The sequence below is a fragment of the Dysidea avara genome, chromosome 2 (genome assembly GCF_963678975.1).
Source record: "Dysidea avara chromosome 2, odDysAvar1.4, whole genome shotgun sequence".
Classification (NCBI taxonomy): domain Eukaryota; kingdom Metazoa; phylum Porifera; class Demospongiae; order Dictyoceratida; family Dysideidae; genus Dysidea; species Dysidea avara.
In genome coordinates, this window is record NC_089273.1 from 30,568,613 (window position 1) to 30,640,701 (window position 72,089).

General features: G+C 38.5%; 1 protein-coding gene, 1 long non-coding RNA gene and 1 pseudogene across 2 annotated transcripts; 2 read left to right on the forward strand and 1 right to left on the reverse strand.

The window, feature by feature from the left end:
* Positions 1-573: 573 nt before the first annotated feature.
* LOC136247053 (uncharacterized) lies at positions 574-46,435 on the reverse strand. The gene is made up of 8 exons (XM_066038652.1): positions 46,397-46,435; positions 40,623-40,714; positions 38,665-39,402; positions 30,483-30,575; positions 16,803-16,958; positions 8,274-8,325; positions 5,095-6,105; positions 574-4,939 (listed from the first exon to the last, which is right to left on the reverse strand). The coding sequence occupies exons 2-8, from the start codon at positions 40,647-40,649 to the stop codon at positions 762-764; spliced, it is 6,255 nt and encodes a 2,084-aa protein (XP_065894724.1). The 5' UTR covers positions 40,650-40,714; positions 46,397-46,435; the 3' UTR covers positions 574-761.
* Positions 46,436-51,988: 5,553 nt separating this feature from the next.
* Positions 51,989-54,652, forward strand: LOC136247052 (uncharacterized). The gene is made up of 3 exons (XR_010697057.1): positions 51,989-52,487; positions 53,764-53,835; positions 54,349-54,652. It is a non-coding gene; the product is annotated as an uncharacterized lncRNA (long non-coding RNA).
* Positions 54,653-70,968: 16,316 nt separating this feature from the next.
* LOC136244297 (uncharacterized) overlaps positions 70,969-72,089 on the forward strand; it is a 2,065-nt pseudogene continuing 944 nt past the window's right edge.

The following is a 72,089-nucleotide window of genomic DNA, read 5'->3' on the forward strand; positions in this document are numbered from 1 at the left end:
AACAGTCCTATAACACATGTACACCAAAGCTATATTATATAGATAGGCTAGCTGCTCAAGTTCAATTATTTTACAGTGTAGGTCTACTACGACTTGTGTTACAGTGTTTAAGTTACCTAACCTAATACATATACATAGGACTTGAGCATTAGAATAAAAAGGCATGTAATATGGCTAATAGCATGAAACAGAGCAGTGGGCCAAAAGAAAAAAATCTTTCTAACCCCAGGATTTAACTGAATACCGCTCTATATAATGAAACCTCAACATTGTTAACTACCACTCTTACTTGTTGCTAACACCAGGAGCTCGTAAGTGCCACAAGGCGCAAAGGAGTGTGACACTCAGGATATACAGTAGCTTTTGTGAAATGCCTTCGCAGCCACATGTCCTTATAGAGAGAGCAGTAATTTCCTGGGCTGTGTTAACAGGTGCTGGCAGTTAATTAATGTGCAGCCAGTGTCAGTAATACTGGCAGGGTAGATAAAAAAATGAAACTCTGTTTAGCGTTTATAAACTCCTGCTAACTAAAACAATACAAATACACTGCAGTTTTACTCTTTAGGTGTCACTATTCTTGATACAGCATTGCAGTTAATAGAAAAACATGTGTATAGCTACAGTTATGTAAATGTTTACATCTATTGGCTAACTTCTACAGTAACAGTATAACAATAATGTGAAATATAAAGAATATAGCCAAAATTAATTGTTATGTTTCATAATTATTTGTCAATAATGGTTCAATGAAAGAAGTAGTATTATCGTTTACTTTCCATTGAGATTTTTAAGTTTGTAACAGTGTCATTACTTTGCAATGCATTTTCAATCTTTCTAATGCCTATTTCTGTAAAATTATTTTTATTTAGGTACAGCTCTGTCAGTTTGCTGTTGCTATGTAAAGCAAATGCAATATCGTCTGCTGCCAGATCAGTAATATTGTTGTTTTCCATATTAAGTCTTTTCAAGGTTGTTATTTTTTGCAAACCTTTGGAAACTTTTATTGCACCTACTGTTTGTATATTATTTTCACCAAGATATAACCCTTGCAGTTTAGTATTATTAGATACAACAATTGCAATATCATCAGCGGCTTCTTCGGTAACATAGTTCTTAGAAAGGCTCAAGTGTAATAGAGATGTTAAGGACTGTAAAACCTCGGCAATAATTTTAATACTTTCTAAATGAAATTTGTTGCCACGAAGACCAAGTATTTGCAGTCTGTTGTTATGGGATAGGACTGTTGCTATATAACTGGCACCTTTATCACCAATGTTGTTGTTTGAGAGATCTAACTCTATTAGAGTTGTTATCTTCTGTAATTCAGTCAATATTGTTATGGCACCTACTGTTTGCAGATTACTTCCTTTTAAAAATAACCCTTCCAGTTTAGTATTATGTGATAAAATAGCTGCAATATCAGCTGCTGCTTTATAACTGTCTTTGATGTTTGAAATTCCCAACATTCTGAGTGTTGTTACTCTTTGCAATGACTTAGCAACTGTGATCAATCCTGTTGCTCGTATATAATTTCCACTGAGATATACCTCTTGCAGCCCAGTATTACGAGATAGAACCGATGCAATATCTTCAACTGCTTCATTAGTAATATTGTTATTTCTAATTCCAAACACAGTCAAAAACTTTGTGTTGTGCAGACCGTTAGCAATCTTTACAGCACCTATTGCCTGCAATTGATTTCCACTCAGCCGTAGCACTTGCAATTTAGTATTACGAGTTAAAATACCTGCAATATAATCAGCTGCATTGGCATTGATATTATTATCCTCTAGGCCTAACTTTATCAGAGTGGCAGTATTCTGTAAAGCATTTGCTATCTCAATAGCACCTACTGAACACAAATTGTTTCGACCAAGATACAATTCTTGCAAATTAGTGTTACAAGATAAAACAATTGCAACAGCCTTAGCTGCATTTTTACTGATATTGTTATTTGACATGCTCAGTTTAATTAGTTTTGTAGCTTTTCGTAAACCTTTTGCTATTTTGATGGCACCTTCTGCTTGTAGGTTATTCCCATCTAAGCAAACTACTTTTACTTCAGTGTTGCAAAATAAAACTGAAGAAACATACCGAGCTGCATTTCCAATATTAGTATATTCCATATCAAACTCTGTCAAACTTGTAGTACCTTGCAGAGCTCTAGCAATCTTCATGACACCAACTGCTTGGAAATTATTTCTGCCTAAGTATACTTCTCTTACTTGAATGTTACGGAATAAAACAGAAGCTATGCTTTCTGCTGCATCACAACTAATGCTGTTATTTCTAATACCAAACTTTGTGAGAGTTGTAGTATTTTGTAATGCCTTGGCTATAATAATAGCACCTTGTGTTTGCAAATTGTTATCACTCAACCCTAGCACTTGCAATTTAGTGTTATGAAACAAAACAGCTGCAATATCATTTGCTGCTTCAAATCCAATACTATTTCTTTCCATTCCAAATTTCCTAATGTTGTTAGCATGCTGTAGGGCTCTGGCAATCTTTATGGCCCCTGTTGTTAGTATATTATTTCCACCTATACAAAACTCCTGTAGTTCAGAATTCTGAGATAAAAGTGCAGCTATATCATGTGCTGTTTCAGTGGTAATATTGTTATTTGTAAGATCAAACTTTTTTAGGTCTGAAAACTGGTTCAAAAACTTTCTAGTTGCTGGTATGTATGTCATAGGAAGCATCTGCAGATATGGTTTGTGAGACCCATTTCTGTGAAGAACAGCAGCTATGTAATCTGCTACTTGCTCATGGCACAAAGCAGTGTGGCATTCAATTGCTGAAGGAAATTTCAGTAAGTAAGCACCTTTTGCATGCATGTTGTAACCGCTTAATTTTATCCTCTTAATGTTAGCAGAAAGCATGGATAATTTACCAATGGTAGCAACATTGTGAATATTAATAATGAAATCAATATTAGTAACTTTTGCATCATTGATCCTCCTTATAAAATCAGTCAGAGAGTTAATCAGGTTATTATTTAGCTTGCAATCTGCAAACTGGCTGCATTTAATTACATGTTGGTTTACATAGGCAGCAATCACTTTATCCTGTCCTACTAAGTAAATGACCAGCAACTTTCCATCTGTGATATTTGATGCTGGGTAGAAATTAGCTTGAAAGGATTGTTTTAACTTATTTGTAAAAGTATTGATAACATTAATTATTGGACTATCATATAAAGCATCAATGGAAATGACCAATTCTTCAACGTGCCATGATCTTACAACATCACACATATTATGGAGTGACTCCCAGTAAAATTGATTGCCAGAGAAGTCAACTGTTTTAATTCTCAGTGCGTCACTTTGAGAAAGAAATATCTTACAAAACAAATCGCAGCTCCTGCTATCAATGTTACAGTTTGATAAGTTAAGCATATTCCACTCTTGTGTAGGGGATTTCGACAACATAATGGCCAGGGTTTGTACATAGTTAGGCAGAATGTATTGATTACTAAGGTCGATTAAGTTCTCCTGAAGAATTCTCTTGACAGCCAGCAATGTTTTTCCATCAGCCTCAGACAGACAACGTAACACATAAAGACGTCTGTCTTTTTGAGATAGAATTTTACTTGATACTGTTGGTCTTCCATACAACATTCTGGTTGCCTTTGCATGAATTCCAGATAAAAAACGCTTAAATGCAAAACTACTACCATTGGTCATGCAAATATACAAAAGCCAAGTGTTAAAATAACAATTCTCCCAAAAAGTTCCTTTAAGCAGCTGTAGCTGCATAACAGGTGACAATGAGGCAATATAGCGGGCTGCCATATATTCCTGAAGAACAAAGTGAACAAAACTAATTGGATGATCATTGCTGTCACTCTCCAGATTTAAATGATGCACTGGCATCAACAAGCCAAGTTTATACCATTCAACTAAAACAATTTTAGGGCATGCCGCTTTAATCTCTCCAAGTGTAAAGACTCTCTGTTTCTTCTTTAAAGAGTTATATGCCAACACTGACAATTCCTTTACAATTTGACTGTAAGGATAAGGTAGTTCATCCAATTTGGAGGTTTGATTGTCTGTTTTTAAAAAAGAAGTGATGATGATAACCAAAGATCTTTCATACAACTCAGTTTGCGTAATTGGCAATAGCTCACTATATTTAAATATGCAAAGCAGCATGGTAATGTTAAGTGGAATATAACATAATGCAGTGATAGTTGGATTAGATTTTACAAATGTTCCAATTTGAGTAACTTTAGCTTTGTGACCCAGTAAAACATGCTGCATGAAGTCTTTCTGATCCTCTTCTGAAAAGCCTAATATTTCTGCTCTGCAGTCCACAATGCCATGGAGATGTGATAAAGCAACTGGAACAGATGTTAATAACAGACAAGACATTGTGAGCATTCTCCGGTGAATTACTTTATCTACAAAATCAGTTTGTAACTCTTTACTGACTTCATCGCACCCATCTAGAATAATTGTAAGATACATACCATCAGTTGCAACAAGCCATTCACTTAACCTATTAGCAAGTGGTTTGTCTTCAAAGAAATAATTCACAAGCGTAGGAATATCCATAATATCACACACTTGAGGGTCACACATAGGCAATAATAATAGTAGTTTAGTGTTGTTGAGTACATTGCGCTCAGCCCATTGTGCAGCTATTTCTTTGGTGAATGTAGTTTTTCCTATTCCCGAACTTCCTTCAATAAGAATGGAATATGGAAAAATTGCAAAATTTTCAAACGGAGTAAAGAGATCATTTATGGCTTTAATAGTTCTGGTACGAATGTCTGCACTCTTTCTGCTTGAAGCATTCACTGCAAACTGTCTCTCATGGCATACAATAGTTAGTGGACTGAAGTGTGTAGGTTGGAAAGGTAAATCGGTTGCAATGTATCTGTTATTCACATATTTTTTGCATAAAATATTAGTGGCTACCTGCAAATCTTTGTTGCCTAAACAGAGATAGATATATTAGACAGAACAGTTAGCAATTTCAACAACAAAACTTAGCTATTACATATATGAGCAGTGAAATAGAGTATAACACTGTTAAATTACATTACAATATTAAATGTTGACAATTTACAAAACACTGAAAGGTGCTTACCAATTTCAATTTTTATTTGACGGATATCCATCAAAGTGATAGTGTGATTAACCATCATTCCAATATGAGTGATGTCAGCTTTATCACACATCTGCTTCAAAGAAGGCGTTATGGAGCCAGGTAGGGCTACTGTGAAGCCATTGTACACCTTCCAATAAATAATTACTGATCCAACACCGGCTGAGTCTAATACAGTATCGGTTTCATCGAGACCTACTAACTTTACTGCTGCAGATTTAGCTTGGCTCAAATCATTGCCCTTAAGCATTGATGGATCCTTACTAGTTTTAGCTATTAAGAATGTTCCCTGTATACCTTCAGTTTTAGACATACTTTGCCAGTGTATTTTGTGAGCTATGTTTATTTCTTCATACCGCTTGATTACATTTAATGCCTCACTGCTTTTAGCTACATCATGAACCAAATACTTTAGCCAAGAAAGTTCTGTGTGAGTGATATGACCATAATTTTGTAATGAGTCTATTAAAGTAGAAAAACTAGAAGCATTTTCATATACTTCTTTGTCAATTTTTCTTCTATTAGTATGTACATTCTTGCTGTGATGAAGTACCAGTTTAAATTTGTCTAAAGGTGTGTCAGATTTGCTAATTATTCCTGTGACTTCAGCGATCATCACTGCATATATTTTCTCAGTTTCATCAAGTCCACTTAAGGAAGAACTGTAAACTGATTTATCAGTAGTTTCATCAACTAGCAAACTTTTAATCAATGGAATCTTTTTGTCTAGCCCAAGTGGAGCAAGTTGTACTGCTTCTAAAAAGTTTTTAACAGTTAAATTCTTTCCAGTTTTAAACCAATGAAGTAACATTTTACAACAACAAAATGTTTCCTTGGGACATACATCAGCTCTGGTGGCATCCTTCCAAATTTCTTTTAAAATACCTTCCGACAATTTTAGTCTGGTACCAATTACATACCAATGATTTTGTATCAAAGAGACAGTGTTCATTAATTTTTCAATATCTGGTTTATCATCGGAGTGACCTTCTCCTATAATAACAATAGAATCAATAAAGTGACTTTCTTTCGGACAATCTAAACAATTGCTAACAAAAGAGATACAGATTTAACCTACTTGTCTGAACATGCACCCACTATCAATTACCAGCTGAAAACTAGAGTGGCCATTTCACTTTGTTTTCAGCAAAGTAAAATGAATTGCAATATGCCAATGCAACAAAAGTGGATTCAAACTATATTAAACTAAGATATAATGTCACCATTAATGCAATGTGACCTATAGAAATAGAAATCTATTATACTGACCACGCTTCCTATCGGTAGAATGGTGAGAAAGAAGCATGATAAGACCACACCCCTTAAATATTGTGCAGGACAAATGTCTCAGGCTCACTTGTGATATTCTAATAGAGCAGTCACTTTTATACAACAGCCATGTTTGTAATAGAACAGCTGCATGTATACAACATATCAAACAGTACGGTACAGCTCAGCTCCAAGGTAACATTCTTGCACATGTAAAGTGTGATCAAAACACATCAGAAATGCGAGCAAAATGCAGGGTGAAACAAGGACAAACTGCAGGCGAGACATGGGCGAAATGCGTCATCTCGCATGTGTGCTGTGGCTAAACTTGAATTGCAACACTCACGTGGACTCTATGTGGCTATAACATCATTTTATATGGATGCGTGAGATACATGGAAACGCGAGGAAATGCGTAAGACACGTGGAAAACATGGGTGAGATGTGAGGAAATGTATCTTAGATGTAGGAAAATGTTACCTTGGAGCTGAGCTGTACCATAGGTAAATATGCTCTATAACAAAAAGAGCTTATTACACAAAGCATGTTTGAAAATTACAGTATTGATTTAAAATGAAGTGGGAGTGAAACAAGAGTCCTATTACAACTTAACGCTGTGGGAAATCTCTACTTTAACATTGACCAACTAATTGATATAACATTCCAATGTAGACATTCTCCTACAGAACTAGCATCTCTTGTTTCACCAGCTTTTATTGCTTGGATCTCTACTTCATTTTTAAATCTAAAATAATTATCATTACATCCTCAACTCTTGATGTTACTGTAGAATCAAACTTCATTAAAAGATTACAGTAGTGATTGAATAAATGTGACTGAATTTGACAAAACAAGGCTTCGACGCACAAAGCTTTGTTAGGAGATATGGCGATTTTAAGGAATCATTGTGTAATAACTTCCCAGTGCCTACAGCTGTGCAAACAAAATTTGCACCAATTGTTCATCTATTCACTAGCTATCACTGAGTGGGTGTATACATTTCTGATACCCAAAATATGCCCTGTTTTGAGCAGCTTTATTCGAGCGGGTAATAATGTCACAGGCAGTAGTAATAGGGTGGGGGTGGACGGTGGTCTTAATATACGGGTATAAAATGAAGTAAGAAGACGATTGGAATCCAGAGGCCAAGTTTGGGGTCTCCATGGCCCTCCATGGCCCTCAAATTACTCCAAATTGACTGAGAACACTATTGGCGAGCTCTCTGTGAAGTCCCAGCTCATTACACACCATTATCACAAAGCCATGGCCATTTAATGGTGCCAATCTCACACTCGTGGCTTCGACAGGGTCGGAAGAAAGCTGCTACAGAAACCAGACTTGTCAGTGCTGAAGGAAGTACAGTGTGAAATATGATAGTGTATTAGACCAGCAATCCATTTCTGGTAAAATCGTAAGTTTGATTTTGTGTGTGTGGAAGCCTTGTTATGTAAAATCCGGTCACAAATGACCAAAAACTTGGTTCCACTTGGGGAACTTTGAGATAATAAAGTCACTCTGTAAGGTTCCTACAGATACATATACTTGAAAGTAACAGGAGAAGACATCCTGACTGCCCAGCAGACTCCTGCAAGAGTTTGAGTGTTAATTGGATGGCTGCAAGTTTGAGGCTGCCCAAGTCCAGTGATGGATTTTTTCTCTCCTTTCTCCACCTTTTCAGACATACTTTCTGTAACAACTTTAAATAGGCTGTAGGACCTGGTGTCCTACAGACCTTCAGTACTTTTGTTGTAAAGTCTTAACAAATAAATACAAATATATCATTTGCTTTCCTGATCCAGTTTTGTTATAAGTACATATAACAATTTGCATACTTGTCTGCATTTTCAAGGTTACTGTCCATACAAATTTTCATATAATACATTAGTAATTACCTTCAGAGGAAGCCAATGTCGAACTCTCACCATCATCTGATGTCACTTTTAACTGTATATAAAAGTAATAGTAATACATATGCAAAATTACAATAATTATGTGCATTGCATTAAGAGCTCATAATATTTGTAGTTTTTAACTGGAGTACACTTACAGTAGTTATAGCACTATGTGTGGGCAGAAAACGATTAGTTACATGGCACCCAACCCTAAATGAAGGTGACAAGGACAATTAATTGCAGAAGAAGAGCCAGAGCAAAAAAGCACTCTAGAGGGTATTCAAAGTATTCCATATCCAGAGTGAAGTTATTGTTTTAATGAAGGCTACTTGGGGAGCCTTTAATAGTTTTGCCTTGAGCTCCAGCTCAAACTTGGAATCATTTAAACCAGTTAGACCACCATCTTGCTTGTGCTATAAGAACAACATAGCACTAAAAGAGTGGTCTTGAGACTAAACGTAGCACTTGGCATGCTCCATGCTATATTTGTCCATGCTATATTTTTTCATTATAGTTCTCACGACAGTGCTTCAACTATTACCTATACACATATACATAAAATAAATGCATTTTTTTCTTACGTGATCTACATACAGTACCACTCAAACACAACATTGCACTTGTTTGCACCGTATTCCTGAGTCACAAGTATTTAGTGAGTAAAGTCGTACGTACAATACATCTCGCAGAATTGCAAGTAGATTTCACTTGCAAGAGCTCCAGTGGTGTAGCCAGACTTTTTACCATGCCTGGGCAATGGGTGGGTAAGCCATTTCCCATGTAACACACATACACATGCCAATCTTCATAAGACCATTGATATAGCATTTTAAAAATGTGTTATGCATCATAATACTACACTACAGTATACATGACTAATATAATGCTAATTGAAGTGAACGCCTAGCTAGCTATTGGCCTTCTATTATAATACATACATTTGCATGCATCTTAATGTCAGACTAGGAAGACTACTGAATTAAAGCACGAGGCGCTTTGAGTGCTCTATCATGTGATAACTATGCTCTGCCACCACAGTTGTTAGCCTAGAAAGTTGAAACAAAGAGAAGAGAATTGCTGACTGAACAAGTACTCCATACCATTTGAACTATGCAGCGAATAGTTCAGAAACTTTATCGGTAGCTAAATCCAGCCTATGTCTTTAATTACCCTAGGTAACTGATGGTGGGGCAAAGAAGTGTGATGCCTGGGCCGATACCCTCGCTTGCCCAGGTTTGGCTATGCCACTGAAGAGCTCTACTCACAAGTCATCTGTAATAAAGCAATCTAATCCAAAACAGCCAAGTTGTAAAAGAAGAGTGCGGCCCTCAAAAAGGCTATAGTGAAAAAAAGATGTGAAATCCAAGGTGGCGGCCTAGAAATGGCTGTGATGGTAGGTTTATGCAAAAATTTTAAATTACAACAATTTAGGTGAATTTGTGCTGCCTCCTCTGGCAACAAATTCACCTGTAATTAAAATTTTTGCATTAACCTACCATCACAGCCATTTCTAGGCCGCCACCTTGGATTTCATATCTTTTTTCACTATAGCCTTTTTGAGGGCCGCGCTCTTTTTTTCCAGCTCGGCTGTTTTGGATTATATTTCACTTCTTTTTTATTTGTATGCCCCAAAGCTAGCCTATGGCCGGCTTTAGGGCTTCCTTCTAACTTGTTTTTTTTTTTTTTCTGCAGGAATTGTGGAACAAAGGAAGAAATTTTGTGTACAGTTTTTTGTCTCGTTAAAAATATTTGTATATTTAACAATAAAAGATAGTCATACTGTAGGTAATAAGGTAACTTCTTATACATAACTGAACTGTAGCTGAAACTCCCATTGTTTGTAGCTGAGCTCTTTTCAGAGTGACTTGTTTCTAGCTGAACCCTCTACATGGTGATTTGTTTCCAACACATATTTCTACAGGGTGATTTGTTTGTAGCTGATCCCTATAAGGTAACTTGTATCTACCTGATATCTCTACAGGGTGATTTGTTTGTAGCTGAACTTTCTACAGGATAATTTCGATCTCTCTTCAATGTAACTTCTTGTAGCTGATCTCTCTACTGGGTGACTCGTGTCTAGCTGTATACTCTACAAGGTGATTTGTTTGTAGCTCAATACTCTACAGGGTGATTTTTTGTAGCCAAACTCTCTGCAGGATGATTTGTTTGTAGCTGAACTCTCTACAGGATGGTTTCTTTGTAGGTGATGTCGCTCTAGGTGACTTCTTTCTAGCTGATCTCTCCACAGGATGGTTTCTTTGTAGCTGAACTCTCTACAGGGTGATTTTTATCTAGCTGAACTCTCTCTAGGGTGATCACTTCATAGCTGAACCCTCTAAAAGGTGGCTTCTTCTATCTGATCTCTCTACAGTGTGATTTGTTTGTAGCTGAACTCTCTACAAGGTGACATTTTCTAGCTGAGCTCTCTCTTATTTCTGGCTGATCTCTCTACAGAGTAACTTGTTAGTCTAGCTGAAGTCTTTACATGGTTGTTAAACTCTCTGAATGAAGACTTGTTCGTAGCAGAACTTCTACAGAGTAAATTGTTTGTAGCTGAACTCTCTATAGGGTGCATGACTTGTTTATAGCTGAACTCTCTTCAGTACGACTTGTAATGTTCTGAATCACTACAACAATATATTTGTAGCTGAACTCTCTATAGGGTGACTTGCTTCTTGTTAAACTGTCTATAAGATTAACTTTTTGCAGCTGAACTTCCTACAGAATAACTTGTAATGCAATAGAATTCTATAATGGAGTAGATAAATTAGCCGAATGCTCTATTAGGGTGACTGTTCTATTAGAGTATCTCGGTCTCGCATTTGCCACAAGGAGTTGGCTTTCGAATCATAACTCAGTGGTTTGTAATCTGATTCTTCTGTACTACTGCAAGGACTTTCTATGAAGATCATTCCAGCTATACACCGATTTTCAGCTCATTACTCTAAGCAGTTTGCCTAGTAGGCGTAAAAACTAATACTTTTTTATTCATAAAAATCGATCGCGTAATTGTGACACAGGTTGGGTTTTGTGTCATATCTTCATGGTCTTTATCTCGATTCCTTTCAAACCACCAAAAGGCACTTCTACGACGGTTATCCCATCTACTTAGCAATTTTCAACTCATTCCATGAAGCGGTTTACCCTGTAGGCGTGACAACAAATTGATCTTGTTTTATATGAATAATCAGTCATAACTCCCGAACCATTCATCGGATGTGCACCAAATTTGATGCTAGAATTTGCCTTTGGACTCCCTTTCCGTGTGCCAAATTTCAAGGCAATCGGAGTACGTTTTCGTATTTTATAGCAATTTTTGCAAGTGTGCGAAAACACGAAGAAGAACAAGAAAAAAACAAACGAAGAAAAAAAAATCGAAACTTTAGCAGCTCATATCTCGAAAATGGCTTGAGTGATTTCCTAGTCTCGCATAGCCAGGCCCTTTTCTTTCTTTTGTGTGGGGGCGGGGAAAGAAAAGGGTCTGGTGAACATAGTATAGCATTCATATGAAGAAGTTTTGCTCAAAAACGGAACTATCAGGCCAGCTGACATGACTAATTAGGTGATTTGTCCAATCAAGATCAAAGCAATTAAGCAGCTGTAATTGATTCAACTTGCTATATTTCATTTATTAAAGGCTTTACTGTTGCTGATTTTTCATTTTATAGGTTTTGGGACATCTCTACTGCACTGAGCGTCAAAGATTGGCTATTCTTCCATAGTGCCAGTTCATGACAGATGTATTGGTGTACTAGAACTTTTGCACACATACAGTGTTTCATTAATAAAATAGTTTTAAAGCACTGGATTAAGTGTGGGAAGTTATTTATAGTTAAAGATTGGCCGTGCGTTGCTTGTCAAACCTAACTAGACGAACTCCGTGCCAAAACACAGCTTTAATCTCGCTCCGAATTGCCCGCATATTTTACCTCCGACTTTAGCATCGTTTTGACGAGATATACTTTACGCTGGAAGTGCTCACTACGGCTTGTTAGAAACGCTCAAGAATAGGCTACCAGAATCTAGCAGCGAATCCTGAAAAATCCAAACATGTCACGAGATATGATCGAATCTATAAGAATAGTGAAAATGCCCCATAGGAAATGTATTGAAACCAATTGTGTTCCTGTATTGTCAAAATGACGAGCAGGTTTTTTGTGTACCGAGCTTCATTTAGTATCATTCTGTTCACCATGAGTTGCTCTTTCTCATGCTACTTGCGAATCTGAAATACGTATTTGGAGTGAAAAGATACGTGAGTATAAAGTGTCTGTACAATAGAATTTATCCACTTTATAGTGAACAAATCGGTGAGGCTGGAGCAAAAACGTAGCAAATTTCCGCAAACTTCTTGATATGGTCGTTGGGCTATCTCGAGATTGTGGGATTCTACTGCACAGCTTCCGGATTGTTGTTTGGTACAAATGACGTGATCTGCTGCATTTGCATCCTATTACCATAGATATTTCAGTAGTAGCTATGGTAACAGGATGCAAATGACGCAAATATTAACAAATCACGTGTCATTCGTACCAATCAACAATCCAGAAGCTGCGCAGTAGAATCCCCACAATCTCGGGATAGCCCAACGACGAAGCTATACTATGTTCACCAGACCCTTTTCTTTCCCGCCCCCACACAAAAGAAAGAAAAGGGTCTGGCTATGCGAGACTAGTGATTTCCTTCAAATTTGGTATGTAGACTCCCCTGGCTTGTGGGCAACTCTGTAGCAATTTGGTTCCAATCGGATAAGGGATCACCAAGATACAAGTATGAAAATGATGTTTTCTTTCTTCCTGTTAATATACCCACGTTGTGGCGCGGCGGCTTCTTGGGCCGCACGACATACCATCGTGTGTCTTGATTCCATGATAGACTGCTCTTCGTTGTATGCCTATTCAATCCAAATAGCTTTGCCTGATTATTTTTATCTAGCTAGATAACAAAGTCCTTAGTACCGTTCATTGCAGTGGCAGCTATGGTGATAACAGAACAGGACAGGCTTCTCGAGCTCTACTGCATTGCCAACCATGTGATGACCAGTTATCAACTACGAAATATTTTCTGTGCATTAAACATACTGGTGATCATTTGAACCATTCATGCATTAATTTAATTTGTAGTATGGTACAGATCAAAGGCTGCTGCCAGTGTTATAATTCAGTTGTAAACCATTTGACAAATAAAAAGTACATAACATACTTGTTACATGGTGAATTATCCTGCTTAGGGAAGGTTTTGCAATAGAATGCTTGATGCTTTTGCCCTCATTATCCTCCGAAATCCTCTGTAAATTATTGCAAAATCTGAAGCTGTAGCAACTTTTTGCTGGTCCACACCTTAGTGTGCACTAAGGTGTGGACACTTAGTGTGCACATATTATTAATTTGTACGTATGTAACTACCATAATTATATGTCTGCACTATATTTGGCACCATAAAAGAACTACATGAAATTGCTTAAATGATTGTTGATTAGCAAGAACGTGTAGTAATCAGTACATAGTTATGTAGAAAGTGACAAATTCAATAGTAAAACCTGTACCATCTACAGAACAGTATCGCTCAAACACAACATTGTACTTGCATGCCACACAATTAAACATTGTACAACATTGTACTTGCATGCCACTCATCACTTGCGTGCCATATGCTTGTACTCAACACTCAAAAGACGATTGTGAGTGATGAGTGCTATTATGCTCTCCAGCTAAATCTTGCGAGTATTTTATATTTGTCTCACACTCGCAGGGCACTCACATATTATTGAGTGAGTGGTGAGTGGGAAGTAAACTAGAAATTGGCAGGCTGGTGTAGTACAACAATTGATCCTACAATACAGTGGTGATTGAAGACGGGGTTTGAGTGCAGCCAGGACTTCTGAAACAACTTCTTTAAAATAATGCGTGAGCATGTAAACAGCAGTAGTTGCAATAGATTATCACTCTGGCTCTGACCACAATAAGTCCTATGTATGAACATAAATAAAATGGGTGACATACCCCTGAATTAGCAATTTTTTTAATCGCTCGCACTCTCGCGGCGTGACGTTGCATTTGAGTGGTGCCGTATTACCCTTGTGTTGTGACTTCCTTTGTTGGCCTGGTGTTTCGTTTTGTTTGATGTCTTTGAACTAATTAGTGGCCAAAAGGAGGTACTTACATTACACTTAAAAATAAAGTTAATGTAGCCGTAGCTGTACTAAGTCGTAGTAGGAAACTTTTTACAATATTACTTCAGTACAGAAGTAGCCATACTACACAGTTACACTTTGTACTATATTTTAGTTCAATGCCTAGCTACAGTAAGTATTACAGTGCATAAATTTTGTCCCTACGTAGCCACTAGCTGTTCTAAGTTATATTGTAGTATAATTTTGTACTGATATTATCTTCTCCATTCTGTAGGAAGACTGAGAAGTTCATCTGGGGGCAGCTATAGCTACATGCGTAGCCGGTGACAGTATACTGGGACAAGTGTCATGGTGTTAGGACTCTACATCAGTTGAGGCAACTTCTCATGGCTTAAGTTATATTGTAGTATAATTTTGTACTGATATTACCTTCTCCATCCTGTAGGAAGACTGAGAAGTTCATCTGGAGGGGCAGCTATAGCTACATGCGTAGCCGGTGACAGTATACTGGGACAAGTGTCATGGTGTTAGGACTCTACATCAGTTGAGGCAACTTCTCATGGCTTCAGATCAATACACCTAGCTCTGGTTAGCATTTTCCTTGTTTTAATATAGTCACGTATTGTTGTCTTTTACATTTCAGATCATGCAGTGAAGGCATTGTAGAATTAACTACTTTCTACAAAGTGTGATGAAAGTGAACTACAATACTGGGGAGATTATCTATAAGCTAAATAACTAGCAATAGATAAATGTTTTTTTTGTTTTTCTTTTCAATATCTCACTGTAACGATCATAAAGTTCTTATTTATAAAACAGCCATAGCTTACCCGTAATATAGTTGCCTGCTGACATCACTGTGTTGTGTTGGATACAAGCTGTCCTCATTATTGTTTACTTTGTTTATACTAATACTGGGACTTGCCGTGGGAGTTCCCCATGACTGATTGAATGCTTGTCAGCTAATTGCATGCATAGTGCAATAATTAAACGTACTGCAATTTATAGCAACTTATGCTCATAAAAACAACCGACGTAGTTACAATTCAGGCATGCAGTGTGGACTTTGTACTGTACAAGATACTGTATGATGATGGAGATTCAGGAGAACCTGAACTTTGGACTGTATGATGATGCATATAATGGCGAGGTCTTCCAGTGGTTCATCTCAATGACAAGGACTCCACAGTGGCCTACTAAAACTTACGTACTACCTTGTTAGCACCATGCATGTTTTGAACTTAATTCTTCCAAGTACCCATTTAAAAAACTTTATAGTGTGTACTCTATTTATTCCAAAAATGTTAATATCTATATTTGGCTGTATACTGAATAGTGTCCTAGAATTAATTGTCAAGTTAATTGTAGCTCACACTCACTCACTCACTTACTCCCTCCCTCCCTCACTCACTCACTCACTCACTCGCTCACTCACTCACTCACTCACTCACTCACTAACTGACCACATTCACAAGCCTAGAGGCCAATTGAAGCAGAGAACGGCCACAATTTCATGCCACAACAACAAACTCACTAGTGGGATATGCCTTATGGGGTTCCGAAGAGTGTGTGCCCTTCACGCCTTGTCTTTTCTTTTGCTTTCAATCAAGCTGCTTGTCTTCTTCTTCATCCAACGAAACCATATTGAAGCGTTAATTTTCCATATCAACACTTTCTTTAAGCAGCATAATAGATGCCATAAAATTATTTAAGGCGCTTAGACTATGCTACTGTATGGAGGTACCAGTACTAGATAGCTAACTGTATCTTCATGATATACGTAGGTCACAAGATCACGCCCATTCTTCTATATATTATCGATCTATTGATCAAGACCTCTATGACCACACCCCTTTTATGATGCTAGCCTTATCTGTGACCATATGCCTTCAAGTTGGTAGGCTGACTCAAGGTAATCTAATAATTGATCGAAATCACAATGAACACAAGCACACATCTTTGCAGGCTGTCTCGAGATACACTAATACAGCAGTCACCCTAATAGAACAGTCACATGTTTATAGCTAGCTGTATGCTTTAACACAACTTAACAAACTAGTATATTAAACATTATGAATTTAAAAATGAAGTGGGGATCCAAGCAATAAAACGTAGTGAAACAAGAGATGAACAATGGTAGCTATTACAGCATAGCTCAGTGGAAAACCCCTACTTTGGCACTGAACACAAAATAATTGTTATACCATACCAAAGTAGGGATTTCGCACTGAGCTATGCTGTAATAGCTACCATTGTTCATCTCTTGTTTCACTGCTTCTATCACTTGGATCCCTACTTCATTTTTAAATTTATAATTTTTAATATAAGAATTTAACTCAATTCTGTTACAGCTTTCCTGCCACTGATACACGATGCATTTATAGAGGTAAGCTAACCTTCTGATAATCGTCTTTTAACTTTTGATGAACTGTTGTTAATGATTCCAAATCACTTTTATATTTTGCTGATTCCCTTTTCAATACAACAAAATCAGAAACTTCTTCATCCAGCTGATTGTTCTTAATTCTCAGATTAGTAATTTCTTGAGATAACTACATTAGATAAGTACGCACGTATGTATGAATATATCTAGGTAACTAGGTACAAATTAACCAAAAAAGGCTTATGATTACCTTTGAACATTGATGAAATAAATTAAGTGCGGCCCAAGAAGCCGGCGCGCAACCCCGTGAGTATATTGACAGGAAGAAAGAAAACGCAATTTTCGCACCTCCGTAGCTCTGTGCTGCCTTGATGAAACAACACGAATTTTGCTGTGGACACTCCCTCCACCTTCAGCACTCCACATTCCAAATTTGAGCGACACCGCTTCAAGCGTTCCCGAGATATGCGACTTCAAAAATTGGCTTAGTTTCTTCGTTTTTTTTTCTTCTTCTTATTTTTCTTCCTCTTTTCGCACACTTACAAAAACTGCTATAAAACGCGAACGCCTTATCCGATCGCCTTGAAATTTGGCACACAGAAGGGGGTATAAAGGCGCATCTCTGTACCAACTTTGGCTGGAATACGATAAACAGGCAAAGAGTTATGAGCGATTATTCACGAAAAATAACACCAATATGTTGTCACGCCTACAGGGTAAACCGCGTATGGGAAGAAGCTGAAAATCGGTGGGTGAATAGATTAACTATTGAACCTCAAACCTTTTGTGGTTTGAAAGAAATCGAGCTAAAAACCAGGAAGATACAACGAAAAAACCAACAGTGTGTAACAATTACGCAATCGAGATTAGCTAATAAAAAACAACAGCTTGCCACGCCTACCAGGTAAACCGCTTGGGGTAATGCTTTGAAAATCGCTGTACAGATGGAGTTATCATCTTAGAAAGGCACTTCAATGGTGTAGAAGAATCAGACGTAAAGCCACGGAGTTATAACACGAAATCCAACTTGGTGTAGCAAGTGCGAGATCGAGATATTCTAATAGAGCAGTCACCCTGAACAGAATTCAAGAGATCAGTTAGAAATAAGTAACCTGTATAGAGATCAGCTACAAACAAATCACCCTGTAGAGAGTTCAGCTACAAACAATTCACCCTGTTCAGACATCAGTTAGAAGAAGTTTTCTTGTAGAGAGTTTAGTTACAAACAAATCACCCTGTTGAAAGATCAGCTAGAAGATGTCACCTTGCAGATAGTTCAGTTACAAAGAAACCACCATGTAGAGAATTCAGCTACAAACTAGTGACCCTGTAGATACATCAGCTAGAAGAAGTTACCTTGTAGAGAGTTCAGCTACAAAGAAACCATTCTGTAAAGAGCTCAGCTGCAAACAAATCACCTATACAGAATTCAGGTACAAACAAATCACCCTGTAGAGAGATCAGCTAGAAGAAGTTACCTTGTAGATAGTTCAGCTACAAACAAATCATCCTGTAGAGAGATCAGTTAGAAGAAGTTACCTTGTAGATCGTTCAGCTACAAACAATTCACCCTGAAAAGAGATCAGCTAGAAGAAGTTACCTTGTAGAGAGTTCAGCTACAAAGAAACCATCATGTAGAGAATTCAGCCGCAAACAAATCACGTGTAGAGAGTTCAACTACAAACAAATCTCCCTGTAGAGAGATCAGCTAGAAGAAGTTTCCTTGTAGAGAGTTCTGCTACAAACAAATCACCCTGTAGAGAGTTCAGCTATAAACAAAATCACCCTGCAGAGAGTTCAGCTAGAAACAAGTCATCCTGTAAAGAGATCAACTAGAAGGATCACCTTGTAGAGAGTTCAGCTACAAACAAATTCACTCTGCAGATAGTTCAGCTACAAACAAGTCATCTTATAGAGAGATCAGCTAGAAGAATCACCCTGTACAGAGTTCAGCTACAAAAACAAATCACCCTTTAGAAAGATAAGTCAGACAAAGTAACCCTGTAGAGAGATCAGTAAGAAACAAATGATCTTGTAGAGAGTTCAGCTACATACAGAATCACCCTGTAGAGAGTTCAGTTACAAACAAATCACCCTGTAGAAAATTCAACTACAAACAGATAACCCTGCAGAGAGTTCAGCTAGAAACACGTCACACTGTAAGAGAATCATGTAAAGAGTTCAGGGAATAATTGACATTAATAAATGTATGTATTATATATATATATATATACAATTTGTACATTTACTGATAAAATCTGAAATAGATAAAGTATTTAAAATCTGCTTCATCATTTTCTTCTTCCTGTAGTAAAGTAAAAAAAGATAGGTTAAAAAGACCTATGGCCGGCTTTGGGTTATACAAATACAAAAAGAACTGAAATCTAATCCAAGCTGCAAAAAAAAGAGTATGGCCCTCAGAAAGGCCACGGTGAAAAAGATGTGAAATCCAAGGTGGTGGCCAAGAAATGGCTGTGATGGTAGGTTAATGATAAAATTTTTAATAATGGCAATTCAGGTGAATTTTGTGCCAAGACCAAGCGGCACCAAATTCACCTAAATTGACGATATTAAAATTTGTACCATTAGCCTACCATCACAGCCATTTCTTGGCCGCCACCTTGGATTTCACATCTACTTTCACCATAACCTTTCTGAGGGCCGCACTCTTTTTTACAGCTTGGTTGTTTTGGATTAGATATCATTTACAGTTTATTTTATAAACAGAATTTAGGGCACAGATTTAATGCAATGAGTTTGGGTGATCCTGCTTGAATATTCAAGCGTTTTCACTAGAATTTTTCTTGATCACCTAAGCTATGGTTTTACTAGTGTTTGATTTAACTTGTGCAAGTGCTCAATTTGCTACGATAACACTTAAACAAGTATTTCACTGAAAGCTAGAGAAAATCAACTATGTAAGCCTGGAATGAATTTTTTGAATTGTTGTTATGAAGGTAGTTCTGCTATGAATGGTATCTAGACACCATGCATGCTATTAGTATAATAGTATACCAGGATATTATTGCCGATTGGTTAACAACAAATTCACTGCTAAGCTGCATGGATGTAACTACATAGATCATATTGTGACGTGTATGATTGCTTCAAGCATGGTCCTGGTGGTGTTAGAAGTGTTTACAAATCCACTGAAGGTGAAATAAAAGTGGACATGAATGCCAAAACATATTATATAACAAACATTAAACTCTCATCTTGTTTTTTTTTATATACATATCTTTACAATTGGTAGAGTATTACTATTATATAGCAGGCAATTTTTACAATAAACAATTCAATCTGCACAAATACGTCAGAGTACACAACGTAACTAACACAGTTGAAATAAAAATATTTTAAGTAAGGGTTGAAGCAATAAAAGCAGTAGAACAAGAGATGAATTGATTTTACAGCATACATGTAGCTCTGTTTGAAAATCCTAAGTTATAACAATTATTTTTATGCCAAAGTAGGTGCTGTAATACCATCATTCATCTCTTGTTTCATTGCTTTTTATTGCTTGTACCCCTACTTCATTAACAATAATGTAATAGTTTGTTTAGTTTGTTGTTATATGTAGCTTAGGCCTGTGCCGATTATGCCAGCATAATTTGGGGCATAATAGGAAGCCAAAAGCATCAGCATAATGCCAGCATATTAGGCAAACTTTTTGTGTATTGGTTATGTGAGAAGCTGAAACTCTACCTATTTTGCATGATGCAGAATGGGATAGTGTGCAAACATGATAAAAATCAGATTTACAGCTACGTTGTGAAGAAAAGATTAGTTGAAGATCGATATACTCTAATAGAACAGTCACCGCATAATGAAATATCCTAATAGAACGTTCACAGATGCATTAGGTACTCTAATAGAGCAGTCAAGACACAATTTTGTATGAGCATATTTGGAGCATAATGGTACACAACTGGGCATAATTGGGGCATAATAAGGGAAATTTTGGAGCAATGCTCAAAAGCATAATAGGCAATTTCAAAAGCATAATAGGCTCAGGCCTAATGTAGCTATCATACAGCCATATACATGTAAATGTTCTATTAGTACATCATAGGACTCTGTGACTGTTGAATAACAGTTTTTCAGTCAGCCATTCGCCAACCAAAGAGTGTGGTCACTATTCCTTATTTTAACCATGCTATCATCAAAAACGCAGCTAGATCAGTAAGTCAGTGAAGTCTAAACAGATTGTAAGAGGTGGGGTCTTAATGCTTTATCATCTATATGTGACCGGATCGGCTAAAACCCAGCTTAATGGTACATTTTTCCACTTCTATTTGATGACGTAAAATTAACTGAGTAGTGGGAGAAGGTTACTAAAACATGCTGTAGTACTACTAATATGTACTTCTGTGAAAGGATAGCCAGTTATGGCTGTACGTAATTAACATTATAAATTATACACAACAACTTGAGTCATGTATGTATAACAACCAAGTGGATTGCTGGAGCGGAAAAATTTACAGCGATTATCAACAGACACCTGTTTAATTGTCTGCAACAGCTGGGATAACATTTTAGGCTGTATTCTACCAGTCTAACTGTCGATGCACAAGCCCAAATCCTGCTGTTTCTTTACATTTGCTGTTAAATTGCATATAATTATGATCATGCAATAATTTAACAAGATGTAACATAATGTGTAGTCAATACCAATGGAGTATTCTTTTAAACAGTATTACAGTACTGTTTAATAAGTTTGTAGAACTAGAGCTGGGTCAGTATTTAGTAGTATGTTAATGTTTGACACTCACCTGTACATCTGCCTGTCAATCCAGGTCCTGGATATTCTCACCCTGATGTTGTGGCCCCCATTTAATCTGATGATTAAAGCGGGATTTGGGTGGTGTACAGGGCCTTGACCGCTACATGGGAAAACCTGTTAACTTTGGAAGGCTTGAGGGTCAAACATGCTAGCTTAGTGTTATTTGTTTGGGTGAGAGCTGAGGGATCAGGGGTGAGGGAAGCTTCTCGCCACTGATTCTTGATACTTGATGCCATAGAAAGATTACTACTTTAGTAAGCTTTCCACCCAAACATTAAATCTTGTGCTTATGACAAAACAGCTGGACCTGTACACCACCATGCGCTTCTGTCACCATGACTCATATGGAGTGGGCATTATATTAAAGTATAGAGAGAGATAATGAACAGTATGCATAAAACAGCTATGTGCCTGTGATTGCTACTATAGTGGAAGTTTGTCCTTCTGGCTTTCAGCAGTCTTGCCATTGGTAGCTTGAAGTTAAATATTTTGAGAAGCGAGCAAGCTCCTGTGGGGGAGTTTTAATGTATGTCTGGTACGCATTATTCTTCCATCTTCCCAGTATTTGAATGGATGTGTCTGGAATATTCGCTTGCTTAGCAGTAGTAGCTGCCCAAATTTGGAAACTGTGAGTGTTGTACTGAGTGCTGTCAAAACCAAGTCTAGAGAGTAAAGTGTTCAGGATGTTGCTGAAACGCTGGCGGGTCAGGATGCTTCCATCCTTGAAGATGAAGAGGGGGCTGTTAGGATGATCAGGTCTTATTGCAAGGTATGGTAGTATGGCTTTAATGGGGCAGAGTGTTATGTCTGTTGCACCTAGATAAATGTCGACCCCCTTTTGGAAAGGGTCCATTTTTGACTGTTTTATTTTGACACAGAGGAGCTGTGGGTCATCACAATTGTCTACTGAGATGTCCTCGGAAGAGAGGTGACATGTACTACTATAGCTAGCATCATTGGGCACAGTGAATTCGCTTACTCTGAGGAAGCCAAAGAATTCCATGCATCAGGCTGCTCATACCAGAATGTTATCGTACGAATATGATTCTTGTATTAATAAGTCATTGATAGATTACATTATCTCCAAGGTGATGGGTAGACAGATTCTTTGAGGGTGGGAGGTAGCTTGGCTCCTCTGAATACCTTTCAGCATCAGTTGAAGCCGAGGAGTAAGTTGAGTATTAAATTCTTCATGTAGTCCTGCTGTCACATGCATATGCCGGATGGCGGAGATGTATACTTTGATGGTGGTGTGAGTAATATTGGAAGCTGCCAGGTGTGTGGCGAATAGTAGAAGTGACTTTTCGGAGGCTGGGATTGGAGCAACATTGATGGTCTGGCAGAAGTTTGCAAATCTTTGCTGACCAGCTGTGTAGGTGGTTCTGGTGTTGAGGGCTAGGCCACTAGTAAGAAATTCTGCTGCCTTGTGTTCAAGGTCAGTGACGTCCAGCTGCTTCTGTGACCTTGGTCCGTGCCATCCTGAGGGAGACCCTGCGTGTGGATGGATATGTAATGATGCTTTTTTTTGTATTAAAGTATATATTACATGTGTACTGTTTATTGGTTGTTTGGCATAGTAATACGCATTAACTGCATGAAATGAAGTACTTAACATAATTATTTTGCCAAATGTACAAGAGTGTAACATTATTGAATGTCTGGTTTAATTTGAATAGATGAATAGTGCATTTGAATGTCTGAGTAGGTCCTCCTGAAGAGTCTTCTGAAACCCCAGGATGTCCAGTCCAACCTTGATGGAGATACAAGGTGCAGGATAGATGGTGGCAGCGGTGTTGGTATGGCTGGCATGTGCGGGTGGGCTTCTAAGAATTCTGAAGCCTGGTTTCTTGACAGCATGTCAGCATTATTATTGGATATTCCCGCTATGTGGGTTGCTGTGATGTGAATGTCGAACACTGCTGTGAAGAACCACAAACACCTGATGAGGTGCATCAGTATTATATCCTTCGACTAGCCTTTATTAATAGCCACCACCAGCCCCAGTGAAACTTGGCGTTTTTGTGTTGAAGCAGTGGTCCCCAAACCGCACAGCTAACCACTATAGGCACTAGTTCCTTTGCCATGATGGTAATAGTGGACCATTCTGATGACCATGGTAGTTGGAACCAATGGCTGGCAAAAACAGTTCCGAAGCCCCATGAGCCAGATGCGTCAGTAAAAATATGATTCTGAAAGGTGGAATTGGCTGGGTGGAGGAAGCTGACACCGTTCCAGCTGTTAATGAAAGTGTTCCACCAGTGGAGGTCCGACCGGAAGTTCCTGTTCAGGCAAGAGAAATGCTGCATATTCTTTACTTTTGCAGCAGTGCTGTACATTCTAGCCACAAATGTTCGGCCTGGTCTTACTACTTAGCTGGAATGTTGGAGTAACCCAACCGATAAAAGTATCTCCCTCTTTGTTGCCTTCTTTCGGTGTAACCATGTAGAGAGTTGGTACTTTATGCACATCAATTTGTCATCAGGCAGTCTTGCTTGCATCTTCTGCATGTCAAGAATAATGCTGAGGAAAGTGAGGCAATGAGATGGTCCTCCCAGTTTTATCCATGGCCAAGGGGATTCCCAGGTACTCAGCAATGTCTATTATTTCGTTCAAGTTGTTAAAGCATGTGGGGTCGCCAGCTGGACCCATCGTGAGGAAGTCATCCAAATAGTGAATGGTGGGGGATGCTCCTTGCTGATCCAGTAACCATGAAAATAGGTCAGCCAGAATGTTGAACAGCTTGGGAGGCCAAATGGGAGACAGGTGTTGATGTAAATTCCCTAGTTCCACTCCATTGCTAGCAGGTGGCAGTCAGCTGGGTGTACTGGCATTAAACGGAAAGCGCTCTTGATATCCATCTTGGCTAGCAGAGCCCCAGAACCCAGCTTAGTTATATGTGACTGAATTTGACAAAACAAGGCTTCGACGCACAAAGCTTTGTTAGGAGATATGGTGATTTTAAGGAATCATTGTGTAATAACTTCCCAGTGCCTACAGCTGTGCAAACAAAATTTGCGCCAATTGTTCATCTGTTCAATAGCTATCACTGAGTGGCTGTATACATTTCTGATACCCAAAATTTGCCTTGTTTTGGGCAGCTTTTTTCAAGCGGGTAATAATATCACAGGTGGTAGTAATAGGGTGGGAGGGTGGGGGTAGTAATAGGATGGGAGGGTGGGGGTGAACGGTGGTCTTAATATAGGGGTATAAAATGAAGTAAGAAGACGATTGGAATCCAGAGGCCAAGTTTGGGCTCTCCATGGCCCTACATGGCCCTCAAATTACTCCAAATTGACTGAGAACACGATTGGCGAGCTCTCTGTGAAGTCCCAGCTCACTACACACCATTATCACAAAGCCATGGCCATTTAATGGCGCCAATCTCCCACTCGTGGCTTTGACAGGGTCGGAAGATAGCTGCTACAGAAACCAGACTTGCCAGTGCTGAAGGAAGTACAGTGTGAAATATGATAGTGTATTAGACCAGCAATCCATTTCTGGTAAAATCGTAAGTTTGATTTTGTGCGTGTGGAAGCCTTGTTATATGAAATCCGGTCACATATGGTCAATTGCTGTATCCACTGAGATGTAGGTGAGACTGCACAACTCCTTAGGGATTCCGTCATTGACGCTGAACTTTGGTGGATGTGATAGATCAACAACCAGCCTCCATTTGTTTGGTGCGTGGTTCTTCGGGATGACGCCAAAACGGCTGACATGTGCGGCAGAGATGTCTTTCTTGTGGAAGGCGCCAAAAACGCGATGCTCAGTGATCTCTGCTTTGAGGTAATCATCCACCACCTGGGGGTGTTGGAGAGCTCCAATTAGGTTCTTAAGAGCTGATCGGAGCTGAGATAAGGGTTTTTTGAAGCCAACCCTGAAGCCGTTTATAAGACTAGTGATAAAAAGGATTACCAGGGGTTTGTCGGGGTATGTGCTCAACAATCCATGCCAATTGTAGAGGTGTAAAGGAGTGTGATAGCTGTCGTGTTGGAAGGAACCAAAACTTTGTATGAAGCATCTGCCATGTAGGATGTCCATTCCAATGTCCAGGTGGAGTAAGTGTATGTGGTCCATTACCAGTTATTGAGGCTGCAATTAAAGAAATAAGTTGCATCACTTATAATGCAAATACTACCCTTATTAGTCTCAATGTATATCTACATGTTTTCAAATTTAAAAAAAAATTATATAAGTGATTGATCAAAGGTGTGAAATGTGTACAAACTTGAAGCTGCACTGTGAGCTACTATAGTGCGTGCAGGGTTTTTAGTGTTAAGTGCAACAGGTTCTCTTTTCTTTGAGGACATGTATAGCCCAAGCTATCGTCTTGATTGCTTTAGTGGCTTCCTTTCTTTGTTGGGACAACAGATGGCCTTATGGCGGTTGTCAGTGATGGAAGGGATGTTGATGCAATGATAGAAAATATGCTCATAACGGCAGTTATGGTGGGGGCATCCTTCCGAGGGGTACTTGTTCCATTCCAGGCATATAGGTACTTTCTTGGTTGAAGAGGCAGATGAATGTGACCTCAGGCTGGATAATCTGGTGTCACTGTTAGAGCGTGACAAATTCTATAGGGTACCTCCCATGACACCCCATTGTATTGTTGAGGTTGCTGAAGCCTTTTGCCTACATTGGCGGTCGTATGAAGCCCAGTCAAGATCCTCAAAGCTCCTTTGACTATTGATTATTAAATTCAAGTATGCTATGAGGTCTAAAACCTGTTCGGGTTTGGCACGGGATACTACTGCATTGTAAGTGCTATAGCATTGGATCCAGTCCATGATATTGGTAACATCTTGGTATTTGCGGCTGGCGGCCTTGGATTGTTTGTCGTCTGTGGCATTTGCTGCCTCGATGTTATCAGGGAGTAGTTCGGTCATATCTATGAAATGACCATCCTGAATGACCATCCTGGGATGGGTGGCAATCCTCCCCCAATGTACAAAGGTGGTGTAGTGGTGGCTGTTGGTGCTCTCGACTTTGGCGAAGCTGATCCCTCTTTGGAATCTGGTTTATTGCTAAGAAAGAAAGTAGAAAATCGGTGTGTGTCGCATATAAGTGCTAAGGAATGCGTGTGTGTGTGTGGGGGGTGGACAAGTTAGGTATAACATGGTGGTGCCTTACAGTATTGTATTTGGTAGAAGTATGTCAGTGCTATATTTAGTAATTAGTGTGTGCAGCGCATGTAGCATACACTATTCCATACCTATCCTGCTGTTCCTTTGTTCCTGCGAGACTAGCTCTTCTTCCGCTTCATCCAAGGTTGGTATTTCCACTCCATCATCTGAGTCAGTGTCGGATTCACCGAAGGTGTCCATGACTATCTTCACGCTCTTTGGGATGTCTCTCTTTGTTAGATGAGAACGCTTGGCGGCTGTCGATTTGTTGGCTGTCTGATTTCCTCGCTTTCTGGAGGCTGTTCCTGTTGGCGAGGTGTTAGTGATAGGCAATGACTGACCGCTAGCGGCGGATCTGGCTCTGGTAGTAGCACCACTGCGGGACGAAGCAGGGGGCAGTTTCTTCTTTGAGGTTTTGTTCGTATGGCGGCCCATTCCGACGGTTAACTTCTTTTGATGACAGCGCGTGGCGGTGTGTATTACTGTGCATGCGTTACTCTCGCTCGTTGTCTTCTTACATCTTTCTTCTGCTACTGCCTTGAATGCTTTACTGGCGGGAAGTCCAGCAACTTTTTCCCAACATGTAGGCCCCAATCCAGGTCTGTTATTCATTCGCAGTGCTGCACCTGCACATCTACCTGTCTACGAACCACTTTGTGACCTGTTTATTTGTTTCCCCCAATCAAACTTCGTCCTCACATGCATGTAACTTTCAGCCAAGTTTGTGGTGAAGTTGCCTGTGAAGAAGAGGATATACTACTAAAGTCTCATGTACCTTTATATTTTAACTGCTTACCTATGAGTTGATTTGCTTTCCCAGCAAGTTTGCTAGCATACTTTTGTATGTAACAAAGCATTGCATTGTTAACTGGGTCACTTGGTTCTGGTAAATCAACAGGTTTATCAGCGGTAGCATCTTGCCATGCTTCTTGCTGTTCTGACAGTATTTCATCCAAAGTATCATTTTCTAGTGCTTCACTGGTATGCTGATGATTGCTCATACTATTGAAACCTAAAAGAGATGAACTGGTTGATGGAGAAAACCTCCCACCTTGATTGGTGCAGTATGGTAAGGCTATAGCCTCCAAACAGTCATTTGATGTGCTGGGACCAGAAAGAGAGTAAGGTATGCTTATTGGTAAGGAAGTAAGCTCAGTTGTTGAATTAGTTTCATTTGGTGTGTTTTTGTTTTTGGCCACCTTGCAGTAGTCATTGTTGCACTTATCATGGATCCCAAAGCAGTGTGGCGCACAACTGAGGATGTCAATTCTAAGAAGTTTAGCTACTTTTCTGGAGTCAGTTTCTTTACTTCTGTTGGTTATGGAGCTTCGCATTCTTGATGTAAGTCTCTTTTGCATTTGTTCAGTGAATTTACCTCTCCCTTTGTATTGTGGCTTGTCCTTGACTAGTCGTTCCACTGATGTTCTGAAGCATTTTACTGCGTGGTTTGTGCACTCCTCCTTTGTATGTCATATCCCCACTCACGGACATTAGCAACTAGAGTGGGATGAACTGAGCTATCTCTGTCACCAATGAATCTCATGTATCTAACACCATACTGCTTTTCAGCTGCCTTAAAACCCTCCAATATGATGTCAGTTTCCATGGACGCCAATGGACCACTCCAGTTTTTGAAACAGGTGTGAATTGTCTTCTTGTTTGCACCAGTCTGTTTATTTTGGTACATGCATGCAGCACAAAATTTATCTATTACTCCTATATATATAAGCTTCCTAGTTTGCTTTCCAAAAGATCACCCTTACCCCTGACAGAGCATTGTAAGAATATCTATTGGTCCGCTTAGACCAACCACCATCTAAAATGACTGTAATTGTAGGTACTTCGTAATGGTAGCTATTCTACTGTATAGTAATTCGCTGTTCTTCTTCCCCTGCAGCTTTCATCGACTTCTCCAAGACATACCACCACCACTTTCCTATTGCACATTCTGTGGCCATGAAAGAATTCTTAGGAACACCGAGGACACTCACTGACTCTTGGAGGTGATTAAATCCGCCACCCACTACCATCTTACCACACACTGCTGCAAAGTTGTTGGTCCAATGTTGACCTCCTCCGGAGTCGGAAAGTTTGGTAGAGGTGGAAAAAGGGATAACTTCACCATAACCACCACACTTGCTTGATATAACTGAAACCAAACCATGGTGTTTTTCATCAGATATGAATGTACACTCCTGTGAGGAGATGGCTTTAGTTAAGCAAGGTTGACATGTAGCAACGTGTTTCGCTTTGTTGTTTGTGTGTTTGTTTAGTAGACTAAGATTGATGATTCTACATTCGGCTGGGTTAATAGCAGGTCCCTTGGTTTCATCTATGTAACATAAATTTAAATACATATACTGAATTGTATGTTATGTGCTGTTACTTACTGTTTTTTCTTCTATTTCCTCCTGCAGAAAACATTACGATGTTTGATGTAATGATTCTTTTTGTTGTTCTTATTGGACATTGCTGTGTTATAAAGTGTTTATTGTTACATATTGTGTCTATTTATACTGTGTGTACGGCTAATAAGCTCGAATGATGTAGTACACATTTCGGATTATGTAGTACACAATGGTGCTGGCTCTGTGCCAAATTTACCTAATACGTAGCTAGCTACCACAGCCTACTTTGCCTAGGTGTCTCGTTTGTGTCAATGGAGCACCTTAGCTATACATGCAGTGCCTAAGTAACTATGCTACAAGGCACTAGTTGGCCTACAACGCACTATAGTAATTAGTCTAGCATCCAACATAATAGCTAACGTTCATCTGGTAGTTATAGAAGGTATGATCTGATGATGTAAAATGATACAGTGAACGACAGAAGTGTAGAAAGCTATCTATAGCAGCCATAAGCTAGCATGTAAATTACCATGCAAGTTACGTAATAAATTTATATGGCTTTTGTGAGGTAATAGTTGTGGTTGCTGTGGTTAGATTGATAGAGGACCTTGCTCGAAATCTGCACACCCGGATTGATATGTCAAATTTTTGCCGCGTGCTAGCAGCTCCATCCAATAGCTCACCACCAATTACGTAGTTAAGTGGTCGTAGGCGTAGCGATTAGTAGAGTTTCAGAAGTATCACGTAGTTTTTCAGAAAGTTATACTAAATAATGTGCATTGATGGCAACTGCACCATTACTTCAACCCAAGATAGCTAGTGCCAGGAGTGGGTAGATTACACTGAATCGGTGTCTGTCAATGGTTCTTAACCGATAGTAAGTCTGAACTTATAAATTCGCCAACAATCCAACTAGCATAGTATAGAAGTTTGATGTATGAAGTTTTTCTAACTGTGCGTAGTGGAAGGGCTATTATTCATGGATGTGTTGTCCCAGAAGTTCACCGCTCCTCCAAGTGATAAATGCCTGTTTAACATGCATCATTATACCAATAGATAGAAATAAACACAATGAAATAGTGATATATTAAGTTTATTTTTAAATGTTACATTTACAAAAATGTGCAGTTGACCGTAACCTTAAGAGAAGTAAGCAGCCATATTGTATTAGCTGATTAGCTATGTAGTTGTGTATACAGCAGGAATACAAATTAGCAGCTCTCGACCCAACCCTCAGCAAAATTAAGGGTTGGGTTGAGAGCTGTGAACACAAATTACTTGACTTATAAGTCACAAATCCTTGACTAGACTAAACTCTAGAGCATTAAGGAATATGGCAGATGAGTGTCCACAGTCACACTCTCATGAAGAGAGAGTGTACTCATGGCATTAAATCTGTACCATACCATGTGAAATGTTATTAAATTGAACATGTGTACCTTTTTATATTCATACTCAAGGACAGCATTGTGTTTCAAAACTGCAGCATAATCCAACTCCTTATAAAATTGTATATCATCAATCTTTGTTTTCTAAAGTACGTAATCATCCACATGGTGATATTCAATAATTACATTGTCATACAATTACATAAGTACAGTGTTTTACACATAAAGCTTTTTTACATCTATACAGTACAATATAGCTATAATAGTTAGACACAAAGTTCTATGAAATTGATATCAAAGCCTCGGTTATTGTTACCACTATAGGTGTCACCAAGAGTTCATAATATTATAGGGGAGAGAGTATCCTACTTCAGTATAGCCTGCACAAACGCGAATGGTGAAGTCATGATGAAATACCTATAATGTATTAGTTGGTCAGGCTTTTGCTCAGCCTAAAACTACAAAGATTGTTGTATATATATATTTGTTAATTACTGTGTAGAACTCACAAAAAGAGTATAAACACACAGATAATCATGCATAAAATCAGTTTGTTGGGAAGATGTATAAGGATAAATCATCTTTAAATTAGTTTAAATCATCCAGTTCAACTAATGAATCGGGTAGAGAATTCCACAAATTGATAGCAGAAGGTAGGGAAGAATTTAAATACCGTAGATTCCCTAAAAATCCGACAGAAATAAATTAATTCCGTTTGTGTCTGGCCGAACAATTAGGAAAAATGTACCAACCCAGTGCTATTGCCTATTGTCGAATTTTTAGGGATCTAACCCTAATACAGTCTGCACGTTTCTTGGCTATGTTATTTGCGATCCGTTTACTGCTTACTTTATGAATTTCTTTCTACAGGAACCAACAGGAACGCCTTGAGGCGGAGTTGACGATATCACAACACTCACTTGGCCACAGCGCTATATACTATCTAATCAAAAACAGCCAAGCTGTAAAAAAACAGTGCGGCCCTCAAAAAGGCGATGGTGAAAAAAGATGTGAAATTCAAGGTGGCGGCCAAGAAATGGCTGTGATGGTAGGTTAATAGTAAAAATTTTAATAACGACAATTCAGGTGAATTTGGTGCCAAGTAATTATACAAATTATATGCATATATTTATTACATGCCTATTATTCCACACAGGATATTATTTTGCAGCTGATCACTCTACTGGGTGACTTGAAATGTAGTTGAACTATCTATAAGGTGACCTCTTCTAGCTGATCTCTCTACAGGGTGATTTGTTTATAGATAAACTCTTTACAGGTGATTTGTTTGCAGCTAAACTCTCTACATGGTGGTTTCTTTGTAGCTGAACTCTCTACACGATGGTTTCTTTGTAGCTGAACTCTCTACAAGGTGACTTCTTCTAGCTGAACTCTCTAAAGAGTGATTTGTTTGCAGCTTAACTCTCAGAGTCTACATGATGGTTTCTTTGTAGCTGAACTCTCTACAAGGTGACTTCTTCTAGCTGAACTCTCTACAGGGTGATCTTTTTGCAGCTGAACTCTCTACATGATGGTTTCTTTGTAGCTGAACTCTCTACAAGGTGACCTCTTCTAGCTGATCTCTCTACAGGGTGATTTGTTTCTAGCTGAACTCTTTACAGGTGATTTGTTTGCAACTAAACTCTCTACATGGTGGTTTCTTTGTAGCTGAACTCTCTACACGATGGTTGCTTTGTAGCTGAACTCCCTACAAGGTGACTTCTTCTAGCTGATCTCTCTACAGGGTGATTTGTTTCTAGCTGAACTCTCTACAGGTGATTTGTTTGCAGCTAAACTCTCTACATGGTGGTTTCTTTGTAGCTGAACTCTCTACATGATGGTTTCTTTGTAGCTGAACTCTCTACAAGGTAACTTCTTCTAGCTGAACCCTCTACAGGGCGATTTGTTGTAGTTGAATTCTCTACAGGGTGATTTGTTTGAGGCTGAACTCTCTACATGGCAGTTTCTTTGTAACTGAACACTCTACAAGGTGACTTCTACTAGCTGATCTTTCTACAGGGTGAATTGTTTGTAGCTGAACTATCTACAAGGTAACTTCTTCTAGATGATCTCTCTACAGGGTGATTTGTTTGTATAGATGAACTATCTACAAGGTAACTTCTTCTAGCTGATCTCTCTACAGGGTGATTTGTTTGAGGCTGAACTCTCTACATGGCGATTTTTTTTAGCTGAACTCTTTACAAGGTAACTTCTTCTAGCTGATCCCTCTACAGGGCAATTTGTTTGTAGTTGAATTCTCTACATGGTGATTTGTTTGAGGCTGAACTCTCTACATGGTGGTTTCTTTGTAGCTGAACTCTCTACAAGGTGATCTCTTCTAGCTGATCTCTCTACAGGGTGATTTGTTTCTAGCTGAACTCTCTACAGGTTATTTGTTTGCAGCTAAACTCTCTACATGGTGGTTTCGTTGTAGCTGAACTCTCTACACGATGGTTTCTTTGTAGCTGAACTCTCTAAAGAGTGATTTGTTTGCAGCTTAACTCTCAGAGTCTACATGATGGTTTCTTTGTAGCTGAACTCTCTACAAGGTGACTTCTTCTAGCTGAACTCTCTACAGGGTGATCATTTTGTAGCTGAACTCTCTACAGGGTGATTTGTTTGCAGCTGAACTCTCTACACGATGGTTTCTTTGTAGCTGAACTCTCTACATGGTGACCTCTTCTAGCTAATCTCTCTACAGGGTGATTTGTTTCTCGCTGAACTCTCTACAGGTTATTTGTTTGCAGCTAAACTCTCTACATGGTGGTTTCGTAGTAGCTGAACTCTCTACACGATGGTTTCTTTGTAGCTGAACTCTCTACAAGGTGACTTCTTCTAGCTGATCTCTCTACAGGGTGATTTGTTTCTAGCTGAACTCTCTACAGGTTATCTGTTTGCTGCTAATCTCTCGACATGGTGGTTTCTTTGTAGCTGAACTCTCTACATGATGGTTTCTTTGTAGCTGAACTCTCTACAAGGTGATTTGTTTGCAGCTGAACTCTCTACATGATGGTTTCTTTGTAGCTGAACTCTCTACAAGGTGACCTCTTCTAGCTGATCACTCTACAGGGTGATCTTTTTGTAGATGAACTCTCTACAGGGTGATTTGTTTGCAGCTGAACTCTCTACATATGGTTTCTTTGTAGCTGAACTCTCTTCAAGGTGACCTCTTCTAGCTGATCACTCTACAGGGTGATTTGTTTCTAGCTGAACTCTCTACAGGCGATATGTTTGCAGCTGAACTGTCTACATGGTGGTTTCTTTGTACCTCAACTCTCTACAAGGTGACTTGTTTCTAGCTGATCCCTCTGCAAGGTGACTTCCTCGAACTGATCTCTCTACAGGTTGATTTGTTTGTAGCTGAACTCTCTACAGGGTGATTTGTTTGCAGCTGAACTCTCTACAAGGTGATTTGTTTGTAGCTGAACTCTCTACAGGATGGTTTCTTTGTTACTGAACTTTCTAAAAGGCAACTTTTTTCTAGCTGATCTCTCTACAAGGTGACTTCCTCTAGCTGATCTCTCTATAGGGTGACTTGTATCTAGCTGAACTATCTACAGGATGATCTGTTCATAGTTGAACTCTCTACAGGTTAATTTGTTTGTAGCTGAAATCTCTTGTTTCAAACTGATCTCACTGTAGCATAACTTCTTTGTAGCTGAACTCTCTACAGAGTGATTTTTTTGTAGCTGAACTGTATATATGGTGATTTGTTTGTACCTGAACTTTCTACAGGGTGATTTGTTTATAGCTGAATGCTCTGCAGGGTGATTTGTTTGTAGTTGATCTCTCTACAGGGTTTCTTTGCAGCTGAGTTCTCTACAGGGTGACTTCTTCTAGCTGAATTCTCTCTTGTTTCTAGCTGATCTCTCTACTGAGTAATTTGTTTGTATAGCTGAACTCTTTACAGAGTAGTATTTTGGTTGCTGAACTCTCTACACGGTGACTTGTTTGTAGCAAAATTCTTTACAGAGTGACTTGGTGGTAGCTGAATTCTCTACAGAGTGACTAACTTGTAGCTGAATTCTCTACAGAGTGACTTACTGAATTCTCTACAGAGTGACTTACTTGTAGCTGAACACTGTATAAACTATAAAGTGACTTGTCTGTAGCTGAACTCTCTTCAGGGTTACTTGTTTGCAGGTGATCTCTATAGGGTAACTTGTTTGTATAGGTGAACTCTTTACAGGGTAGTTTCTTTGTAGCTGAACTCTCTCCACAGTGACTTGTTTGTAGCTGAATTCTCTAGAGAGTGTAGCCGAACTCTCTACAGGGTGCATGACTTGTTTATAGCTGAACTCTCTTCAGTGTGACTTGTAATGTTCTGAATCACTACAGCGATATATTTGTAGCTGAACTCTCTATAGGGTGACTTGCTTCTTGCCGAACTGTCTATAAGATTAACTCTTTGCAGCTGAACTCCCTACAGAATAACCTGTAATGTAATAGAATTCTATAATGGAGTAAATAAATTAGCTGAATGCTCTATTAGGGTGACTGTTCTATTAGAGTATCTCGATCTCGCATTTGCTACACGAAGTTGGCTTTCGAATCATAACTCAGTGGTTTGTAATCCAATTCTTCTATACTACTGCAAGGACTTTCAATGAAGATTATTCCAGCTATACACCGATTTTCAGCTCATTGCTCTAAGCGGTTTGCCTAGTAGGCGTGAAAACTAATACTTTTTTATTCCTAAAAATCGATCGCGTAATTGTGACACAGGTGGGGTTTTGTGTCATATCTCCATGGTCTTTACCTCAATTTCTTTCAAACCACCAAAAGGCACTCCTACGATGGTTACTCCATCTACATAGCAATTTTCAACTCATTCCATGAAGCGGTTTACCCTGTAGGCGTGACAACAAATCGATCTTGTTTTACGCGAATAATCGGTCTTAAGTCCTGAATCATTCATCGGATTTGCACCAAATTTGATGCTAGGATTCGCCTTTGGACTCTCCTTCAGTGTGCCAAATTTCAAGGCGATCGGAGTACGCGTTTGCGTTTTATAGCAATTTTTGCAAGTGTGCGAAAAGACGAAGAAAAAAAACGAAGAAAAAAAAAACAAACTTTGGCCACTCGTATCTCGGAAATGGCTTGAGTGATTCCCTTCAAATTCGGAATGTAGACTCCCCTAGCTGGAGGGCAATTCTGCAGCAAATGTGGTTCCAATCGGATGAGGTATCACCGAGATACAAATGTGTGAAAATGACGTTTTCTTTCTTCCTGTCAATATACTCACGGTGTGGCGCGCCGGCTTCTTGGGCCGCACGACACACTATCGTGTGTCTTGATGATTGCCCACATTATCCAGGAGGGATGGTCAATGTCAATACTACATCGCTTTTGAATGCAATAACCCAGACGTAATATTAAGGATTTCAACAAGTAATATAAAAAATAGAAACCACAATCAGTAATATTATTAAACTATCTCATGATAAATCTCGCTATCTGATGCTGCATAAAGTGTTCCATGGCTTAACAAAGCGTTATCTGTGGGGGTATCGTGTTAAAAGGAGATGTGGGGCCAGGAGAGCTGTGAACAGAAACGAAGATCGTTTTGCGGTAGCCGTGATGTCACACGATGATATCGTTGAGTACGTTCCCTGAACAATTTCACACTTGGTACTTCATCCAGCATTGAGGTAGCATATCGTGTGAGGTCACAGGGAATCCTCAGTACTCAAGAGACCTTCGTCAACTAGTACTCCAAGTGCCGAAAAATTTGTGCACTTATAATTAGAAACTATCCTGTGCTTGCCGAAATTTAGAGCATATTGCATTCAAAGCACGGGGAGTGCCGAATATTTAGAGATGCCAAAATTTTAGGGAATCTATGGTATGTATCATTTCTAGCAAAAGGGGTGATGAAATACTGGTTGTGTCCATGGGTAGGTGTTGAGAGGTATGTAAGTGTAATGAGATGTCAACTAGGCCATGTAAAACATTATCAATTTTAAGGGACTTGTTCGGTGTTCGAGTAATGGCTACTTAAGATGTTTGAGCATGGTAGTTACACTGCTGTGATAGGAGAAGTCATTTTAACAAAGCAAGCAGCGCTGTGCTGAACCTTTTCTATTTGGTGTTCTGGTATTGTAGGTGTGGGGACCACACTGTAGCAGCATATTCTAATATAGGTCTCAATAAGGATGTGTAACAATTGGATTTCACTGTTGGTGGACTTCACTGTTGTAGGGTGGCTTCAATAAGCAACCCATTGGAGGTATCATCAACACTCAAAGTGTTAAAGTGATATCGTAGAGAAACCAGTGTTTTACCATACTATTGCATCATAACTTGACGATTTATTTTTGTAAAGGCTATACTGAAGTAGGATCATACCAAGAGTTAATAAGAGAGGAGAGTGTCTAACGCTGTATAGGCCTGTAATAGATGATTGCGCAGAAATTAAATGGCTTCCTTTCCGTGTAACGTACAGGCTTCTAGTATTTGTTCGCTTCCTTACCGCAATTAATTTAGCCGCACCGTGATGAATCCTCGAGAATATTCGAAGACTGAACTAAAGACTGAGCTGTATGTACAGGGAACAGTGCTCCTTCAATTGAAGAATTCCTTCAATGGAAGAATGCTCAAAGGTAGGGTAACATGGCGACGCAGTGAAAATTCGAAGCGATACTCCGCCTTTGGTTCAGTGTTTATTGGTTTCTCAGACGCTCTCCCCCAGAGTTATCTTCGAGGTTAACAGCCACACTTCTTTACGCAACAGAGCGATGCTCTTCGTGGTGAACTTGAACATCGTGTTGAACGCACGCCCTTGTGTCTGGGATAGCCTTTGTGGTTAAATGCGAAAATATACTAGCCAGTCTGTCGTTACGCGGAAAAGAAGCCGTTTAACTTCTGCGCAATCATCTGTTACAGGACTATACGGCGTTAGACACTCTCCTCTCTATATTATTAACTCTTGATCATACTATTCCCCCTATACTGAACTCTTGGTGTCAACAATGTGGTGAACAGATGACTAATAAGTCCAAAGCGTGCACAAAAACAAAGTATTTAACACTTTTGCTGACAACGCTATAAAATATCCAATGTTTTAATATGTAATAACATTCACCACTCTAATAGAACAATAAATGTGACCGGGCCTGCGATAATAGGGCATGTGGGCACACAATTTTTGCCTACTGTTTCACACTTTCATTACTCATAACGTTTTGGCACATTATGCTATGGCATTGCAATTTTCAGCTATTAGTAAGTATTTAATTGGCTTTATGATGCAAGTTACAGAATGCAAAAATACTATTTCAGTACTGAGATATTACCTGAAGAGTGATGGGGTGTAGTTTGTGCCCACATGCCCGGTTTTCGCAGGCCCGGTCACAAATTTGGGAAATGAAAGATAGGTTAACTGGAGTTCATTTACCAGACGTTCCACTGTAGTAACCTGGTTGTGGCACTCAAGTGAAGCAACTATGTATAAACTTTAGGGCCAGAAGAATCTTGTGTTCCAAAGTCTAACACTACACCTTCCTAATTTTAAATGATTTTTTAACATTATCCAGTTTAACTTTCACGTATTGCCAGTGTTACAGTTGCATACGTTTTGCACTAACAAAGAGACAGAGATTGCAGGATTTATATACTTTCAAAAACATTGTTACATACGTAGACCATAAAAATAGAATATTGTCTCAAGCTTCATACAGGTTTGTCATTTGGGTATTAGCCAAGCTGCAGAACCGCATGTACTAAAGCTAAAGCAATTATAAACACCTGCATACTTAACCTCTCATATATGTGAACAAAAGCCATAAGTATGTGGTGCTACAGTAGTAGTACTTATCCTATCACACAGGTGACATGATGTCAGTATTGTGTGAATACATTGATATCTCAAGGAAATCATAAATGTGGAAATTATAAGAATAGAATAATTAGAATTTTAAAGCATAACTACTAGATCTGCATATACTAGAAAATCTTTATTTTTTTAAGAAATCAAAATGTACCTAATAGTCCATTCCCAAGCAACTATGTAAATATGTATGTACATTATTGAAAACTAGATTACAAATCTGCATTTGGAAGTTATAAACGTATCATGTATTGACACCTTTATTCAAATAGCTATGTACGTACGTATGTATGTACATACATTGTGACTTTCAAGTTTCTTGTAAGAAAAAAGACAATAAATCACAGTTATGGATTGCATGGTTATAAGCATATTTACATACGTACATACATACAACTGTATCACCTGAACATTAAAGAACAAAAAAGGACTTGACTTTGTCACTTGCATAATTGTGCTATCTTCTATAGATGCTGAGTTTTCAAAAACTGAAGTTATGATTATTCCTTTTTGCCACAGTTCATGTTGGATGTTAACATTAACTTCGTTAATAATTGATGCTACACTCTGTGGAATCATCCAATACAAAAATCCATTTTTAATATGCACAGCAATTAACTGAATAGCATGATCCGTGATCTCCCATTTCTGTGTCAATAGAGTCCTGATACTTACTATTTTTCTTAATTCTACCTCCTCAAGATTGCAGTCACATTTGGTAGCCACTAACGTATACTCACTATCATCAAGTGGGATTATCAATTGAGAGAGAGCTGGAATTGGATATGATGTTATGGGTTTAGTGTAGTCTATTGATGATTCAAATTCTTCTAACAATCTCATTGCTACTTCACTTTGACTTGCTGTTACTAACTTATTGAGTATAGAGTGATCAAGCCAAGTCAAAAATGGCAGCAACATTAATTTTAATAAAAAATAAGAGCTGCACTTACATAGCCTACCCAAGAAGTGCTCACTGAACAATGGGATGCAGTCCAATTCACTGACCATGAAGGCACGGCATTCTTCAGCAAGGTTGAGCATTGTCTTTTCTACGGTTGATAGACACAAGAACAATGAGTCAATGAGATCTAAGAAAACCAAATGAATGTTAAAGACATCAAAACCAGAAGTCCATTTTATCTGTAAGTAATATAATATACAACAAAGATTTCAAAAGAACAGACACCTGACAGCATATATGCATGAGGATATATGTATGCATAGTACGTATGTATGCACATAATTACATAGTACCTATGTATGTGGTGTTACTCATAAAAGAAAAAGAGCAAAATTTACACTGCATTGATAAATATTGATATCACCGATGATTTATATGTTTTAACAAGAGTTAATAATAAGAGAGGAGAGTGTCTAACGCTGTATAGGCCTGTAATAGATGATTGCGCAGAAGTTAAACGGCTTCCTTTCCGTGTAACGTATAGGGTTCTAGTATTTGTTTGTTTCCTTACTGCAGTTAGTTTAGCCGCACCGTGATGAATCGAAGACTGAGCTAAAGACTGAGCTGTATGTATAGGGAACAGTACTCTTTCAATTCAAGAATGCTCAAAGGTAGGGTAACATGGCGATGCAGTGAAAATTCGAAGCGATACTCCGCCTTTGGTTCGTGTTTATTAGTTTCTCAGACGCTCTCCCCCAGAGTTATCTTCGAGGTGAATAGCCACACTTCCTTATGCAACAGAGCGATGTTCTTCGTGGTGAACTTGAACATCGAGTTGAACGCACGTCCTTGTGTCTGGGATAGCCTTTGTGGTTAAATGCGACAATATACCAGCCAGTCTGTACGTTACGTGGAAAAGATGCCGTTTAACTTCTGCGCAATCATCTATTACAGGACTATACGGCGTTAGACACTCTCCTATCTTATTATAAACTCTTGGTTTTAATATACATGCAAATTATACCACATCTATCCCCATTTGTGCAAGGCTAACTTTACAACACATCATATTAAATACACCTTGCATAATGGGTAATATATATGTATAGATATTTGAGAATAGAGAAAGATGCTATCAGCATGATTGCATTTACCAAAGTAAAAGAAGAGTGCAAATCTAGCTATTTTGTTTTCAAGGATGATACATTTGATTGTGGGTGCAACATGAGGTGTCTACACGGCTCGAATCCCTCTCTATTCCACCAATCTCAAGTTGAACCAGGAATGTTCCCACAGTCAATACTCAATAGTAAAATGGTCAATTTGAAAAAAAAAATCTAATTACATACATTGCTTTTTTTCCAGCTAAACTTTGCAATAATTATTTATATCTCCTTTTTCTGGAACATTTATTGATCTTAATAATTTTCTGCACATTTGGTGTTACAAACATACTAACCTCAGACATAAATGATGACTGTGGCATACAGAAACCTTTATTTAGTGCAAAACTTTGATGATATGGCGATGTATGAAATGATGATTCAATTACTACAAAACGAGAAATATATACCAACATTACACGCATATGTGACCGGATCTGCAAAAAAGGGACACAATTGCACAAGCCTAAATTTACAGTATAAAGCATTGAATACATTGGGTGAAACACTTATGTATGATTGAAAAAATTCCGTAAATTTTAGAACACCTCTTTCGTAGTGAAGGAAGGGACTAACAATAAAAACCTGGATATCATCTTATTCGCCGGCTCAAGTGGAGTTGAAAAACCTTTGTTTCGTGACAGTAAACCCAAGGATACGTAAGTTATGAGTGCTTGCTTACATCATGTTGAAGAGATCATATGCGATCGATTTTTCTTTACTAATTTTGCCTTGTATGCAATGAAGGGCAAGTACAGGACAAACATACCCATTAATTGATTCCCATGCCACTGTTCATGGTGAACACGATAGTGAAACGTTTACCTCCATATCTCAATCCGTTGGTAAGTTACATCTGTTTTTGTAAGCGCTTGCAATTTATTTTACCTATGTTGCTGTACAAATCAATTTTTCTGTTGCAGGGTTGTAACTCAAAAGTTATTGGCATATGAAGCTGAAACTTTGCCACTGGGTACACTTGGCTAAGTAGATTATAGACATTTAATAAACAGGAATTTGAAAAGTATGTGATTATGTCCTGTTTTCGCAGATCCGGTCACATTATGTAAACCATGCCTTTGTATTCACACAAAACTTATTTATGACAACAAAGCTATACACAAACCCTTTCAATATACTCTTTAAGTAATGAAGTCTAACTACTGAAACATAGGAGTAATTACACAAAGAAGCATTGTATAGTTTATGGCTACAATACATACAGTAGTGAACATGAAACTGAGTATTGTAATTAGAGTAAGTCGCTGCTCCATACATGCATAAGTAGGGACCCGCTGATTATGCCTTTTATTTTACCTATTATGCTTTCGAGCAGAGCTCAAAAGTTTATATATTATGCTCTTATTTGTGCCTCAGTTCCTACATATGGTATATTTTGCAAATAAATGCAAATATGCACTTTATGGGTAAACATAAGTGGCTCAAGTGCAGACTATAAATCTTTGCTTGTCAAAATAACTTTCCGAAAATAGATCAATATACTACAATATACTACAATAGAACAGTCAGCTGCCTGATTGTTCTCTTAAAGCCACTGACTGTTCTATTAGGCTAATTTATATCAATCATTTTCTGTGATACAGTATGTATTTTGAAAAGCAAGGATTTGTGATATGGCACAAGTATCCTACCTATTATGCTTGAATTATGCTCAATGCTTTCAGGCACCTATTACGCTCAAAATTATGCCAGCATAATCGGTGGGTCTGTATACATAATTATCTGGCCTTATGGTTAATCTTAAAAGGTGGAAAGTACAAATTTCTATAAAATTGTCCTAGCCATCATTGATATATGAATCAGCTACCAACATTCAATTTTTCTCCATTATTTTCACTCTTTTTCTTTTTACACACTTTACAAAATCTGTCATACACCATAATCTCGTGATGCTTCAAACATATCACTAGGCAATAGACATACAGGCCTCAAACTACGTGTAGGTATATATGTATGTGAAACACAACACGATACAGTGTGTCATGAAGCCAAGTACAGCCAGTGTGGGCACACAGACAAGCTGGGGCGGCAATGGGGGGGCAAGGGAGATGTAGCCCCACGATAAAGATTATGGGGGTTTATTCCTCCTAAAATTATGTATAGTTGAGCCTCAATGATTCGAGATACTCTAATAAAGCAGTCAAGATCGAGATACTCAAATAAAGCAGTCAGTATTTTTCAGAAGAGCAGTGTAGCAAGCTACACATGTAGTTATAAACAGATACAAATATATAAGTTGGTGGAGGGCAGCTATTGTTAGCAGGTAGTGACTTTTTTTTAAAGACAAGTCTGTATTTATATGAATCAAGGAAATGATGTTATCATACATCTGTAGCTCAATAGTGCCTGACTGGAAAATAACCAGTTTTGCTGTGGAAACTCCCCCAGAGTGGGGCACCTCCTGGTTCTTATTTAAACTGAATATGCCCAGCCATCCCTAGATATAGGCTTTTAAAGGAATACATCCTAGTTATTTTTGTAAATCTCTTCATCTTCTTTTTGTTCCTCTTAGAAAAATCACTATAACTCGCACATGCTTTAGTACCTGTAATTACCTTAAAATAATTAATCTGGAATGCAGTAATAACACAATGTAGCAAATTTGTAATTAAAATTTCATACATACCTAATAAAACAAGGGTGTTATGCGCAATTTTTGAAAAATGCAATAGCAATTTTTTTTTTGTTTCGCCACAGAGACAGGGTAAACCACTTGAAGGAATGGCTTAAAAAGTGGTCTATACATGGAGAACCGATCATAGTGCAAACCTTCTGTGGTTTGAAAGAAATTGTGCTAAAAATCATGGAGTTAATACAAAAATGTCAACCATGTGTAGCAAGCCCACGATCGAGTTTTTTTAACAAAAAAAGAATCACTTGCCACACCTATGTATCAGGCAAACTTGTTAATGGAATCAACTAAAAATAGGTACATAGATAGGTAGATTAACCCATTAACAGCCACTGCCACCATATGGTGGCATGGCATCATAACTCACTCATAGAATAAACTTTAGCCTTGTAAAACGCATTTCATAGCAAGATGCACTAGTACTGAAATGGACACGCTCATAGAGGTCCCGTTTCTGGGATAACCAGATCCTTCCCAGACTAGTGTGTGCTTGTTACATAATAGTGTAAAGTGTAACCTGTTATAATAGGTGAATTACCCCCCTTTCATATGGTCACTTTAAACCAGCCACATTCAACCCGGGTTAACGTGTTCATATGACCACTATAACCAGGTTGAACCCGGGTTGAACCCAGAAGTCATAACCGAGTTCAACCCTACAAAGAAGTAGGGTTGAACTCGGGTTTAACTCAGTTTATGGCTTCAAAAGCGAGTTGCGGTTTTTAATGAATACATAAAATGCATAGAAGACAATTATCACTCAATGAATACCATCATGTGATGATTGCTTGTGAACAGAAACTGGTGGGTTACTCAACCAGGGTTGAACCCACTTTTGGGTGGCTATATGAAAAGGGTGTTAAAGCGTTCTTCGACTTAAAAGCTAGTAGCTGATAACAAAGAAAGTGTTATACAACGATGGAAACAGGTAAAGTCGACAGTTGGCTTCTTTATCCCAGACGTGGCATTGTGGACACAAGTACAGATATACATGCACAACAGCAGAAATGGGACAAATTACGGAGAAACCGGCTGTGGAATGGATCACATTGTAAGTAAATTGTATAAAATAGTTCTTTGGAGTGCAATACACCTTAACAAATAGCTAGTTAGGATTCCGTTGTTTGTTCGGGCTGAAGTTTAGACTTTGTTGTCTAATAACTTTGTTGCGGCTACTGTTATGTAAACAAAAATAATACAGTCGACCTCCTTAGTTTATAGCCAGTATTTAGATATATGGTTGCTAAGTAGTTCTGTATACTGGATGGTTAATATGGTGTGATTCGGTAACTCGGCCAGAGGTCCTGGCGAATTTGGCCATCAATGGGTTAATAACTTTAGAACAGCCTTTCAGTGGTTTCTCAATGAATCAGAGTAAAAACAACTGAGTTAAACTACAAGTCAACTAGGTGTAACAAGTGTACGATCGAGATACTCTATTAGTGCAGTCACACCTTTAAAACATTCAGCTACATACATAGTATGTACATCAATCTAATAGAGTGTTCAACTACAATCAAGTCACCATGTAAAGAGTTCAACTCTACAAACAAGTAACCTTGTAAAAATTCAGCTATGTAACAAATCACCCTGCAGAGATCAAGTCACCATGTAGAGAAGAGAGTTCAGTCACCTTGTATAGAATTCAGCTACATAAAGTCACCCTAGAGAGTTCAGCTAACAGCAAGTCACCCTGTAGATAGTTCAGCCACAAACAAATCACACTGGGTCCGATGAGCAAACACCAGCCGTTTCGCAAAAATACTATTTTGCTATAAAGACGTATTGAACGTATGTACTGTACATATTTATTGCAGAATCATTAGTTTTTGATGGAGATAAATAATAAAATAATATGAAGTAACTGAGTAAAAATATGCATACTATATAAACAATTTTTGTAAATTTTAATTGCTTTGGTACACTGTATGTACTGAAACAAAGCTCAAATCTTATATTCCACCAGATTCTCCTGTTCATTGGGAGTACAGTTTGTATTTGTTTCATGTTTGTACAGTAATTGGTATGTGAGTTATGTGAGGTTATTTAAAATGTGGTAGAAATAAAGTTTGCCATCATTATTTCAGCTGGAATAGCCTTACTATTTGTCCTACAGGGAAAACACTACATTAATTGATGTGCCAGTTCATAGTAAACACACCAAGCCAAACCATGCTTTTGTAGCTTGTTTCAGTCATAAGTGTCCGTGATGTATTTGCCACATTGTTGCTTTACAAATCGAGTTTAAACCTGCTCAACTGTCTAGTGCCATAACTCTAGGAATGTTTATCACAAAAGACTAAAACGTTGGGTATTCATTCCTTTGTTCCTATAGATAACAGAGAAGCAATAAAATGGAATCTGAGGAATGTGCCAAAATGGCCACTTTTGCTCAGCGCGTCACATTTAACAATTGCCATAGCTCAGTTTTTGACTTACCTGACTGCAAGCCTGACCACAGTTATACACCAAACAAAGTAGTGCAAGGCCAATACTTTAAGCAACTCACCTGTGACAGGTGCCTTTCTAGTTCTGACAAGTACCTGCCACGTACAGTTTGCTTTCCTTTTCATCTTCAATTACATGGTCATCTTTTTTATGTAAAAAAAAACACACTGAGGTATAAATCTTAAGACTGCATTACCACATTCTTCACAATTACATATGTATATGCACACCCTTAACGAATAGCTTATGGTGACTACACCCCTTAATGAACTATACAATATGTGACCAGATCTGTGAAAAGGGGTCTTATAGCCTTTCCAATTGCATGTACTTGGCAATCCATAACTTGACTTGTGAGCCTGAAATTTGGTTACTTTACACTCCTAACATTGCACTATTCCTGGATGTAATTTTAAGACAATGGGTTAAACACATGATGAGTTATGACTCATCAAACTTGGAAATTTGGAAAGGATATAAGACCCCTTTTTGCAGATCCAGTTACATACGTATGTATGTAGCTACAATCAGGTGCAGTTTCTTTGTAGACAATAAGAAATGGCAGTGACACCTCTTAACTTAATGAGTAGCCCACTTGAGATAAGCACAACCAATGTCAATCATTGAGATACTATAATGAAGCAATCAAAGCAACAGATTGCTATGCTAAAAGTACAAAGGCTATTATAAAGTAGGGTTCTAGCAAATGATACAACCCTACTGAATATACCAAATGAGTATTGAAAAGAGTCACAAAAAAATCTATTTGTCATGATGAAATGCAACAATGAAGGTATTTAATAGCTCTGTGAGAAAATCACTACAATGGCATTACACAAATGGTGCAGAGATTTTATACACAACTAAATTAATGTTGAAACAGTTACCATCCTTCATATTTTTTAGCTGGAATTTACAGCACCCTACTTCATTTTTAAATTAACTATTTTTAAATCTAGGTTTATTTACCAATTTGCAGATTCTTCTGTAAATTTTCCTGAGATGCAATTTCTTTTAACATACTACAAAATATTTGTAATTGACTCATATCCATCATTTTAACATATTGTAATATCAGACAGTTCATTTTCATATCATTAGGAGCACTAGTGATCACATCATACACATCATCAGTTATGAGATGTTTACAGTGCATCATATGACAAACTGAATCAGCATCCATGTGACCCTCCAGGTATGTGTAGTAGTGACTGATGATCTGAAGTGGGTGTGTTACTGAAAAAAAAAACAGAAAAAAAAACATTACACTTTATGCACTTGGCACATAAATACAAAGTAACTTATCTACTATGGTAAATAATTAATATTCATTTCGTTTTAGACAATTAACAGCACAGTAGGAGTGTACAACATTCATGAACACACAAATAACACAATCTAGGAAATTGCATATGTAATAATTATGTATCATTCTATCAAACAGTATGGTAATACCGCTTAAATAGGGATTGCCACTTAAATTTCGCTCGACTCCCAAAATTCCACTTTTAAAAATCATCCTATAGACATTTTACTTGATGAAAATCACCTTTACAGAATAGTACTAGTCCATATAATTAATATAATACAGCATTAATATAACAAAACACAGATAGGCGGATATAGTTTAATTCTTACATTGTCCCATTGCCTGACTACAGTCACAAGGCAAGAGGCCACATGAAGCAGTACACAGCCACCATTTTACACCACAATAACAAACTCACCAGTGAGATGTGACTTTTGGGATTACTACGAGTGTAGGCCCTCTCTGCCTTGTCTTTTCAATCAGGCTGCTTGTCTTCTTCATCCAACGAAATCATATCAAGGTGTTAATTTTCTGTATGAAGGTTTCATTTAGAGGGAAATGGGGGTGCTGATCTCCCTTGGCAAATTATTGCCTTCCTTAAATTTTATGCACAATTTAAATGAAAGTGTCTCAGAAGAAATGTACATACAAGAATCTAAGTGGCATGTTATTCTCAAGTACCTGAGAATGCACCAGAAGCAATCTCAGAGATTCCAATTCCAAAATTTTCTGGAGTGGTGTATCACATTCTCAAGTACTTGAGAAGGCACCAGAAGCAATTTATATGAGAGTCTAAAATGCACTGGAATGGCATGATAATCTGAAGTCTCTCAGAATGGAGTAGTTGGAAAAGGTGGATACAATCGGACATGGACACGGACGCAGACATTTTTAAAACACATTTTTACATTTGTATACGTAACAGTTATTTTTCATAACTAACATTGTTTTTACAGTAGTATTTGTTTCCAAACCCAGGCGTAAATCTTGTCGTAGCACTTATAGACTAGCACTCTATAGACCATAATAGTGCTGTACACGTGCTCTAAAAATCTAACTCAGAGACTTAGAGGCATGTCCCAAATTAATACTGCATTTACTTGATTAAACGCCACACCTTTAATAGTCGACACACTTGAGTGGTCCCACAATCGATTGTGAAAATAATAGCTTAAACATCGTCCACGAGAATTAAGTGGTAGTCGAGTTTGAATAGTCGCCGTGTCGATTTTTGGAACTAAGGTAATAAACACCGCTGCATTTAATCAAGTAAATATGGTATCCATGCAGGAGCACCCTCAATGCATTGGCAGCAGCAATAGCAATATTCATGCAGTAGCACTCTCAGTGCAATAATATCAGCAATAACATTTATGCAGCAGCACTCTCTTAGTGCATCATGCAGTAGTATTCTCAGTACCTCATGCAGCAGCCATCATGCAATAGCGATGTTAGTGCACCACAAACAAGGCAACAGTAGCGGCAATTACTTTGATGTAATAGTATTAGGCAATAGCAACATACCTTGCATAGCGTAAAATCACAATAGCCTCATAGACTTGCAACAACTGTTAATGAATACATGCACATAAGCGCGAGCGGCTAGCCATCATGCTAGATCAAACATACAAAGCTGTTAGTTATACGTAGAACGTATCACTGGGGAAAGCTTGTCCAGTAAATACTTGCCCATTGGCTGTGGTCTCATCCTCATCCCTCAGCTGCCAGCAAACCATATGGAGGAGTGTACAAACGCGGTATAATTAAAATGTGTTTTTTTGGCCACACACGCACTACATTCATGCAGCAGCACTCTCAGCCAATTATGCAACAGCAGCATATCATGCAGCATATCATGCAGCAGCACTCTCAGCCAATTATGCAACAGCAGCATATAATGTAGCAGCACTCTCAGCCAAACATGTAATAGCAGCATATCATGCAGTACAGCACTCTCAATCATCATGAATCATGCCACGGCAGCTTATCATGCAGCAGAATTCTCAGTACGATAGCATTAAGCCATTACGAGTTTTCATTTTGCTTTTACCAGCAGTATATGCGCCTGATAACACCATCTGTGACCCAGCCAGTGCTTGTATGCAATTCGGCAGAAGTAGTGCCTGGTGTGAGCAACCTAATAGAAGCTGAATAGTAGGAGCACTTACAGCTGGCAAATCATTGACATAACACAATGCTATTAGAGCACAATAACATTCATGCACAGCAGTGCCTTATGCAATAGCAGCATGTAGCACTAACACTTAACTAAGGTGTGAACAACAGTAATGGCATACATAGCATATCAAGACACACGGTAGTGTGTCGAGCGGCCCAAGAAGCCGGCGTGCAACACCCGTGAGTATATTGACAGGAAGAAATAAAATGCAATTTTCGCACCTCCGTAGCTCTGTGCTGCTTTGACGAAACAAGACGATTTTTACTGTGGACACTCCCTCCAACTTCAGTACTTCACATTCCAAATTGGAGCAAATTCGCTTCACACGTTCCCGAGATATGCGACTTCACAAATTGGCTTAGTTTCTTGGTTTTTTTTTTGTTCTTATTTTTCTTCCTCTTGTCGCACACTTACAAAAACCGCTATAAAATGCGAACGCAATATCCGATTGCCTTGAAATTTGGCACACAGAAGGGGGGTATAAAGGCGCATCTCGGTACCAACATTGGCTGGAATACGATAAACAGGCAAAGAGTTATGAACGATTATTCACGAAAAATAACACCAATATGTTGTCACGCCTACAGGGTAAACCGCGTATGGGAAGAAGCTGAAAATCGTTGGGTGAATAGGTTAACTATTGAACCTCAAACCTTTTGCGGTTTGAAAGAAATCGAGCTAAAAACCAGGAAGATACAATGAAAAAACCAACAGTGTGTAACAATTACACAATCAAGATTAGATAATAAAAAAAAACGACTGCTTGCCACGCCTACCAGATAAACCGCTTGGGGTAATGCTTTGAAAATCATTGTACAGATGGAGTAATCATCTTAGAAAGGCTCATCAATAGTGTAGAAGAATCATACTTAAAGCCACGGAGTTATAACACGGAATCCAACTTGGTGCAGCAAGTGCGAGATCGAGATACTCTAATAGAGCAGTCATCCTAATAGAGCAGTCACCCTGAAGAGAATTCAAGAGATCAGCTAGAAACAAGTAACCTGTATAGAGATCAGCTACAAACAAGTCACCCTGTAGAGAGATCAGCTACAAACAATTCACCCTGTAGAGAGATCAGCTAGAAGAAGTTACCTTGTAGGGAATTCATGCAACTACGGAAAGCGATAGTTCAGCTAGAAGAAATCACCTCGTGAAGTTCAGCTACAAAGAAACCACCATGTAGAGAGTTCAGCTACAAACAAATCGCCCTGTAGAGAGATCAATAGAAGAAGTTACTATGTAGAGAGTTCAGCTACAAAGAAACCATCATGTAGAGAGTTCAGCTACACACAAATCTCCCTGTAGAGAGATCAGCTAGAAGAAGTTACCTTGTAGAGACTTCAGCTACAAAGAAACCATCATTTAGAGAGTTCAGCTGCAAACAAATCACCTGTAGAGAGTTCAGCTACAAACATATCTCCCTGTAGAAAGATCAGCTAGAAGAAGTCACCTTGTAGAGAGTTCAGTTACAAAGAAACCACTATGTAGAGAGCTCAGCTACAAACTAGTGACCTTGTAGAGACATCAGCTAGAAGAAGTTACCTTGTAGAGAGTTCAGCTACAAAGAAACCATTCTGTAAAGAGCTCAGCTGCAAACAAATCACCTGTACAGAATTCAGCTACAAACAAATCACCTTGTAGAGAGATCAGCTAGAAGAAATCACCTTGTAGAGTGTTCAGTTACAAGAAACCACCATGGAGATTTCTGTAATAAATAATATTTATGTATTATATATATATATATATATATAAATCCCATCCAAAAACAGCTTATAGCTGTAAAAAAAGTGCGCGTCCAAGTAAAGCAGAGTTAACTGCGACAAAAAGTAATGATATCATAATGCGGCCATGTGCGAGGTGTGCAAGTTGTAATATTAGCTAATCAGATAATACAATGTTATTGTTAAAGTGTTAATGAGAACTATGTGATGCTGCTAGTTTTGAAGTGTGTGAGCATCTTCATAAATGCCACATAAATTTAATTCTCAATAAAGCAATGTGTATAGATTCTCTGATAGTAATAAATAGTTTGAGTTTGGCCACCTTTCCTTTGTTCGTAGCATTGCTGTATACAGGAAAGGCGGCCAAACTCAAACTATTTATTACTATCAGAGAATCTATACACATTGCTTTATTGAGAATTAAATTTATGTGGCATTTATGAAGATGCTCACACACTTCAAAACTAGCAGCATCACATAGTTCTCATTAACACTTTAACAATAACATTGTATTATCTGATTAGCTAATATTACAACTTGCACACCTCGCACATGGCCGCATTATGATATCATTACTTTTTGTCGCAGTTAACTCTGCTTTACTTGGACGCGCACTTTTTTTACAGCTATAAGCTGTTTTTGGATGGGATTTCAATACTTTTTGTTAGAATAAGCAATGCACTGTTGATAACAGTAGGTGAGTCAGTAGTTTCCATGGTTTTGACAGAAACCCCAGATTACAGTGACAGAATATTAAAATATAACTGTAATTTTAGTGGCCAGGGCCGCCCACATTGGGGGTAACTGGGGTATTTTTCCCCCTACCACAGCCTGAAAGGGGCCACTTGAATACCTGTTTAAAGAAAGATCGATATACTCTAATAGAGCAGTCAGGATCTAGACCCTTCCTTGCCCCTGGGCCCCTCTTTAACTCTTTTCCCTGGGCCCTCTAATTTCTCTGGACGGCCCTGTTAGTGGCATGCAACTGCAGTCAACTAACACCCATTTTAACTAGTAAACCCTTAACAACACTTTGCCTTTCATCTTGTACTGCATTGAAACGATCAAGATACTCTATTAGAGCAGTCACAAAACAGCTGTAACACAGCCATAGGCGGCGGAAAGGGGGGGGGCTTAGCCCCCCCTCAGAATGATATCACACCGAAATTATCTTTCTTGGAGTGGGGCTGAAAACCGTGATAAAGATCGAGATACTCTAATAGAGCAGTCACTCTAATAAAGTATTCAGTGTGTAGCGAGCTATGTAAGGATTTTTATGTAGTTTATCAGCTAGAAATGGTAGCTGGTGAGGTGGAAGCTCTTTTCAGTTGGTTGCGACCTTTTTTTTTTTTTTTTTTTTTTTTTTGGTCTCACCTTACTAAACTATAGAAATAAGTCTGGGTCAGCCCAGCCCCCCTCATATCAACTACTTGCTCCACCGCTGAACACAGCAATCAATATTTAGCATAGTTACAACTTCTGCTTAGCATCGGATTGTATAGTTTAAATTACTAGCTACTTACAGACTTTACAATATAAAAATATGGCACTTGTAGAAATGTGACTGTTTTATTAGAGTATCTCGATCTACTTCAAGCATTGACTAATTCAAGTGAAGAAGCTACGCCCCTGCCAAGAGATCTTGTGAAATGAAATGAGAATAGTAAAGAAAAGGCAAGTATGTACAGAGACAATAGAGGGGCGCGTAATTATGTCCTGTTGTAAATAAACGCCTTTAAAATTTATATTACTACTAAATAAACGCACCAGAATAGGCTTGTGTGGCTGTTGTCTCCAAGGTTGTCTCATTATTTGTCTTTTCGTGTTGAAGGGATTTAGTCGCAATTGGTGAGTTTAACTATACATGTATTTGTGTTGTAAAACTTAATTGTAAAAAGGCGATTAGCACATATCATGATAAACATGTATTTGTCACAGTAGAGTCTCTCACGAAGTCACGATTATTATGAGACATTGGACCAGGGTAAAAAATTTACTGCTATATTTAGAGGTTGTAGCGTTTGTATATCTTAGTATCTTAATAAATAATCCCCCATGATCACTAATCACTAATAGTACAGTGAAAACTGGTCATTATTCAGGCCGTAGGGACAAAATTTTCTAACCTTGCCTTTTAAAGAGGTGGCTGCATTATGCGGCCTTAAAAAAAGGTAAGAAGCATGCTGTTCTAACTGGCTATAGAGATGGATTTAGTGTATGACAGCGTATGAGACAGTGAGTGCTGGCAGCAAGGGGGCAGCCAATCTGTTAGAGCACCAAAAGCACTGCTTCAGACATAGGCAGTTGACTGTCAGCCCCAAGTGTAAAAAGTTTCACTGTTGGTCCTTATAAGCTCCTGATGAAGAAAGTGATGAAGTCATTATCCATAGGATATATTTTTCAGAGTATCCATTTCAGTTCTACAATATAGTAGCCAAGCATAAGATGAACATAACACAGCATTCCAGTAGTTTAGTGGTGACCACAACACTGCCTGAGTTAAACTGTGGTGAGATTTGAGACTACCAGAAGCCCTGGAATGTCTTCAACACATGAAATACCAAATATCTAATGCCTGGCTTTCATCCACAGTGGACCTGTCTTGGTGGCCACTTGTACAGAAGGGAAACAGCTAGTTGCCACACCCCTTAATTATCAATTTGTAAAATCGTTAGCAAAATTGTGTGTGCGAGCAAGTGCGATGTGGCAGTGCCGTGTATATGGTTGCTGCCTAGCAGTGACACATCACGAGTATTGAAGTCACAATGCGTTACTGTATCATCCATCTAAATACAATCTCTGAATGTGTCATTTTGTGTAGAGAGCAATCTTCCACAAGAAGTGACCTGCAGGTTTCAGTGTATATTGTTAACCATTAATATTGTTCACAATATTGTGAACTATATGTACAGTGAAACCTCACTTAGTGGCCACCTCTTTAATAAGACCACCTCATTATATTGGCCACCTCTAGTAGGTCCCAAATATAGCTAAGCATTACTTATGACCTCATTAATAAGGCCACCTTGTTATTCAGGCCAAATTTTTTGGTCCCACAGCCTGCCATATTAATGAGGTTTCATTGTACTTATGTGAATTTTTATTTTTCGTAACTTTTCTTCAGGTTTACTGATGGGCACTATGAAGCATTGTTGACTGGTACGTGTATAATGTGGTGACTTGAAATGCTAAAACAGTACGTAGCATGTCTTGTATGTACATGTAATGTGTTGTAATGTGTCCACACATCCACACATCTTAGAAATAAATGTAATTGTATTCTCTATAAATAGTCAGTTCCATTGTGCCACTGGGTCATAAGTTGGTTGAGTATGGATCATCCAGGGCACTTGAGTCACATTTTGTCCTGGCCAAGTGGATCTCATCCACTGACAGAATATACAGGATCAGATCACGTGTATAAATTACGGTGGAACTTGTTTATTGCCACCTTCACTCATTCAGCAGGTAACAGTGTATAAATTCTCAATTGGAATTGGCTTTTCAAGAGTGGTTGTCTTTCTATACTAGTGGCCATTAAGATAGGTTGTACTGATAGAGTGTACATACTAGAGATGCAACAATATCCTCCACTTAGTGTCGTTTGATAGTGATGCAATGGAGACTATGTATTATTGCATTTAAATACTATACTATTATATTGCAACTCTAGCACGTTTTATAACAGGAATGTTTGTTAACCGTTTAGACATACTGGAGCCACACCCACTCATCTGGATTCTACAAATGGAGTCATACCAACTTGTTGTCATCATACTCACTCGTTACTCCCATTGTGTTTGGATGAATATACATGCCGTCATGTGAGACTTGCTACCATGGCGGGCCACTGGAAAACATTTGCATAGCAGTTATATTACAGTCATTATTGTACAATTCTTACATTATTGTTGTGAAAAGTGTTTGGTATTCATGTGTCTCCTCTGTATGTTGTAATTACATGTGTAATTTTGTGTGGGGGTGCTATAAAATGCAATAATGCATGGTGACAATTGTATTAGGCGATTTTGCACACTTCCTTTTAAGCTAGCTACATGTGCTAATTACTCACAGCTTGTGTCAACAACTGGTAACCGCAGTTGTACTCTTGTGTCATTCTTTAAGCCGCGCCCTTAGAGGACAAATTATGTGGGGGCGACTAATTTCAAAACGAAGGATGGTATGCAGCACCATAGATTAGCTATATCTATGGACTATAATCTATGGCAGCACACTTCTTGGTGGCTATATGTACTGATTAACTACATAGAGCGCCAGTTCATCAATACCCAGAGACCGCAGTTGTGCTCTGCGTCATTCTTTAAATTCCGAGTAAAATTCTTAGAGAGCAAATGACGTGGGGGCGACTAAATTCAAATTTCAAACTAGCCATTCTCGAAAACAAATGTTTCAATCTGAACGAAACTTTCAGAACAGTTTAAAGACACATTGCCCTACATGCCAAGCGAGTATTGCGGAAAACAACAATCTGGGATTTGTATTTGGCCTCTAGGTCGACTGAGGACGACTGAAACTTCGTTTGGTGCTGAAATCACGACTGTAGGGTAATCATGTATGGTGAAATCGATGATGTGAATCTTGAAGTGATTGAGTGAATACTGAAGCGATAACAGGGCGATCAATGTTCGGAATGCACAAAGGAACGCAAGGCATACACCTGCGGTTGCGTCTAACCGCATGCGATAAAAAAAAAAAATAAAAAAAAAAATGAAACGTCCCCTTTTATGTTGGCAATCTCGATCACGAAACAATCGGCATGGATTTGCTTCACTGCTTGTGTGGTAGTTACTAGTGACACGATGAGTTCAACTCCAGAGTTTCAGAGGGATAGCGTAAGTGACGGGTGGATTACAGGAAGGCCAAATTTGAGAACGTTCGTTCTTGTAAAATCCTCACGTAGTGGTCGCGTCATTTATTGTCTGCGGCGCGCGTTTCTGCTTTACTGGCCGCGCGACTCACTACCGTGAGTCTTGATATATAATTTGTACATTTACTGATAAAATATTAAAAGTATATCTACTTCATCTTTTCTTCTTCCTGTAGTAAAGAAAAAAAGATAGGTTAAAAAAGACCCAAAGCCGGCCATAGGCCAGCTTTGGGGTATACAAATACAAAAAGAAATGAAATCTAATCCAAAACAGCCAAGCTGTAAAAAAAGTGTGCGGCCCTCAAAAAGGCTATGGTGAAAAAAGATGTGAAATCCAAGGTGGCGGCCAAGAAATGGTTGTGATGGTAGGTTGATGGTAAAAATTTTAATGATGACAATTCAGGTGAATTTTGTGCTAAGACAAGCGGCACAAAATTCACCTGAATTGTCATTATTAAAATTTTTACCATTAATCTACCATCACAGCCATTTCTTGGCCGCCACATTGGAATTTACATCTTTTTTCACCATAGCCTTTTTGAGGGCCGCACACTTTTTTTACAGCTTGGCTGTTTTGGATTAGATAGAATAAACATGGCAAGATCTCATGCATGATCAAGGCACGTGTTAGTTGTGCATATAAACATGCTAATGGTGAAAGCTTATTACACCCTGATAACAATCAATCCACTGGAACAAACAAGTGTAACAACTGATAACACATGAATAGACAAGCGCTGAGGTTTATGACAAACTTGAACAGATAAGCCTGGAAGCTAGCAATAGAACATGAATGGACAAGCCTGAAAGCTAATGACAAGACTAGGCCAGCAGAGAAATTCATTGCAGCATAACTTTAATTATGCTAAACGTCTTATAGAACTTGCACGAGAACTCGGCCAGTACCACACGATAGCCGTTCGTCTTATTGTAATGGTGCAATCAGTCTCACTCAATTTAGTGCTCTGCATGCAACACGTGTCACACAAGGAACGAGCTCACCAGTTATAATGAATTTCCAGTGATGATGACCTTGTTTCTTTTTATTATCTCAACCGATTCCGTAGAGTGGAAGGACTGCTACGAAGAACCTCAGGCCATGGTAGCTTGGCTCATACATAACTCGTCTAAGTGGCACATTTTGTTCACCAACCACTGTTCCCCGTTCGTAATGCAACACTAGCGGTCTTGTTTCACCTACTAGAGCTTTTCTTTAACTGGGTCAGTCACCTTTCGAGAACGTAGTGTGTCACATCAGGGCTGTGCACATGGGGGGGGGGGGGGGCAACTGGGGAATTTTGCCCCAGGCTCTACCCTGAAAGGCGCCCCAGGAGGCTCCTTGATTACCTGTTTAAAAGATTGATATACTCTAATAGAGCAGTCAGATCAGATACTCTAATAGAGTAATCACAGTATTCTTCAGAGGAGCAGTGTAGCAAGCTTATAAATAAGAAGATATGGTTAGTGAGGGGTAGTTATTGTCTTTGTCAGCATGTAATGACCTTTTTTTTGGTCTTCAGCTTACAGCTTGGGTGAAGTTGTGATTCAGAATGGAAACCTGGGGCCCCACTTTAACTCTTTGCCCAGGGCCCCTTAATTTCTCTGGGCGGCCCTGTGTCACATGACCGCAAACCTGTTAAGCCAGTATGTCGATTACACAATCCTTTGAAACCAATTCAACATTACTTCATGTGCTTAGATCATAGCGCAACCTTTAGCTCATAGCGTGCACTTAGGTCACAGCAATTATGTGCAAGTTCTTATAGTGCTACATCTGCAGCATGCATGTTAACTTCAATTTATTGTGATGCAATAAATTACATATTAAAAGAAAATTGATATTACTTGCACAATTGCTAAAGAAAACACTAAGACAGGAGTTATTTGTGAGCTTGAAATTACTGATTCAGCTATAGTTATATCATATGCTGTAATTATCAATTAAAAGCAGTGCAAAAATACATTCAATGATTGTAACATTTTTTGTGATATTACATGTAAGATAGAAATTGCTATTGTACAATAAACAAACTAATCAATTCTTATTTCCCATAAGTAACAAAATAAAGATTTATCATAATACATCTTTATTTGGTAAAATGTTTATAATTGTTTCACAGATTAGCTAAACTTACCCTTTCAAATACTCCATGCAGTTCAAAAATTGTAGATTTTAAAATTTTTCCTGGGGGGCATGCCCCCAGACCCCCTAGAATGAGCACTGAAGTATATTTTGAATGTGACTGGACAACCACAATTAATGACAGGTCATTGGTGAATTTGTCCAGACATTTTGACAGCGGAATATTTTTGACACTACGTCGAGCACTGATATCAGCAAAATCCCTAACAGCAACTATTACATATATACGTGTGTAGCCACATATACATATACCTATGAGTTATGTATAGAAGTATACCCTTAACTATAGATGTTCCATAAATTATACTCTAATACGTACATACGTATCAAACCTAAATAATACACATCTGTACTTACCAGTAGATATGAACTCTGGAAATCTAGTGTCACAAAAAGAGGATGAAAAAATCTTTGGATAAGACCCAATCTGAAGGAACTGTATATGTAATTTGCGTAGCTTGAAGGAATTTAACCTCATCATTTCATAAGCATATAAACAACAATGTAATGGCATAGCACAAGCCAGTAATAAGCATCCTCTTTTACCAGAATCAGCTGGTGAGATTGATCCTTCTGGCAATCTCATGTCATTTTCAAGCTCCTGACAATACTCAGTCAAGTTTCGAACAGTTAAATGTTCATCATTAGCGTTTATCTTTAGTGTTACAATCTGAACATGGTTTGGGTCAAAATAAATGCTCTTAAAATATTTTTTTACATCTGAGACTTTCTTGCCATAAAAATGTTCTTCAAAGGACATAATCAATTTCTCTGCCTTAGGCATCCCAGCATTTATAACTATGATTTTCAAATACCTGGTATTTAACCAATTACAATATATTTTGAAGTTGTCTAATACATCCAAAATGGCATCACTATTGTTTGCAGCTTGGATATCTTTCTTGAAATCAGATGAAAAAACAGCACCTCTCAGCAAACAAGTTTTTTGCAATTCATCAAAATCTTCCTCTTGAAACAATTTCGCTAGTTGATTAAGCAAATAAGCAAACGCTCCAACAGGATTATTATCTTTATCATATTTTTCAAAAACATTATCAAAATCTAGAAAATATACTATGTACATGTAACTCTTTAGTATCTATATTATATGTGTGTGTGTGCGTGTGTGTGTGTGTGTGTGTGTGTGTGTGTGTGTACCACTTTGACACCTCAGATCAAAGGAAAGCCAGTACACATATATCACATACAGCACTGACTTAAAATGTTAACAAGATATACGCACTGCTACCAGTGCGTATATCTCGTTAACTTGAGACAATGCACACCTAATATACTGTATTAAAAATCAAACAGTATCAAACTACTGTTTGATGTATTAAAATTGAATCCCACAATCACAGCTTGCTTGGTTCCCTAAATAGAGAAGGGTATAGCAGCTAAAGATTTTGCCAATTAGGTGGGTCTTCATGCTACAATAAAACATATTAGTTATACCACGGGCACTTGTGCTTTGCCTGTATATACGCACTCGTGACCGTGGTATAACTATATATATATATATATATATCTAATCCAAAACAGCCAAGCTGTAAAAAAAGAGTGCGGCCCTGAAAAAGGCTATGGTGAAAAAAGATGTGAAATCCGCACCTCTGGAGGCCATACCCACTGTGGAGGCCATACCTGTTAAAAGACATTGAATCACTTGAGAAAGTCCAACGAAGAGCCACTAAATTCATATTATCAAACTATCAATCAGACTATAAAACAAGGCTAATACAAACTGGTATGTTGCCACTAATGTACATTTACGAAATTGCTGACATATTATTCTTTATCAAATCCATCAAAAATCCATCAGATAAATTTGACATCTTGAACTATACCAATTTTACTACAGGTTCAACAAGATCTGCTGGCACAAAGTTATACCCCAAGACTGCCCATATCAACCCTATCATGAACTCATATTTTTATCGTTTACCAAGATTATGGAACTCTTTACCAATAATTGACCTATCTCAATCACTAGATGTAATCAAACCAAAGTTGAAAGCATTTTTATGGAATCATTTTTTAGCTAACTTTGATAATAACCCCTGTACTTTTCATTACCTGTGTCCTTGTACCCGCTGCTCCAAGACTCCTGCACCAACCAATCATAATTATTTGTAACTATTATATATGTATGCATGTATAGTTTTTGTAGTTAAGTAGTTAGTGCTCTAGGCTACCAGTGCAGGACACTGGTAGTCCTTCAGAATTGTATGTCTCTGTAATCACTATAGCCTCTACTGTATGTAATTCCAATTCTGTAAAGCAATTATTAAAAATTAAATCCAAAGTGGCGGCCAAGAAATGGCTGTGATGGTAGGTTAATGGTAAAAATTTTAATAACGACAATTCAGGTGAATTTTATGCTAAGACCAAGCGGCACCAAATTCACCTGAATTGTTGTTATTAAAATTTTTACCATTAACCTACCATCACAGCCATTTCTTGGCCGCCACCTTGAATTTCACATCTTTTTTCACCATAGCCTTTTGAAGGGCCACACTCTTTTTTTACAGCTTGGCTGTTTTGGATTAGATTTCACTTCTTTTTGTATTTGTATACCCCAAAGCCGGCCTATGGCCGGCTTTAGGGCTTTTTAACCTGTCATTTTCTCTTTACTACAGGAAGAAGAAAAGATGAAGCAGGGTGATTTCCTTGTAGCTGACCTCTCTGCAAGGTGATCCTTCTAGCTAATCTCTCTACCGGATGACTTGTTTGTAGCTGAACTCTCTACAGGGTGATTTGTTTGTAGCTGAACTCTCTACAAGGTAACTTCTTCTAGCTGATCTTTCTACAGGGTGATTTGTTTGTAGCTGAATTCTCTACAGGGAAATTTGTTTGCAGCTGAACTTTGTACATGGTAGTTTCTTTGTAGCTGAACTCTCTACAATGTAATTTCTTCTAGCTGAACTCTCTACAAGGTAACTTCTTCTAGCTGATCTTTCTACAGGGTGATTTGTTTGTAGCTGAATTCTCTACAGGGAAATTTGTTTGCAGCTGAACTCTCTACATGGTAGTTTCTTTGTAGCTGAACTCTCTACAATGTGACTTCTTCTAGCTGAACTCTCTACAGAGTGACTTGTTTCTAGCTGATATCTCTACAGTGTAACTTGTTTCTAGCTGAACTCTCTACAGGTGATTTGTTTGTAGCTGAATTCTCTACAAGGTAACTTCTTCTAGCTGATCTTTCTACAGGGTGATTTGTTTGTAGCTGAATTCTCTACAAGGCAATTTGTTTGCAGCTGAACTCTCTACATGGTAATATCTTTGTAGCTGAACTCTCTACAATGTAACTTCTTCTAGCTGAACTCTCTACAGGGTGACTTGTTTGTAGTTGAACCCTCTAAAGGGTAATTTGTTTGTAGCTGAATTCTCTACAAGGTAACTTCTTCTAACTGATCTTTCTACGGGGGGGTGATTTGTTGTCTCTACAGGGCAATTTGTTTGCAGCTGAACTCTCTACATGGTAGTTTCTTTGTAGCTGAACTCTCTACAATGTAACTTCTTCTAGCTGAACTCTCTACAGGGTGACTTGTTTCTAGCTGAACTATCTACAGGGTGATTTGTTTGTAGCTGAATTCTCTACAGGGCAATTTGTTTGCTGCTGAACTCTCTACAAGGTAACTTCTTCTAGCTGATCTTTCTACAAGGTGATTTGTCTGTAGCTGAATTCTCTACAGGGCAATTTGTTTGCTGCTGAACTCTCTACATGGTAGTTTCTTTGTAGCTGAACTCTCTACAATGTAATTTCTTCTAGCTGAACTCTCTACAGGATGACTTGTTTGTAGCTGAACCCTTTACAGGGTGACTTGTTTGTAGCTGAACCCTCTACAGGGTGATTTGTTTGTAGCTGAACTCTCTACAAGGTAACTTCTTCTAGCTGATCTTTCTACAGGGTGATTTGTTTGTAGCTGAATTCTCTACAGGTCAATTTGTTTGCTGCTGAACTCTCTACATGGTAGTTTCTTTGTAGCTGAACTCTCTACAATGTAACCTCTTCTAGCTGAACTCTCTACAGGATGACTTGTTTGTAGCTGAACCCTCTACAGGGTGATGTGTTTGTAGCTGAACTCTCTACAAGGTAACTTCTTCTAGCTGATCTTTCTACAGGGTGATTTGTTTGTAGCTGAATTCTCTACAGGGCAATTTGTTTGCAGCTGAACTCTCTACATGGTAGTTTCTTTGTAGCTGAATTCTCTACAATGTAACTTCTTCTAGCTGAACTCTCTACAGGATGACTTGTTTCTAGCTGATCTCTGTACAGGGTGACTTGTTCCTAGCTGAACTCTCTACAGGTGATTTGTTTGCAGCTGAACTCTCTTACATGGTGGTTTCTTTGTAGCTGAACTCTCTACAAAGTGACTTCTTCTAGCTGATCTATCTACAGGATGACTTGTTTCTAACTGAAGTCTCTACAGTGTGATCTGTTCATAGCGGAACTTTCTACTGGGTGATTTGTTTGCAGCTAAACGCTTTGCATGATTGTTTCTTTGTAACTGAACTCTCTACAAGGTAACTTCTTCTAGCTAATCTCTCTACAGGGCAATTTGTTTGTAGCTGAATTCTCTACAGGGTGATTTATTTGAGCTGAACTCTCTACATGATGGCTTCTTTGTAGCTGAACTCTCTATTAGGTACCTTCTTCTAGCTGATCTGACTACAGGGTGACTTGTTTGTAGTGAAATTCCCTACAGAATAACTTGTAATGTAATCTAATCCAAAACAGCCAAGCTGTAAAAAAAGTGTGCGGCCCTCAGAAAGGCTATGGTGAAAAAAGATGTGAAATCCAAAGTGGCGGCCAAGAAATGGCTGTGATGGTAGGTTACTGGTAAAAATTTTAATAACGACAATTCAAGTGAATTTGGTGCCACTTGGTCAATTGGCACAAAATTCACCTCAATTGTCGTTATTAAATTTTTTACCATTAACCTACCATCACAGCCATTTCTTGGCCGCCACCTTGGATTTTACATCTTTTTTCACCATAGCCTTTCTGAGGGCCGCACACTTTTTTTACAGCTTGGCTGTTTTGGATTAGATTTCATTTCTTTTTGTATTTGTATACCCCAAAGCCAGCCCATAGGCCAGCTTTGGGACTTTTTTAACCTATGTTTTTTTTCTTTACTACAGGAAGAAGAAAAGATGAAGTAGATGTACTTTAAATATTTTATCAGTAAATGTACAAATTATATATATAATACATATGTGACCGGATTTGCGAAAAGGGGCCTTCCACACACATCCAATTTGCCGACTTTGACAATTGATAACTTCAGATTGGAAAGAGCTATTGCCTTGCAATTTGGGCAGTGGTGATTTCGTTGCAGCTGAACTCTCTACATGATGGTTTCTTTGTAGCTGAACTCTCTACAAGGTAATTTCTTCTAGCTGATCTCTCTACAGGGAGATTTGTTTGTAGCTGAACTATATACAAGGTAACTTCTTCTAGCTGATCTCTCTACAGGGTGATTTGTTCGTAGCTGAATTCTGTACAGGTAATTTGTTTGCAGCTGAGCTCTTTACAAAATGGTTTCTTTGTAGCTGAACTCTCTACAAAGTAACTTCTTCTAACTGATCTTTCTACAGGGTGATTTGTTTGTAGCTGAACTATCTACAAGGTAATGTCTTCTAGCTGATCTCTCTACAAGGTGATTTGTTTGTAGCTGAATTCTGTACAGGTGATTTGTTTGCAGCTGAGCTCTTTACAGAATGGTTTCTTTGTAGCTGACCTCTCTACAAGATAATTTTTCTAGCTGATGTCTCTACAAGGTCACTAGTTTGTAGCTGAACTCTCTACATGGTGGTTTCTTTGTAACTGAACTTTCTACAAGGTGACTTCTTCTAGCTGATCTTTCAATAGGGTGATTTGTTTGTAGCTTCACCCTCTACAAGGTAACTTCTTCTAACTGATCTCTCTACAGGGAGATTTGTTTGCAGCTGAACTCTCTACAGGTGATTTGTTTGAAGCTGAACTTTCTAAATGATGGTTTCTTTGTAGCTGAACTCTCTACAAGTTAACTTCTTCTAGCTGATCTCTCTTCAGGGTGATTTGTTTGTAGCTGAATTCTGTACAGATGATTTGTTTGCAGCTGAGCTCTTTACAGAATGGTTTCTTTGTAGCTGAACTCTCTAAAAGGTAACTTCTTCTAACTGATCTTTCTAAAGGGCAATTTGTTTGTGGCTGAATTTTCTACAGGGTGATTTCTTTGCAGCTGAACTCTCTACTTGGTGGTTTCTTTGTAGCTGAACTATGTACAAGGTAATTTCTTCTAGCTGACCTCTCTACAGGGTGATTTGTTTGTAACTGAATTCTGTACAAGTGATTTGTTTGCAGCTGAGCTCTTTACAAAATGGTTTCTTTGTAGCTGAACTCTCTACAAAGTAACTTCTTCTAACTGATCTTTCTACAGGGTGATTTCTTTGCAGCTGAACTCTCTACTTGGTGGTTTCTTTGTAGCTGAACTATGTACAAGGTAATTTCTTCTAGCTGACCTCTCTACAGGGTGATTTGTTTGTAACTGAATTCTGTACAGGTGATTTGTTTGCAGCTGAGCTCTAAACAGAATGGTTTCTTTGTAGCTGAACTCTCTACAAGGTAACGTTTCTAGCTGATGTCTCTACAAGGTGACTAGTTTGTAGCTGAACTCTCTACATGGTGGTTTCTTTGTAACTGAACTTTCTACAAGGTGACTTCTTCTAGCTGATCTTTCTACAGGGTGATTTGTTTGTAGCTGAACTCTCTACAAGGTAACTTCTTCTAGCTGATCTCTCTACAGGGAGATTTGTTTGTAGCTGAACTCTCTACAGGTGATTTGTTTGAAGCTGAACTCTCTAAATGATGGTTTCTTTGTAGCTGAACTCTCTACAAGTTAACTTCTTCTATCTGATCTCTCTACATGGTGATTTGTTTGTAGTTGAATTCTGTATAGGTGGTTTGTTTGCAACTGAGCTCTTTAAATAAAGGTTTCTTTGTAGCTGAACTCTCTCAAGGTAACTTCTTCTAGCTGATGTCTTTGCAGGGTCACTAGTTTGTAGCTGAATTCTCTACATGGTGGTTTCTTTGTAACTGAACTCTCTACAAGGTAACTTCTTCTAGCTGATCTTTCTACAGGGTGATTTATTTGTAGCTAAATTCTGTACAGGTGATTTGTTTGCAGCTGAGCTCTTTAAAGAATGGTTTCTTTGTAGCTGAACTCTCTATACAAGGTAACTTCTTCTAGCTGATGTCTCTACAAGGTCACCAGTTTGTAGCTGAGCTCTCTACATGGTGTAACTGAACTCTCTACAAGGTGACCTCTTCTAGCTGATCTTTCTACAGGGTGATTTGTTTGAAGCTGAACTCTCTACAAGGTAACTTCTTCTAGCTGATCTCTCTACAGGAGATTTGTTTGTAGCTGAACTCTCTACATGATGGTTTCTTTGTAGCTGAACTCTCTACAAGGTAACTTCTTCTAGCTAATCTCTCTACAGGGAGATTTGTTTGTAGCTGAACTCTCTACATGATGGTTTCTTTGTAGCTGAACTCTCTGCAAGGTAACTTCTTCTATTGATCTCTCCACAGGGCGATTTTTTTGTAGCTGAACTCTCTACATGGTGGTTTCTTTGTAGCTGAACTCTACAAAGTGATTTTTTCTAGTTGAAATATCTCTTTCCATAGTTGCATGAACTCCCTACAAGGTAATTTCTTCTAGCTGATCTCTCTACAGGGTGACTTGTGTGTAGCTGATCTCTATACAGGTTTCTTATTTCTAGCTGATCTCTTGAATTCTCTTCAGGGTGACTGCTCTATTAGGATGATTGCTCTATTAGAGTATCTCGATCTCGCACTTGCTGCACCAAGTTGGATTTTGTGTTATAACTTCGTGGTTTTCTGATTCTTCTACACCATTGATGAGCCTTTCTAAGATGATTACTCCATCTGTATAACGATTTTCAAAGCATTACCCCAAGCGGTTTATCTGGTAGGCGTGGCAAGCAGTCGTTTTTAAACCAGGCGCACGCCCACAGCCGGCCGAAGGCCGGCTGTGGGCGTGCGCCGGGTTTACTGTAATTGTTTCCGTAAAAGTGTGTGTGTGTGTACCTATCTATCTACCTATCTACCTATGTTTGTCCGTACGCACCCACGTGAGCAAAATCGTTTAATAATGGTGAAAGCAGCTTTTACGTAAGAAGTAAAAGTGAAATGAAGTCTGTATTAAACTTCTGCACAGGTGAACTTTGCTCTGAGGTGGTTTCTTTTCGGCGGACTGAAATACTGGTGTGGTGACTTTCCTCAGACTACCTTCCCCTTGAGGTTTTCAGGCATTTAGCAACTGAAAAACAACGGTGCAGGCCTCGTACACTGCCAGGAATAGCCTATCGCTTCGAGTTGAAAGGGGGCGTATCCCTTACGTACGCGAACGAAAATGAAGAGCAGCTTTGAGGCTTTGTCGAGAGAATTTGTGGGAAAAAACACGTTAGTCACACTATAAAACAGTTTAGAAGATAGTTTTGTGCGTAATATGTTGGTAAAAGCGGTTTATTTAACAAACGCTTCCTTAGCAGTGCATAGCAACGTAATTGAATGAATTACAAATATTTCATGAATTACGAGAAATAGCTAATTATATTATTGCACAACCCAAACTGCCATATTGAAAGTAGTAATACATAGTTGGTTAATTCATAGTAGTATATACTTTTATTCCAGATGAGTTAGCTAGCTGCATGGCGCCTGGTTTTTAGAAGTAGCACAACATCAACTTGTTTTATTAGCTAATCTCGATTGCATAATTGTTACACACTGTTGGTTTTTTCGTTGTATCTTCCTGTTTTTTAACTCGATTTCTTTCAAACCACAAAAGGTTTGAGGTTCAATAGTTAACCTATTCACCCACCGATTTTCAGCTTCTTCCCATATGCGGTTTACCCTGTAGGCGTGACAACATATTGGTGTTATTTTTCGTGAATAATCGCTCATAACTATTTGCCTGTTTATTGTATTCCAGCCAAAGTTGGTACCGAGATGCGCCTTTATATCCCCTTCTGTGTGCCAAATTTCAAGGCAATCGGATATGGCGTTCGAGTTTTATAGCAGTTTTTGTAAGTGTGCGACAAGAAAAAGAAAAATAAGAAGAAAAAAAAACGAAGAAACTGAGCCGATTTTTGAAGTCGCATATCTCGGGAACGCGCGAAGCGATTTCGCTCAAATTTGGAATGTAGAGCGCTGCAGTTGGAGGGCATGTCCACAGCAAAAATCGTCTTGTTTCATCAAGGAAGCACAGAGCTACGGAGGTGCGAAAATTGCGTTTTCTTTCTTCCTGTCAATATACTCACTGGTGTTACGCGCCGGCTTCTTGGGCCGCACGACACACTACCGTGTGTCTTGATATAACTGAGTAAATTATAAATGCAGCTGAATGCTTTATTAGGGTGACTGTTCTATTAGAGTATCTCGATCTCGCATTTGTTGCACCTAGTTGCCTTTCGAATCATAACTCAGTGATTTGTAACCCGATTCTTCTGTACTACTGCAAGAACTTTCTATGATGATTATTCTAGCTAGATACTGATTTTCAGCTCGTTGCTCTAAGCGGTTTGCCTGGTAGACACAAAAACTAATAGTTTTTTTATTCATAAAAATCGATCGCATAATTTTGACACAGGTTGGGTTTTGTGTCATATCTCCATGGTCTTTATCCCGATTCCTTTCAAACCACAAAAAGGCACTCTTACGATGGTAGCTCCATCTACATATCAATTTTCAACTGATTCCTCCAAGGGGTTTACTCTGTAGGTGTGACAGACCTTCGACCTTATTTTACGCAAATAATCGGTCATAACTCCGTGAATGTTCATCGGATTACTACCAAAGTTGGTACGGAGATCCGCCTTAATGAGGCCTTTAAGTGTGCCAATTTCAGCCCAATCCAAGCACGCATTCGTGTTTTATGGCGAATTTTGCGAAGTGTGCGAAATGAAGATGAAGAAGAAAAAAACGAAGAAATTAAAATGAAATTTTGTTTGCTTGTATCTTGGAAATGGCTGGAGCGATTTTCTTCAAATTAGGTATGTAGACTCCCCTAACTGGGCGGCACGTCTCTAACAAATTTGGTTCCAATCGGATAAGGGATCACAGAGCTACATAGGTGTGAAAATTGTGTTTTCTTTCTTCCTGTTAATATACTCACGGTGTGGCGCGCCGCGTGTTTCTTGTGATATGTGACCAAATTTTGGATTTTGGAAAACCGTCGATATACGCACAATAGTTTGGAAAGCCGTCGATATACACACAATAGTACTTTTGTAACAAAACGTATTTGTTAAAAAAATGCAAGCTCCAGAAAAAATTTTTGCAAGTTTTAATCGCCTCACTGGTGGGTGAATTAAGCCTCCAATGGATAAATCCTCGGCATCATCGTGTTTGCCTGTTCATAGGGAGTACAAAAATCTTTGTTTCATCTCATACACAAAAGGATTTCAAAGTTACAGACGTTCGTTTACGTTGCAGTGACAAAAGAATTTACCGACAATTGTTTTTCAGTGAATTTGCTTTCCTTATCGAACACAGAAACATGCCTGAGGCAAACCCTATACCTTGGCAGATGCACAAATTCATGGCGAACACAATGGGCAAAGATTCAATTCTGTACACTGTTGTATCAGTAAGTTATGTAAGCGCCTGTAGATTCTTTTCTCAATAGCTTCTGTACATATCAATTTATTTGCTCATCTGGCTGCCTAGTGCTGTATTTCCAACGCTGCTTAGCTTATGGAGCTGAAACTTAGCTAGTCCATTCCTCTGTCCCTGTAGAAAACAAAGAACAAATAAAATGCATTTTGAAAATTGTGCAGATATCGACGGTTTTCTAAAATTAGGTAACATATAAAAATGTATATACAACCTTAATTGCCTTTCTTGGTAACTAGCTTAACTTTCTTAACTGTCAAGTTCAAACCTTTTTTCACAGATGGGCTGTTTTATATTCATACTGCATGTATATAGGAACTGCTCTGATATACTGTACATAGGGGAAGTTTTGATGGGCATAAGTTGTGTGGTAAATCTAGAGGGCAAACAAACTTATTCACAGTTTTTACATAACTGTGAAATCTGCACAAGTTTTACCCATCAAAATTTTCCCTGAAGTTGAAAGAACATTACTAAAGTTGAAAGAGCAGTTCTGCAAGTACAACTATGTAGTACAAAAGGTTATTTAACATTCCTAGACTATCTGATATAACAAGAAATTGATGTTCTCTAGTAGTGGCATCGAAACGAGTCTGAATTATGTTGCTGGGAATTTGCAGCCTGCAATTTAGCACTGCCTTGTGCAGGCCTCATAAGCAGCTTCTGAGCAAGTATTTTCACTGGCAAAGTCTTCTTTTCACTCCCAGCAAGAACGATCTTTACAAGGCACTCACTACATAGAAGTGTTATTAATGTTGCACAATAGTAGCTGTCGAACCTCACCTATGAATAAAATTATAATGGCAGTATTGGCATTTACATATAACAAAATGTGACTGGATTGTGGGAAAAACAATAAAAATTGCACTTTAGAAGTTTTAATATAAACGGTTTTAAGAATTCAAATCAGTATATCTTGCCAAGGATAGCAAGCACACATACAAAATTTACACAAGAGATGCATCAATCTACGACCCCTCAGAACACATCCAATACTTGTAGCTGCTTGTAGAGTTTCTCGCCAAATAAGAGAGCAGTTGGATGGGCGAAGCAGTCAATCACAAGTGCTCACAAAGGGCTGGAGGGTGGGGGTGATAAGAGATAGACTTCAAAATGGAGGCTGACCAGAAGTATAGGCATATGATTACAAGGCTGTGCTGGCTTCTTAGTGGCTGATATGCAGCACATTCAACACAGAAAACATTTGGTCAATCATATCAGGCCATCCACCAGTACACCACTGATCCTTTCCAAGCCAGCTCCTTCAACTGCAAATAGAGTTTGTAATACCTCCTAGAAAGACGCCTCTTAAAACCATGCAGTCTCAAGCATTTTGAGTGATGCTGACGGTCAAATAGTATGATAGTGTAGCTATTAACTAGTAGTGTGTTAGTTTGATTTTGATTAAAGTGAAATTTGTATCAAATTGAAGTGAAATTTGTATCAAATTTGGTCACAGATTAATGCTTTCTCTTGCATTTGTTAGACTGTTTTGCTTTTCCTTGCCATACGTATCTAAAACAAATTTTCGGGTTAATTGTGGTTAATAGAATCAGGAGCAAAAAATATGGACATAATAATGAATTTAATTAATTTGGAATAGAATAATGATCAAAGCTCATTGGGAAGTCCTTACTTTGGCATTGAACAATATAATAAAAGCTAATGTGCCAAAAGTAGGGACTTTCTAACTGAGCTATGCTGTAACACCAACATTCATCTTTTGTTTCACTACTTTTTATAGTATAGATCCCTACTTTATTTTTAAATTAACAACAACTTTTAAAATACTAGTTTGTTTAGTCTTTATTGTGGCACAGCTAGCTACAATGTAACTTGTATATGGGCTGGTTTTGCTGTAGTAGTACAGGCATTTTAACAGGAATATTGGGTCAACCTTAAACTAATTGCAACAAAAGCAAACTCAACAGATTTTGTTTCCTTATTATGTCCTCATTGACAGAAAAAAAGTCCTAAGGAATCCTCCTGGGGGAACAATGTGAAAATCATTGAAAGAGAAACCCACTTTTTGCTTCTTAACGCTTTTATGGTTTCACAGTATTTATTGTTATATCTCAGCTAGGATGTTACCTGTATCAAAACTTAATATACCATTATAAAGCTCTTGCAAAGACAAATCTTTTGGTACTAAAATTATCACTCTAGGATAATGTGTTAACAAGTTATAATCATATACATTGTATCTTGAGTTTGCCTACTTTTTGTACATGTTTTGCAACGTTAACTACTGTGGTAACACCTTATTGAGGATAGTCTTAAGAAGAATGCAGAGTCCATGAGGAAATCTTCCAGAACTTCAGCTTTGTGGATTCAGTACATGAGCATGATGGACATTTTACGCAAATTTATCAGAGCAGAGCGTACAGGTAACTGGGAGTTACATCTGCAGTCCATCCAAGCTATGCTTCCATACATGGCAGCTTCAGGTCACAACTCCTACACTAAATCTGGCATGCTGTATTTGCAGCAGATGTCGACCCTCCCGACTCAACATCCCAATGTTCTGCAACATTTCAGTGAGGGATTACATGTGATCCGAAGAAGCAACCGTCTGTAGGCAGGCCTTTCATCTGACCTTGTCATCGAGCAAGTTTTGATGAGAAGCTTAAAGACCAGTGGAGGTCTCACACGTGGACGTGGAATGACTGAAAATCAGCGTCTATTGTGGCTGCTGTCAAGGCCTGCCTGTGCAGAAGTTAATCAGGCAATGCAGGATCTCACCGGGGTTAACTACAACACTGGGGAGCAGAATAAGGATATGACAACAGCAAGACAAGCACGTGACTGGAAAGACACATTAACTGTACTCCAGTATTTGCAAGAAAGGAACCCATTTAGCATGGACCCAAGTCTGAGAAGCATTTCCACTGGAGTGCATGCCCACCCCGCTGTCAATGTTGATGAAGCTGCAGCAGTCGGGGACATGATATTGACACAAATGAATGGGACTACACCTGCTAAGTATACATTTCAGAAAAAAAACCAGGTAGTCACTCTTGGCTTGAAGTCACCTTCTGTCAAGATTGATGGGAATAGAATTCAGATTGACCCACTGCTTCTCTTTCAAAGACTTACTACTGTCATGCAATCATCAGATGATCTGGAGTTAGCCTTCAAGCATGAGTTGTGCAGCTATCCACCTGCTCTCTTTGATTCATCTCTTTTGCTCCATGAAGCAGACAAGCCAGCAGTTGCTGATGCAATATGGACGATTTGTGAAAGTAGTGTCCCAGTAGATATCCCAGATGATGGCATTCAGTATGTCCTGGATGGTGGAGCACTTTTACAACGCATCCCATGGTCTCGCGGTTCTACATATGGAGACATCTGCCACCAGTACACAGAATATGTAGCAAGAAAGTACATGGATGCCATAGTTGTATTTGATGGCTATGAAAATATTAATACAAAACATATGACACATCAGAGACGATCCAAAGGAAAGGCTGGTGCAACTGTGACAGTCGCTGCTAACATGACCACTACAATGAAGAAGGACCAGTTTTTGGCCAACCAAAAGAATAAGCAGCAATTCATTTTTTTTGTTGAGTGCAGAAATGGAGAAGAACAACTGCAAAACTTACCATGCACCTGGAGATGCTGATCTTTTGATTGTTCAGAAGGCTGTTCAATCAGCTACTACCAGTAACACTGTGCTAGTTGGTGAAGACACTGACCTCATTGTCCTGCTCTGCTACCATGCAAGACTTGATTCCC

What these genes read in the sequence shown, in the direction of transcription:
- LOC136247053 (XM_066038652.1), bottom strand. Translation starts at nt 40,649, where the DNA reads ATGCCACAGTCATCATTTATGTCTGAG. An exon ending in TTGAGTATGAATATAAAAAG is followed by an intron (nt 16,959 to 30,482) that starts GTACACATGTTC and finishes TATCTAATGTAG; the next exon opens with TTATCTCAAGAAATTACTAA. An exon ending in TAAAAGACGATTATCAGAAG is followed by an intron (nt 8,326 to 16,802) that starts GTTAGCTTACCT and finishes TTTTATATACAG; the next exon opens with TTAAAAGTGACATCAGATGA.